Below are 70,704 nucleotides of genomic sequence, written 5' to 3'. Positions count from 1 at the left end.
CGTTAACACGTGATTATCGTTAGCATTCGACTATGCTAATACATAAACATTTTCTAGCTTAACATACTTCACAAATAAATACACACCTAAAGCACATAATCAGACACACTTACTGGAGGCACACATGTAAGATATTGACAGAGGACTCTTATTGAACAACCTTGTCCTGCCAACCGACTCTCTCTCACCCTCAACTCAGGACAACAGGCACACGCTTGCCCACAACAAGGCCTCTGATTGGCTGATTATTTCAGTGCCTGTTCATTTATGGCATTGGCCGTTAATTAACATGGGATGGGAATAAATATTTAACTATATGTTACAGTTTTTATGAAAAACGGTATGATACAGCAATTACGTGTCCAGTTACAGTGTGATGAAGACAAGTCGCCATCTGTGGAGGAGTGAGCGGTATACGGTCCTGCTAGCGGCAGCAGCCTGTCAGTCACACTAAGCCCCGCCCTTAAGCATACCCTGCTTTATGGTCTGTTTGACTCTACGTGGACCATCATTTACTACATGAACATCATCCTGTATTAGGAATACCTGAAACTAGGGACCATAAACGTATGTTTACGGTGTTTACTGAGTGAATACGTCGAGAGAGAAGTAGTCATTCCATACAACAGCCCCCTCGTTGGCACCACAGAGAATACATAACCCACCTTCTCAACAATGTCCGCAGTTAATTTTGTATTTTTGTGCCAAGGACCTGCTCATAAATGCGAAATGTGTTGTTTGGATTTGGATTTTTTGCCATTATTTCAGAGGTATTGACTTGAGCTTACAACAGGGACTAATGCTGTACATTACAAATTCGAAATTCACGATTCACGCATGGTAACACAAACTTTGAGGGGACCCAAACACGGCTGTTGACACATACATAAATAAAGTTACGTTCACGAGCACATTCTCGCTGACCTGTTTTCTTCTCACGGCCTCTAGAGTTGATGTGAAAGTTTTACTGCTTCGTGGGGTACGGCCAAGCCTTGGCTCCTTCCTGCATTGCTGACCTTCTCCTCCCTGACATTCCTGTTCACACTCAAAGGTCTGCTGACCAGTTGCTGCTGAATGTTCCCCGGGCGAACACGGACAGCAGCAGCAGCCCTCCGAAGACCTCGAACGGCCCCTCAAGGCCTCTTTTGAGTCCCTGCGTTAAAAGATGCTTTTAATTGGCTTTGGACTAGTTTTACGCGTATGTGTGTGAAAGCAGGTGGCTCGGCGGGAAAAGGTCAGACTCCTCAGCGATCTTAGAAATGAAACCGGAACACGCAGCGTGTGACAGCACCGCTAGCACCTCGCCATGCGCTGCTACACACACACACACACACACACACACACACACACACACACACACACACACACACACACTGCAGTAAGTCGATAGCAGCAGCCTTTGGGGTCTTCAGGAGCTCTTTGGTTCCAGGGACTAATTTGACTAATTTACTCAAATAATATCCCCCGTGTGTTTCTGTTTGTGCGTGTAAGACATTGTTACAGTATGACTCACCAGGGTTTGCTGCAGTATGACTGCACACACACACACACACACACACACACATACACACACACAGACACACACACACACTTGCACGCCGCTGCTCTGCGTCCTCTCCGGTCTGTTAGCTCATAACAGCGCTGTATCAGTTATGAAAGACACAAAGACGTCCGAATACACAATCTCAGAAAGTCCTTAAATGTGTAACATCAGGAAAGTTCTAGTGCTTCCATGTGTTTCCGACTTCATGTTAGTGTAGTATGTCTGGATTATTAATCTCTGGCATGATGCAATGTGTCCTCCGTGTCACGCCTCCCGTGTGTTTTTGGGACCGGGGATTCTCCCTTTGAGAGATCTTGTGATGTTTGACTTAATCTGGACTTTATTTAACATCAAAAGGGGATTCATGGTTAACGGTGGCCATAAAATAAACATTCACCGTTACCGGCTTCTTATTCTCATTTACGGTTATTTTTTTTAATTTATTTTTTTGTCAGTTTAACATTAGTTGGGACATTTTATGGACTCAACCGACCAAAGGACAAATATCAATATTAGCTTCATTGATTTGAGGAAGCTTGTGTGAGCAGCCGTCGTTTCTGGGAACTTGTCGATACTGAAGTAGAGATTTAAAATAGATTTTGTTGTTGAGTTGGAGGCTCTACGATGCCACTTGGGCGCGTGATGAGCCCCCTCCTGGTGTTTGTGTTACGGCTACCTGCCTCCAGACCTCTGACTGTTCCTTTCCATTACAGCTGAACTTTATTACACTAAATATTTCATCGCTCTTGCTTCCTCTGAAGCTGCATCCGTGGAGAATCTCAGCAGCGTTTAGAAGCTCCTCATCGTCTCTCCGGTGGAACCGTGACTCACGGAATGAAGCGGAACTCCAACTGTGAATCTCCGATGACTAATGCATCCACGGCGGCCCTCTTCACCTCCTCCTCCTCCTCATCCTCCTCCTCCTCGTCTCTCTCCTCACCTCGGCTCCCCGTCACCTGCTTTTACCTTTCCGCTCCTCCTACGCCCAATTCAGGCTGACAGCCACAAACAGCGGCGTGAAATTCAACTCATTGCTGTGGTTGAAAAGGACTTTTCCTCGAAATACTTGAAAATATCTCACAGAAGTGAGGATCTCAAATCTGAAACCCGTGGGATGAAAATAAGCCGTTTACTCCCCCTAAATTGTCCCAAATTCTATAAAGGTCGGCTGCGAGATTACCCGAAGGTTGAAAATGACAGCAGTGAATTTTAGACACACTGAAGTATGAAAATAATTTCAGGCATCCTTTTTCTGCTATTTACCACTAAACTAGATACCCGACGAATGAAAGCTCATTCTGTCCAAACATCGTAAGCTGTCAAGTGCTTTTTTTTAATAACTTGTTCATATTCTAATAATTGTGTCCTATTTGACTTTTGTTCTTGCAAACTTTAAACCACCTAAATGGTAGAGATTTAAGGAATGGACTCTTCTCCATGAGCCAAAACCCGACTGTGCACCAGCTGCTGGATAAAAGTCGCGTTTGTTCTCCTTCCTAATTGACATTGCATCACTCCTAATTATGGCCTCTGGATTTACCACTAAGCCGTCACTTTTCTCTGCCAGAAAACAACAAGGTTCACAATGGAAGAAGAAAAAGGCCCGATGGCGGGGAGGTATGTTTTTACAGTCTTTGGAAGAAGGCAGCGATGACCTCCGTGGTAGCTGTCCGTGGTCCTGACAGGAGGCCCCGACGCCGGCAGGAAGACAGATCTGCAGGATGTGCACCGCAGCCATGAACTCCCCCATGAGGCACACACACACACACACACACACACACGTACAAAGTCATTTTCACAGACACATCTCACACAGAGTCACATATATGCTTATAAAGAGCTATATATCTGTCACTGTCTCATACTCTCTGGTATACACACATGGGCAAACACACACACGCACACACACACATACACATACACACAGGTTTCCCCATATGAGCAGTCCAATCCATTATTGAGAAGACCGCCGTCATTTCAGGGCCTGAAGGTCACTGGCATCAATAACTCTGCTGGTCGCCACTCCATGACCCCACTAACCACACACACACACACACACACACACACACACACACACACACACACACACTCCCTCTTACCTGGCCATGTGGCCAAAAGTGACAGCACCTGCAAATCCATTTTTTAGCCATAGGATCCTTATTATCAATTATTTTTGACCAAAAATGTTGCACAAATCTAAATATGTCGACGGTGTTGACGCTTGTTGGTGTCAGAAGGCATCACAATTATAAACACAAAGCCAAGTCTAAAAATAATGATTTATTGTGAACAAAATGAATGAATTGAAGATTTCTGTGTGATTTTGATGCTCGCTTAAAGGCACAGCTGTCATGTGTGTGTGTGTGTGTGTGTGTGTGTGTGTGTGTGTGTGTGTGTGTGTGTGTGTGTGTGTGTTGGGTTTGTGCACCTCGGTTATCAACAGCAGAAGGCCGTGTCGTGCGCTGCGTCGATGGTTTGCCTTCGTGCTGCAGTAAGCATGCAGCACGATGGGCGAGCGACAAGCGGCAGGAAGGGCGAGCGGGAGTCACAGAGGTCAGAGAGAGAGAGAGAGAGAGAGAGAGAGAGAGAGAGACACTATAGGTAGGTAGGTATGGTAATTTGCATTGAATGTATTGCAGGTAAACACATATATAGGGAGAAAGCAAAGAATGATGAGATATTATTTGTGTGTTTGGAATTTGCAGAAATCATATTTATCTTTTGTTACAATGGTGCGTGTTAATTGTGTCCTATTGTTGTGTTTTTTCTTCTTGTATTCAGACTACAGTCCATTTTTTACACGGTACGCTGTATATTTAAGCCACTTAAATTTCAATGCATGAATGTATTTGTTTGTTTTGAGAGTTTGTTTTATTAAAGAGAGGCAGAGGGACGGTGTATGAATATAAACTGCATACAACAACATGTCAAAGGCCGTCTGGAGTTCATGAAATGAGTTATAGGGGATGCATGTGTGTGTGTGTGTGTGTGTGTGTGTGTGTTTTCAGATTTGAGATTACGGCATCATTATCTGGCTAAAGAGGTCAGGAGGTTCAACATCTCTACAGGAACTCAGCAGATTAACAGACTGACGGACCGACCATATACTCCATTTACTACTACTACTGCTTCAAGCACAGTGCTAGTACTGTGTACTACTACTGTGTAAGCTAGTACTACTACTGTCACCACTACAACCATTAGGGAAGAACTAATGTTACTAGTGTAATGTTACTACTGCTACTATGCATATTGGTATTCATTTTTCTATTAAGTGCGACATTTTGTTCAGTGACATTTTGTCTTTAGTCTTCTAAATTAACGGGGGATTATCATCATCGCCTTCATCCTCACACCAGTTGGCCCGTACTGCACACCAGCACCTCCGTCTTAGATGGCGTCTCCTCGCCGTCCGTCAGTCACGCCCGTCAGGCCGGAGGCCGTGAACGCGCCAGCGCCCGAGCTGTCAGTCCCCTTGACCTCTGACCCCGAATATGTCACCCATCATCAAAGCCACAGTCGTCTCGTCAACAAGAAACGCAACGAGACAGGAGCTTTCGCACCTTCTCGCCTCGGCCTTCGCTTCCCGTCCTGTGTCATTCTCAGACTTTTCCAGCATTAAATAAACACTTTTATTTAAGACAATTTTCTTTATTCTTGGCTTCGGAGTGAATGCTTAGTACTAATTCCTTATATATCTTCTAATATTGACTATTACTCCGTAGCCTATTCAATGTTCTTGTTCATATTTATTTAGGTTTCTCCATAAATTGTTCTTACAACTGTGTATTTATCTTTTCATAATCCGTCACAAAGTTTTCTTTTGTCCCTTTAGTCCAGCTCTCTCCCCGTTTGGATTATTAGTTTTAGCTTCCACCGTTGACCTGTGAAGGGCTGCAGAAAGTCGTGCATCGACTCCACAGGGATTCTCTCTGCAAGAGGTGTTACGTTTCTGCTGAAGCAAACACAACGTTCTCCTACGGCGGCTGCTTCACAATAAAACCTTTCAACTGGTTGATAAAAGAGGCTCTTATTGTGAAACCAGATTCACTTAACAGCGGCATCCCGGGTAGGAGTCACATGTTTGTTAAACTCAGTAGAGAAGCACACACCGAAACACACACGGACAAGTACACGTATCACAGTCTGTATGTTTGTATGTATACATAAATATTGGACCAGAGGTCACTGTCTCTTTTCAGCCCTCAAGTCTAATTTAAAATAATATTGATCTTTCAGGAAGTAGGGCGGCACACGCACACACAAACACACACAAACACACACTCCACAGCGTCCCCTGACTTGTCTGTCCGCTTACACTCCATGTGTGATGTCACCAGAAAACATGCATATTTATGCCGACGATGGTTTGCATGCATGTCCATGTAGTGCAGACATCCCGCCCCTGTGCCGTATGCCTATTGGCCACCATCATCATCATCATCATCAAGGCAATTTCATTTGTATAGCACATTTCCACAACAAGGCAATTCAAAGTGCGTCAAATGAAACCATTACAAACATCCAAAAATAAAGCAAGGAGATTTAAAAAACAGTTAACAACACCATCAGTCGTCACCATCGTAGTTGTTGAATACCAAGAAAGTGGTTCAACAGACGACCAGAGAGGAGCTGCAGGAATTCAGTCTGAGTGAGAGAGAGCTGTAAAACAGCACACGCACACAAACGCACACACAGAAAATGCGCTTTGGGACTGCAGTCTGTCCACTTTGGTATAAATCTTATCATGTATCACAGGTAGTCATCATGTGCAGGCTGTATGTGCACACACACATCCGACTGATACATACCCAAACGCAAGATGGACGGGACGCAACGCGTATTATCACAGATCATCTTCCTCAAGACAAAGGATAATGATGCATATGTGCATACAAAACAGCAAGAAAGTGTGCGCACAGCGATGAGGAGATGACAATAAAGCTGCGCAGAGAGCAAAAGAGTCAAAACAAGGACGAGAGAAACTCAAAGAGCAAAAGAGAGCAGAGGGGAAAGAGATGAAAGAGATGAGGGTGAAATGTAGATCAAATGAATGCAATGAATAACCACAGCCAGGGGACCGGTCCATCCAGAACAGACCAGCCCACGTGTGATGTCACCCGGTCCGGACTGAGCGTCCTAATGGAAGGTTCCCTCCTCTGCTGCTGCTGCTGCTGCTGCTGCTCTGTTAAACAAGGCAGCTCTTATGTAGTAAGCTCTGCTTCAAAAAGCTGAAAGCAAGGAGTAGAGCCCGCGATGAAATCCTTCATTCCACAATGATAAACTCTAGTGAGGTAACACAGAGCCGGAGGAGAACCAGAAGCAGGACCGAGGAGGGCCGACTGTCAAACAAAGCCTGTCCTCTAAGGTAAATGTACAGAGCGATCAGTCAGACCACATGTAGTCGTGCTCATTGACCAACACGAGCATTGATTGATGATTAACCATCTGCTTGTGTACATGTTTGTTTCTCTCTCCAAACACACACAAGACCCATCTGCTTTATCCACACATTCACCCTCTCACATTCTCTGCGCTCCAGCCACACTTTGTTGTGTGCGCGTCATCGGGCCAAACAGGAAGTCTGTGGGGGAGACGCTAACATTTAATGAGGCCTCAGTGTCTCACATCGAGGGGGGGGGGCGGACATCCGGACGGACGGAGAGTGCGTTGTCCACTGGCACTCATCGGCATGTTGAGGGCGGGATTTCTTGCCTCCCCGCAGCCTCCTGGTTGTGGGGAGGCAAGAGGACAGTAGATAAAACCACAGGCGGGAGGACAGAGGGAGCGAACCTCGGCCTACCAAGCAAGGACATGTTTGTCTTGCCGGGTGTCTGCTGATATTACGAGGACAAGCACGTGATTGGAAGCACAGCATGCAAAACATTCCCGGTATGATGCGTCCACGGCAACGGTTTCCCTGCTGAAAAACAAAAGGATGGACGCTACGGTCGGTCAGGTTTCCCTCAGGAAAAAAATGAACAGAATGTGTCTGTTGAAAACGCGCTTTCAGTGCACTCTGCCATTAGGCCGTATGTGCAAATACTTATTCAGTGTGGTTATCACAATAACAACAATAATAATACTTATATTTACTTGATCAAATGCCTTGAAGAGCAGTGCCTTGAACCTGCATTCTCTCTACTGACCAGCAGGAGGCGACTCTTCTGGTTGTGTGGAAGTTTATGAGAAAATGACTTGATAGTTATTAAAAACACTTAAGAAATAAAACTTAATAAACTTAATGTACTTGATAAATGCGTCTCTCTTGATTTATGTCCTCAGAGAACATTCGACACAAGATTCTATCAATTACAATCTGATGCATGATGGAAATTAAGCCAAATATGATCCATTCAGAGTCAAATGGATCATAAAGGAGGATATGCTTTAAGGCGGGGCTACTGTGATTGACAGGTCGCTACCACGGCACTGTCCAGTCTGGGAGTTGTCTGTGTTTTCTTCTTACAACTTTCACCTTCATACAGCTGCTTGTCAGTTAATTCATTTTAAGTTTATTGACATTTAGGTCGCCTAAAAATGTTGCATGCAGATTTTGTTTGCACTCAGACAAACCTTCTTACGTCTTATGTAACAGCACACATACATAAGCGCTTTGATAATATGGCCTCCGAGTAGATCGTTTTGTAACTATCATTCAGTGCCAATGAGTCTGCATCCCTGAGTCTCAAAGAAGAGGTCATGTAACATGCTTACACAACGTGCACGAGGCCGTTACATCATCACCGCACGTTCCGTTCTGCCAGCTACAGTTTCCAACCTGTTTGCTCGACACATAATGAGCAGTTACCACAGAGCGAAATGGACACAAAATGAGGGGCGAGACACACCGGCATGCTGCAGAACGGCATGCTCACTAACCGCTGCCGCAAAACAAGGTCACGTGACCTAAATCTGTGATCTCAAAGCCGCTGACTTGCACTCATCGTGATCCTGGATGTTATATGGATATGTTTACATATTTGTGCTGTCCGCTGCCACTAACACGCTGCGTGCGGAGCATCTTCAAGTGGGCGCGACCGTAAAATGAGCTCCTTCAGGCCCGCTGTGATGTCCTGGCTGATGCTGCAGGTTATGAGGTCGCGGCAACTTAAAAGAAACAAATTCCCGTTTCGGTGCAGTGAGAAAATAGCAGCAGAGCGGTAAAGGGGCGTCTGAGCAAACAGCAGCAGGTGCCGTCGTGGGATGTTTCCTTGTTTTGTGATGGATTTGCTGAGTAAGGATAAAAAAAACTGAAAAAAACATCTGGGGGTAAATTGCTGAGTCAATACTCTGCGATCCCATGGACGCAGATTAGATCGGCACCTCCCCTATCGGGCTCAGCAGTGTTCGGGCCGCGGGTGAAATCCTCCATGCCGGCTGCTGACACCGTAAACAGTCTTGCTGTTTGGCGACAGAGCGTCAGTCGCCGTGGCTGTGGACGTCTAAGCCTCACGATAACAAACCCTGGATCGGCGTCTACCGGGAGACGCGTTGCTGCGAATGACGTCCATCACGCTGTTTCCACCGCGCAGTGTGCAAACAATGTGTTTAAGGTGTTTTCATCATCAACGTCTGATGATGTGACACATGGAAATCTGTCTGTATGTGACTTGTATATGTGTGACTGGGACCAGATCTTGAAATGTCGTTTGTTTTCCGGCTGAGGTGGAATCGGTATCGATGGAGCAACATGAGACCAACCTTGTTCACATTAACACACAAAATCTTTCAAATTAATGCTGGCTATTTTAGAATAAAAATTACAGCTTCTTTTAGATTTGAAATGTTTTTGTCTTTAGAGACAGAACTTTGAGAGGAAAGTTTGTAATATATAAAAATGTTACACTGTATTTCTTCTCACTGTACTTAATTAATTAATTAATTAATATGCGAGGCATCTCCATGAGCCGAATGATTTTGTTGATCTTGTTAATATATGAGACAGAACATTTTATAATCCAGTGGAAATGCTGTGACGGGGTGAGAACATGATAATGTTTTTTAAAAATGTGTGTGCTATGGTTCTTAAACTATTTATATCTGTGTGTGTGTGTGTGTGTGTGTGTGTGTGTGTGTGTGTGTGTGTGTGCGTGTGTGTGTGTGTGTGTGTGTAGTGGGGCCAGCTGAAGCGTGTGGACCGGGCTGCTCTCCAAAGAACTCACCATAAGGATCCATCTCGGGGATTACGCTCACACTTCAACAGGAGTTTACCGCTCCATCGCCATCGCAGCCAATCAACGCATTCCCCACTGTAAGACCCCGGGGGGGCGGGGCAACCACACAGTGTGTGTGTGTAGTTTCGGTGAGTCACACTTTATTTACGGATAAAGTGCTGTTGAATCGAGGTGCGAGAAGGAATCTGCTGACGCGTCCCGGAGTGGTTCCCTGTTCAAATCAAAAGGCAGTACACCTGACCCCCATCATCATCCTCATCATAGCTCCCTTCTGCCTCATGGAGTTTGACCTCCTGACCTTATCAACAAACATCAGCAAAAAGACAAATCATGACTAATGCTGAATAGGAATTACAGTCTGAGGGTGTAAGAGTTCCAAATTGTGGAATCAACTCAAACACCAACAAAGCAAAATGACAAGTCCAGAAAACATCCACAAGCTCCACTCTGCTTCCTCTTTGTTGGCTGATATCCACTGAAACTGAAGGTCGGAGCAGCTAATTCAAAGTCCAATGTTTCCGCTGTTTAAGCGACATGGCGGGTATTAACAGCAGAAGGTTAGGAGTTGAACGAGACTTAATTGGCGAAGGGTCAACTCGATCACCGCAAACATCCGGCGTCGCATTAATGGAAATGCTTTTCACTTATTAGGGAAAAAAACGAATGATCCTTGAAATACGTATGACATTTTGGGATCCACACAAGCCCTCGAGGGAAAACAAGAGCCTCTCTTGTTTTTTGTGCACATTTCAATCCGCACTCTACGAATGCTTGATTTGATTTGAAGTAGGTCGACCATGACCCAACAGCACCAGGAAACAGGGGGGGCCCATGTAGTGAGAAATAGCCGTTTACTATTTGTTCCGTTCATACAGTCTGGATCACACCTCGGTACATTTAAGCTTCATGAGGAGGGAGAATTGATACTGATGATTTAGACACTTTCAACATTTCTGTGATGTGGATATTATTTCTGCCTCTTTCTTTCCAACATACAGTTTGCCCTACAGAAGGATGGCTGCTCATTAAGAGGCTTCAGCTGCTTTCTCGGTGTGAAATAATTGCTGCAGAAGTTTTATTACTACCCAGTCAAAAACAGCTGAGGGACGAAGCGTCTCTGATCTGATAAAACAACAGTTTTTAGGTTGTTTACAAGGCAGTTAAAGCCCCATAGCAACAAAAAGAGGGCCGCTGGGCGAGTAAATCGTCACGCCGTTGGTCGCTCTCTAAAATAAACACCAGGAGGCGAACGAGGGCGGACCTTAAAATGGCACGAGTAGGCTACGGCTTTACTGTGCCCGGCCCGCTCCCCCTCTTGACCCTGACCTCCCGTCTGCACCTCTACGCGCGCACGCCAGTGTTCCCGTGAGACACACGCATGTGCTCAGCGAGTCGGCTTGTGATCTTTGCACATGACATTGTTTTCATGACGGCAGCATTCTTCTGGCATCGGGCCTCTTGCGGACCCGACCTTGGGCTGTTTGTCGACCTTGAATGACCGGCTCCCCGGTCGGCTGCCTGGCTGGTATGCCGCCTCTTGAAGGGAGGGGCCGTCACCGTTGCTGAATGGGCAACTTCCTCGCTAGGTTTAGCAACTTTAGGTGCCGGTGCTGCTAGCCGCTCTCATCAGAAAAGAGCAGGGTGCATTGGTCTCTGGCAGAGCCTGGGAGCTGTCGATCACACCGTAGCCCCGCCCTCAAGCGTGCTCTGCAGCGCTCCTGTTGGTCAGGGGAGAGAATGCGAGTTTTAAGACACCCTGGTTTTTCAAAATGACTCCTCCTAGACTTAGCTTTGTACTAACAACGTAGCAGGAAGCGAGGCCAGCTGCTCTGATGACCGGTTGTCAACGTGCGTCGGAATGCCGGGTGGGCGGCAGGGCGGCCGGCCGGCGCCCCCGGGGGCCGTTGGGCTGTCAGTCCGATGTTTGCTGGGTGACCGACTGGTTGAGTAGATGTCTGGATGGACAGACTGGCCGCGGTGGTAGAAGTAATCAGAGAGAGAGAGAGAGAGAGAAGCCTGAAATGCTCATGATTGCAGTGATCCAGTGTGACATGTGGAACACTAAGTGTATTAATCCAGTGCTCTGCAGCCCTGTCACCATGCATCTGTCCACTGCTGCTGAGTGTGAGTGCACGCGTGAAAAGCGCTCTTTTACGAGCACACAGTCAAAGTAGTGTGTGTGTGTGTGTGTGTGTGTGTGTGTGTGTGTGTGTGCATGTTTGAATGGACAAAAATATCTGGGTTTGTAGCGTGTTGCACCTCGTTCCCTGGACAACACACATTCTCCCTCACACACATATAAACCTTTTATTGTCATGGTCCCTACGCGTTGCCCAATGCCTTACGTGAGTCACACACTCCGCAGATGTGTTTATTGTTTTCCATTTGCGAATGCCTTCTGACCTCTTAGGTATGATGCGTGTTAAATACTTGAATCCAAGGTCTTAGAAATGGTAAACAGTGGCATCACGATGTGCTGCCAAAGGCCAAAGAACCTGGATTTCTTCATCTTCTGAGGCCCACTCTTTGCTTTTGAATCGTGAGGTGATCATTTTCATTTAGATACATTTTACAGTCTGCTGCAGAGACATGGGAATAAAAGTGGTCTTTATACGTATGTCATTTGCAGTAAAATGGTTGGACTTTCATTAGTGAAACGTGTCCTTTTATCAGCTGCTGGTTCAGGGATGAAAAACGAGTCTGAGGGGCAGCTGGGAGTCAAGGCCAGCAGGAGAACATCTGATTGACAAAATCACTTAAGCTCTCTCCTTCATATTGATATACTGAAATCCTTTGCTGAGCTGCTCTCTCCTTTCTTCTCGCCCTGCGTCCGGCTACCCCTCCTTCGTTTTTTCGCTCTTTTGACCTCCGTCCGCCCGTCTTTTCATTGACGCGGCCTTTATGGGTTTAGTGATAATGTGACCTCCTCTCTCTCCTTCTTTTTGATCTTCTCTTTATTTTTTCTCACCACAGAGTCCTTCAACCCCCCTTAACCCACAACTTTCTCCACACCTCATCTGCAACTCCACCTTTCTCCTCCATTAAATCCCTCATCACATTCCATCTCCTGCTCTTCCCCCCTAATACTCCTCTGGCCCTTTTTATCATCACACTTCCGAAACATCATTTTCTTCTCTGCCCAGTTCTTCCCTCTACTCCCCCTCCATTTCCTTTCCTTTATCTTCCCATCTTCATTTTCCTCCTCTAAGACAGGCACTTATCCTTCAATTTCTCTTTTTACAACACAGCGAGGTGGAGTTCCCGGCTGAATTGAGCGGGGCAAGGTCACGGCGGGATTTAACTATTTTTAAGAAATTAGGGGGGGAGGGCGAGCCAGGGGAGGGAAGGTTTGACGGCCAGTTGTTGCCTTGTTGTGTGTTTCGAGCCTCACACGTCACAGTCGACAAATCCTGAAATGGTTAAAATCAGAAAATTTTAAAAAAGAAATTCTGAGAAGAAACTCAGGAACTCGTTTTGTGATGAAATACTCACTGATGTTGTTATTGCACCAAAACTTGCATACGGGTGGACGATGTATTTAGCAGAAACATTGATGCATATATACATATATATATATATATATATATATATATATATATATATATATATATACACAGTATATTGGGGGAGAAATAAGTTTAATAGATAAGAATAATGCATTAAAATGATGCGAAGGAGGAAGTCGTCAAGTCGTTTTAATTTTTAAAAAACAGATTTAATTTTAGAAACATCTATTTGATTTTAACTTTTATCTCTCGTTTATTTCTCGCAGCTGAGGGTTTTTCCTAGCGTGCATTGAATCAAGGTCAAAGGTCACATGACCCTAGTTAGAGAGAAGAGAGCAGTGCAGTGGGATGATTTGTAATAGAAAGAGACTTAAAGAGTGACGTGAAACAGATGCGAGTTGAATAAGATGCCAAAAGCTTTATTGACCCACGATCAAAGTGTCAAGGCGAAGTCTCCTTTGCCCTTTTCCGCACCTGTTGTGGAAATCTTTGAAAACACCCAAAGCCTCCGCAGCGACCGACAACGCAGGAAACAATACACATCAAGTGTCGATGCTGTCGTCAACTGTAAATGAGCCGCTCAGGTTGCCGGAGGACACTACGGCGGTTCCACAACGCTGGAGCAAGTCGGAGAAACATTTGAGTCTGTTTTGGAGAAACATTTGAGTCTGTTTTGGTTTCTACCCGTCGAGCCTCATTCGCCGCTTACGAGCCCGAACGTGATGTTTTCAGGTCGACGTTGCATCACTTTCAAAAACAGATTTGGTCACACGAGTCAAACGGTGAGTGACGCCACGGCAGGTAAAAATAGATATCCATTTATTTAATATCAAATGACATAACAACATTAAGCTCAGGCTGTATTTAGTCTCCTGCATATTTTAAGCGAGATGCTCGCCCTCTGTGTAATGTAACACGCAGCGGGGCAGCTAATGAGGAGTGACATGTCGGGCTGTGAGATGACAATGATGAGAGTGTGTGTGTGTGTGTGTGTGGTTACACCTTGTAGTGAAGCTTAGCAGGAGACTTTATATGTGTGTGTGTAGCGTGCATGCGTCTGCGTGTCGTCAGATCCGCCCCAAAAAGGAAAGACAACAGTCACCCGATCCGTGTGAGAGCACCGGCCTCCGTCTAAATATAAACCGCTCCGCGGCGTCTGGCGCTTTTCTCTTAGGGCCGTTTGAAGCGCCGAGGATCGGCTTACGTCGAGCGCGTTATTAGTTTCCAGCCTTTATTTATCCCACGAGGTGTCTGCAGCGGCACTGCGCTACATATTTACACGGCCGTGAAAAGAAAAGACACGCTGCCCTTCCTCTGGACGTCCTCTGGTCTGCCGACGCGTCCTCGGCCTGCAGCTTGAAACGTGTCGCTCGGGCTGCTGGAGCATTGCTCTTCGTTGTGACTTACATGTGAAACGTTCTTGCTTTTCATTTTGATTAAACCTCCGTCACAGACTGCGTGTAATAAGTGGAGCTAGTGGCCGTGACATCACTAATTGGTTTGTTGAGAGCTATTTGGAAGCTCAGTAGTTCAGGATTTTGCCCGACACCATCTTGGATTTTTGAGACGCGAGGAGTGACGCTGTGGTAGAGACCTGTCAATCAGTGTGTAGCCCCGCCCTCAAGCATACCCTGCTTCTGTTGGACTCAAAATAGACCCTAATTTACTACATGAACATCATGCTGTATTGAAGATTTTAAAACTAGAGATCGAGACCGTAAACTCATGTTTACAGTGTTTACTGAGAGAAGTAGAGTGATTTGAACTCAAAATAATTCAGTCACATTAAACGTTGCATAAACAACTTTAACTTAAATGTTTCTACGAATAGTCATTTCGTAGCTTTTAAGCTTGTTTCCTACTGGAACATTTGTTGCGAGCAGTTCACTCCCCTTATTTCACTACACACTGTTTTGTGTTGTCAGGATCATCTGTTTTATTTGAGAACATCTGAGCCTCGGAGGTGATGTTCCGATCAATACAGAGAAAATCTGGGTCTTTTTTAGAAAAGCACACTTTTTCACAGGGGAGTTATTGATCACTGCTCCAAACACACTCTTTCCGTTCCACCGGGTGTGTTAATAAATTCTCTGGACACGTCGCTGCAACGTTGCAATACCAAATATCCACAGACAGCTTCAGCAGCAAATGGGAAAAATACAATTACTACGAGACCGGCATTGCATAATTTTATGACAGCTGCACGGTAACAATACATATTTATGCGACTGCTGAGCCTTCAAAGATTACTTGAATAATGAGTTGACATCTTGTTGCCGCATGTTCAGGAATGAATGTCTGTGTTTATGTTTTTGGTTGTGCTAGACGCGCACACACACACACACACACACACACAGATATCAGGATGTATAGTGTAGCTACAGACAGTTTTAACTCCATTTTAAGGGGAAATGAGAACTTTGAACGTCTGACTACAAGAAATGGTGAAAGACGCACGGCGGCTGCAGTGGACTAATGTCTCCACAATGTAGAGGCTTAACAAACAGTTGTGAAGTCTGTTGATACGGAGGTAACCGGTGACTGCAAATACAAAATCACCAAATCAAACTTCTGTGAACGGTAAATTAAAGCCGTTGCTTACGTGGCTGCTGCCATTACGCTGCCGTTGTGATTTTGTCCAAGCAGCTAACGTCACTTTTAGTTGATTGACACGTCAGAGTAGAGCTGGGCCGTATTCACATCACGGTATTCTGTACGGTATCCCGGTACATCAAAGTATTTCTTTTTGAGTAAACACATTCATTCGTTGACGCTGAAAAGGACACCGGCCAGCTGAACAGCTGTTTATCTCTCGCATCTGGCCAGCGGTTAAAAACCGGCCGTGAACAGCTGCTTTTTTTTGAGTAAACACATTCATTCATTGACGCTGAAAAGGACCACCGGCCAAAGGAACAACTGTTCGCCGCTTGCCGGCCAAACATGCTCACAACGGCCCGGCAAGTTAGCATGTTAGCTTGTTAGCGTGTTAGCTGTTGTGTTGCAATGACAACGTGGCGCAGGTCGTGTTCCAAACATGAGGACGACAGGGTTCTTATGCCATTGGAGAAACATCTGAACCAATGAGGAGGAGAGCCGTCGTTATTGTCGTTAACCACACCGGCAGGCTTCCCGCTTCACGGTAAAGACGTCTGCTGGGAGAAAAGAAAAGGGCAAAGTGAGGAATCCTGAAAGGAGCCGTGGAAATTTAATGAACAAGTGACTCAGAAAGCTGCTAACCAAGTCAATCTGCAGTGTGTGTGTGTGTGTGTGTGTGTGTGTGTGTGTGTGTGTAATGAGTTTAAACTGAGTCACTGCTGGTTTAGAGGACTGTGCACAACGTTGTTTTGTCTTAATATTGAACTGAGAGGGGAGTGGAGGGCGGAGAGGGTTAGCACTCTTTGCTCGTTTGGATGATTCTTTGAAAAAGAGACAAGTTCCCTAGTTTTCATTATCTCTGCAGCGAAAAATACAAACATCCTCCAAAACGTCACCGTGTAAAACTCTGAATACGATTTATCCTGAAAGGTGAGCTGGTACTCGGATAATTTATTAATGATAAAGTCGTGCAGGCGGCAGCTTCAATTCCTGGTGAGACAGATGTGAAGGGAAGGATATCAGTGAGTGTGTGTGTGTGTGTCTGTCTGTCTGTGTGTGTGTGTGTTCAGATCAGCCCTCTACATTTCCTCATGTGGGTTTGACTTTGGCCGCTCCAAATTTCAGACATCAGCTGTCACCTCAAAACACACACACACTCTTTACACATCTCCCTCACGTGTGCAGATGTTGCGTCGGATTTTTCTGCAGCCAATGCAGAGTGTGTGTGTATGTGTGTAGTCGCTCTTGTTTTTTTCTCTTTCCATTATAATTCAGCTACACACACACACACAGACAGGCTTCTTGCATGTGGCGGCGCAGATGGCCTCCTCTCACACCGAGGCTGCCATGAGCAACATGAACAGTTTGGCGACAGTCAACGTCATGATGCATTCGCTACTCGAACCTCAACCACCTTCACTAAATACACGTAATCCTGACCTGAGCATTGATGAAGGCCAGTCGCTCACAGCCGGACGGCCGCTGAAGCCAATGCATTCTCACTAGTGACCACCAGGGGGCGACTCCTCTGGTCTAATAGAAGTCTATGAAAAAATTACTCTACTTCTCTCTCGGTAAACTTCAAAGCTCTTTAAGTGAGGAGTATCCTCACTTAAATAATATATCCTCACCTTCCAAAAAATAGTAGTAGTTTGAGTTTAAGACGTGAGGTTTGAAACAAACCACAGTCCTTAAAAACACACAGTAAAACAGCAAAAATGTTGAAGATCACCTCATGCAGACATTTTATTCAGCAGATATTTTCAACTTCAAACTATGAAGCATAAGAGGAATAAGAGGAATATACTTCTTTTCAGGTGAAGCCTTCCCCGAAGCACACAAACAAACACCAGCAGCTCCAACGTATTACCGGGAACACAAATAGAACGAGACAAAGCAAACTGTGGTTCTTCTGACGTCACACCTGGATGCAGTTCTCCTGCTGCCCCCCCCCAGGCACCGGGTCCAAATGCGTCTATTTATAGCTCAGCATCAGCTAACGGACACGATATTTATAGCCCGAGATCTGTTCACTGTTACACACACAGACACACACAGTGCGCATCCTCCCACACGCGCGCTGGAAGGCATACGCTAGCGCACACACAGAGACACACTCATACATGTAGTCATTCAGAGGGTATCGGGTGCCTGGAGGAGTCCTGCTCCATTAAAATGCAGCCGACAGAAAAAGATGGCTGACGTAAGCATTAATGAGCACTGCACTCACACACACGCACAAACACACACGCACAAACACACACACACACACACACACACAGGTCATGGAAGTCAACAGAGGGGGATTCAAAATGTACATCGACTGCCATAAGATATTCATGCTTGACCATTTTTACACACAAAGCGGCCGTCCTGGCAGCGCGCCTTTACGTGCTTCAAACACAAACAGCGGGGGGCAGCGTTTGTTCACTAAGTGCCACTCTGAAAGGCCCTAAACCCCTTCTCCGTTTCACACTCCAGTGCACGCCGAAGCCGGCTGATGTTCCCCCTCGGAGACGCGCGGCACAAGAACTCATCCGCACGGCTTCCACGGGCCTCAGAGGCAGCGGAGGGACGCTGCGGCTAGTTAGCGGCTAGCTAGCGGCTGGCTAGCGGCGAGGGGCACATGCACGGAAGACGGGGCCGTTAAACACAAATTCAGTTGGTCACGCCAGATGAAGAATAGTTTGAATGTGAGTTTTGGATGTAGCCTTCAGTTAGCAACTCGAGACTCGAGGACGGCGCGAGAGCTGAGAGACGACATCAACGAACCCTGCGGACATCTTACGGACGTAAAAGAAAAATGTCTTCAACAGGAATCTAAATTAACATTCATACATCGAGAAAAGACATTAACGGTTTTCGTTCGGAATCCCACCGTGTGTTTTTGACATATTTTATCCAACAAAGGACAAAACCCGACACATCACGTCTCAGACTACAAACCAAAACCAAAAAGGTTCTTCTGTTCTTTTGGAAAGTTCTAACTGGTTGAAGCAAAAGTCCCTTTCCAGCTTCTGCTGAGGCTTCTACTGAAGAGGAAGAGCGTCTGACAGACACACAACCTCTGAGAACTGACGCCACAATCATTGTGTATCATTGTGTATCTCAACTCCTGCGCGTCGGTTTCATCCCTCCCGTTTGTGTTTTCACGTCATTAATACTTAATACACGTCAGAGTTTTTCCTCTCCGTCAGTGGGAATCGATACTGACAGTTCTTTGTCTCGCTTTGCCCATTTAGCATTTCAAGACTCGTCCCTTTACCAATTAACTCAGATAACGTCTGACAGGAAGAAGTGAACCAAAGGTGATGCACCCAAACACATACAGGACTTCTCCCATTAAGAAACATTTGCTGCTTTACATGCACACAGCAGGTGAGCGCTGCTGAACTCTCCCAGAAACAGAGAAACTAAGCCTCCCAGCACACAGCAGTGTGTGTCTGTGCGCGCAGGCCCCCCCTGGTCTGTTGTGAGTTCATTTCTGCACAGATGAAATAAGGTTCCACTCGCATCCGGAGAAAACAAAACGACCACAAGGCGGCTTAGAGAAAATAGGGGGCGGGTGAGTGTTTAAGAGTCGTTTTATTGTACACACTGAGGTGAGAAATACATTTTTTTTAAAAGGCAGTGGAGTTGAACCTTTGTATCCATCTCGGGAAGGAGATGAAGGGTTGGAGACGGCGAGGTAAACACTGTGTTGTTTTCCATTAGCGGGTGACGTGGTGACAGCTGCTCGCTGGGGAATTCAACCGGCTCTCGCCGCAGAGACGTTTACTCCAACAGCACCGTCCAGTCTGCAGGAGTCGGCCGGTTGCTGTGCCTTGCCAAAGGGCACCACGGTCGTCGGTGGAAACAAATGAAGATGTCTCGTAAGCGTCGGTGCATGGATACATCCACCCGGGATTCAAACCAGCGAGGTGTTTTTGCGAGGAAAATAGATGGATATCTAAAAAGGGTTTTGTTAAGTTTATGTAGTGTCTCATAGCTAACGCTGCTAACAGCGCTAACCTCACGTTACCCCGCAAAACCTCAGGTTACCTCGCTTCGTCTTTGGTTACTCCACGTAATCACACCTGACCTTGTTACCCAGGTTACCTCACCTGACCGGTACCAGGGGGCACCACCAAAATATATATATTTTTTATGTTTATTTTGAAAATTGAGCTAGTATTTGGTCCAGTTTTAGTAGTAGTAGTAACAGCAATAGTAATGATTGATTAATAACGGAAGTCACTTATCAAGCAAAAAATAACCTTCAACATCCTGTGAAAACCAGGTATCTTCAAAACAAATCAATGTGATAGTGAGGTTTTGGTACTTTTCCAGTTTTTTTAATGATGTGTCACAAGGGTGAAAAAGTGTTCCTGTTTTTTATTCTAGGTGTGTTATTATACCTTCAAACATGCAGAACACTAACAAGCTCCCTGAGGCGGCCTGATATCCTCACAGGCGAGCAGGGAGCGAGATCTTTCCAAGGATCACCTTGGGACACGCTTCAGGTTTTAGCAACAATCAAATTAAATCTCTGAGTGGTTGTTAACTTGCAATAAAAAAACGGATGTATTTATTGGTGCTGGGTATTATACATAACTTCCAAATGTGTGTAATGGTGATGTGAAGCGACATCAGGAAACTGAGCAGGTTTCTGTTTAGTTTTATTGAAGCCAAACATTCAGTTGCTGCACGTGTGTCTTTGTGTTGCGGTGCAATTTTCTAACTTTGGCAATTCTTCAAAAGACGTCATGCTTCACGGTCAGGCGCCTCGTGGCGTTAAAATAACATAAAAACAAGTCAGTAATTAAACAGAATATCACGAGCAGAAATGCTGCACACAAAACCAGATTACCAGCAGGTTAAACAAGTTACACTTCACACGCTGCTTTCACAGCAGGTTAATTAAAAAAATAAACCCGTTAAATATGTCACACATGAACAGAATGTGCAGCTTGAATACTGACGAGGAAAAGCAACTCAAACCGTCGCTCCACAGGCCAGCTGCCCCCTCTAGTGGTGCACGCCGGTGGGACGAGGCCTGTACGACACCAGCACACCTGGAGGGACCAGGTCACGTCACCTAAAATTCAATATTGACGCGTTACTAAAGACCGGTGGGATTTTAAAATGCTTACGAGTGCTGCAGGAGATGAGTCAGCGTTTAACACCTCAGTCAGCAGGGTTTTTCCTCTTGACGGTTTGTTCAACAATGTAAAACAGGCCAGACACAAACCCTCTGGTGAATCTTTAAGTGGCTTAAAAAGAGGGGTTTACTTTAAGTCCCTTTAGTGATCAGAAATGTTACAATGGAGATGTGTAAGTATCGTTAACGTTTCTGTCTCCACAGAGAATATTCCACGCAATGACCAAAGGCAAATATTATCTTTTTGTCTCAGGAACCAGTGTGCGCGAACTTCAGGATTTGGGCTAAAACTGCAGGTTTTAATGCTATTTTTAAACTACATTAAATGTCAAATTGATCTTTTGAAGTGGCATTTGAAGAGAGGAGAGCAGGTAGAACGTGGTCGTGTCGGGGGATTTTCTTTACTCGTCCCTCTACTTGCTAAGCCTGGAGGACATTAGGTATATTAGTGACACACACACACACGACTCCGTCCTGACATTCAGACGGATGGGGACAGCTGAGCTCCAGCTGTGCGGCCCCCTCCCTGTGCTTCACCTCCTCCCCAGATGATGCTGCGCAGCGGACGAGGAAACGAAGGCCTCCAATTTATGCAAAAATAATGTCAGCGTCGCTCCGTCAGCCGTCAAGTAGACCCACGGCCACCACGGACGAGAAGGACTAATAAAAGATTATTTACAAATGTAGTTTGAAAAAGGCGCATCGCCCTTGAAGGATTATTCTAATTATTCTCTTAAAGCAGGAACATTCTTCATCTCGACACCGTCCTGTATTAGTTCACTGTCTTTAAGGTCTTACATTTTTTTTATTGGCTCTCGACGGAAAGCATTTTTAGATGCCTGTTGTGGGTTTTTTTAACGTGGGTTTTGGTTTTGCTGCGCAGGCTGTTCACTTTTAAGTCTCCTTTGATATTCAAGATGCCGATCAAGAACATACAGAACAAATCTTGGAAATGTCCCGTGTGTCCCGTGCTCATAGCATGTTGCGATGGAAACTCCTCGCCACTTCTCAGAGAACATTGGTTTGAGCGTCGTTCTCAGACAAATATTCTATGACCTCCCAAAAAAACATTTTGGTCAGAAGTCAAATAAAATAACTCTCTACTTATTAAATTAAAGAAGAAATGATTTGAGTTAAAGACATAACAGTGATTGTCTCGGGATGTCAGGAGACATTTTTGTCTTGCATTGCAAAACATTTTCTAAGGCGACAAAAACAACTTAACTCCACAGTCCATCCCATTTGAACCGTATCCATAGCAACGAACGTCATCGGATGCATATGAATGCGTTGCTTCGGGCCCTTTACAATATTTATGATCTTTTGATCGAAGGCGAGAGGGAAGGTAGGAAGAGCAAATTCTCCCTCGCATCCGCTTCTTCTCTCCCCATGAATCCCTTCCTCCCCCCGGAGACATTGCACATATACTTCACAGTCGGAGACGATGAGAGCACTGTTGTACCTGTCAGTCTCAATGCAGTTCTGTTCCTACGCTCAGGTGAGGACAGGACACACACACACAGTTGCCTTTAGCTCACTAAAATACAGACTAATGAGCACACGCATGCTACTGTGCTGGTTTGTCCCAGAGGATGATGGGATATGTTCTGTTGCAGGTCGGCTGACACGATGGGAGATGTTTCTCTCAGCCTCGAGATGCAGAGCAAGCATGCGCCCTGCCCCAGTGCTCATGAGCAAGCATCACGTAGCCACTAGCACCAGGGCTGTAGCTTCCGTCCACGTACTTTCATGTTCATCAAGCGAAGCTTTAAGGGGGCTTCTTCCTTGAGTAGAGTTCGGACTGAGCGCGCCGTGTAAACACAGCAGCTCCGTTGCTGTACAGTTTATACGTCTGCGGTTAATACATTTAAACAGTGTCTGTGCAGATGGACAACGCTAAAATATTACTCGTTTGCATCTCTGCGTTTGTCTTCATGTGTCTTCGCTCTGCGTGAAAAACCTCCCATTGCGTTCGGAGTAAACGCTAAAAAGAGAAAGCTGATCGGCTGTAAATCCTCTTTGAGGCCTCTTCGTGATTCAGAGCTGCACCATCAATAAAACATGACTTTTACTTTCCTCCTGATTTAAAAAAAATGTTCAGCTCTTTCAAACGCATGAAACTATTCTATCTAACGGCATTGAGGATGACCGATGGTCACATGGTGGTCACGCTGCGGTTTGAAGAGCGGACGCTCTGCGGTGAACGGAGCCCCGGCGTGGGGCGCGGGCCATTTCACGCCTCCTATCGGCGGGAGGAGCCTGGCCGGCCGGCCCCCTGAGGCATCATGGTGAGGTAGTTGGAGGGCACGTAGCCCCTCTGGCCCCCTGCGGCCTCCACCAGGCTCCAGTCGGGGTTCCCTCGCTTGTCGTGCGGCTCAAGGACGCGAACCGGCTCGCCGGCCCGGATTGAAACTTCATGGTTTCCTCTCGCCGCAAAGTTGTAGGCCGCCAGCACCTGGAAGAGAGGTTGCCACAAAGTGAGCCAGGTGCCCTGTGAGGATGGAGACGGCACCCGGCTAACGAAGGAGAAAAGTAACATTTCAGCATTTAGAAAACATAAATATCTGAGAAAACAAGCGACACACAAACACGCAAAAAATACCACTTCAAAAAATAAGCTGACACAAGCACACATCTTTGTAAAATTCTCTGAAAAGGTTAAGCCAAGTAGTTACGTCTTGACAAATCCCAGCTCTACACACACACGTGCACACAGAGCGAAGGCTCCCTAACGAGCGCCGTGTCGCCGTGACGGAGCGCTGCAGCAGCGCTAATAGCCGAGTTCAGCCGGCTCCTCGGTGTCATTAACGAACCCTTCACCGCCGCTCACCTCTCGGCTACGACATTAGCTCTGCACCAATTAGCATTTCATTAGCATTCGTCTGGGCCAGAGACGAGGAGGAGGAAATGAAGTCGGGTGACCACGGCCGCCGGCTGCAGGTGAACAGTGGTCCCACATCAAGAAGAAGTTGCGGCTTGAATGCCGCAGCTAAAAAAATGAAAGCGAAACATCGTGTCTGGTTTCCTCAGCCGCTAACAAAAGAACGGTGACGATTTTGGATTTTTTTTTTACAATTTAAAATCTGTAAGAGTAAAGGCGGTACGTGAGTGTGTCTGAGCGTGTGCGTTATATACGAGCAGACTCGGGGTCAAGAGGGATGAACGTCGGGCGGAGGAGGCCTTGAAAGGAAGCTCTATAAAAAAAGGTCACTGGAGCAATTACTCAATTTAACAGGCAATGTGGAGGCATATCTCACACACACAGAGACACATTGTAGTAATGCATTCCATCGCCCCGATCTTTGGAGAGCAGGACAGAATTTCAGTTTGAGACATGAACCTAATCAACAGAATGTGCAGAGGCTCCAGCGTGGACGTTGTGTCTGTGTGCTAGCAGATATCTTCTATATTGATCATGCTAACCGGCTAGCAACGATCCTTCCTGTATTGTAATGCAACAAAAGATTTGACCTTAACTCTGACCTTGGAACCAGGTCTTCACCCTCATACGGGCTTTTGAAAAAGGGCTCAAACGGCCAAGATGTCCTCACTTTACACAAACGTCCTCACCTCTGAGGACACACGCACGATGCCGGCCGCATTACTGCTTTATCATTCACTCACCTGAATCTCACCCCCTCACAAACACAAACACACGCACTATCTCCGTTTGCGGCAGGGCATAAATTAACACCAACCCGTCCCACAGTGGATCACTTACAAGGTTAAACAGCCAATTATGGACCTTTCCATTAATAACACACACACACACACACACACACACACACACACAACATGCACTCAAATGACAGAGTGCCCTCTTGCAGATATGGGGACACACATGATCAGACTCACACATGGCTGACCATGCAGGGACCCTCTCTCACAGATACACAAGAGCACACACACACACACACGTCTGTAACGTGTCATTAAGGAAATTAACACACCCACTGGAATAAGAAAAAATGTTAACTATGATGAAGCGAAAACACGCTGTCAAAGGGTTCGAGTTGTGGATCTTGTTGTCAATCACGTTTACCTACTTAATTAAAGTGCAGAGTTAAACAGCACAGGCAGGATTACGTGTCGGGAGCGTCAAGTTTTTGTCACTGAGCAGTCAGTCAGTCACCTGGAAGCAGGGCGGGCTCATGACCGTCAGCGGCCGGCTCTCTGGGGTGTAGGAATGTCGCCTGATTCCTGTCACGACATCAGGCAGGATGGGGTTTGGTGAAGGGGGCGGGTCTTCTGATGGCTGGTGATAGCGAATCAGCTTCGAGGACGCAGCGTAACCTCGTCTGCCTGCGTGCAACATGCACACGAAAAGGTCATCATATATTAGGGAAGCAAGTATGCAGATTTGTTTAGCAAATTGGATTATTTAGTTAAAAATATCAGATCAATTTGATGTCTTCAAATTGATTGTTTGTAATAAAAGAAAAAAAGGTTTTCAGTTCATCAGAGAGGATTACAAAACAAAAGCCTGAAAATATTTTTCTTCATTTTCATTTTACTAACATTCCCACTAAAAGTAATCATGCCCATCTCTCTAATCTACAAATACTGTACCCATGTGCATTGTTAGGTGCAGTAGCACCTAAAGATGGCGCCAACGAGTTGTATTTAAAGAGATTGCTGGTGTTGGAATATTTTCTTCAGCTAAATTCTTCAGACAAATAAAACAGCAAGAGGTTTTGAGTTACACAGCAGCACCATGTGGTTCTCACCTCCTGCGTCCACCAGCCATCTCCGTTTGTCCCCGCGGGTGTCCGCCTGACTGATGACGGCCACCAGCTCGCCTCTGGCCAGGTTGAGGTCCAGTTCCCGGCTGCCCACCACCGTCTCAATCACCTTGTAGATCTTCCCAGAGCTGTGCTTGTCCATTAGCTGCTTCAGGCGGCGCTGAGAGGAAGGACTCAGAGGCTGACAGGACGAGAAAGTAGTAAAAATGTAAATAGATTGAACCTTTAACAACAGCCCTGACAAGGACAAATAGAAAAATACATTATTACTAATAACTGAGTGTTTGTCTGCTTTCCAGAATAACAAACAGGTTGGGACCAACTTACTCTCCCAACTCAAGGCTGATAAACAATCTGATAACACGGAGACATGTTTGTGAGGTTTACGGGTCGGTGTAATGTTTCCCTTCGATGACGTCTTTGGGCTCACGTGTCTTACAACAGCGGTTAGATATGGTGGAAAACGGACATTTCACATTTATCTCATTTATCAGATCCGGCTGTTGACCAGTCAACATCCAGCAATTTAAGCCTTTGTCTTTGTAAACCCTTTACGCTGTAAATATAATGAATCCTATGGGACAGTTAAAGGCAGCAGGCTGAGTAAAGTCATTATGAGAAAAAACATCAAACGTTTTCGGTCGCTGAATATGTGAACAAACAGGAAGTGATTAAGAATGCTGCAGAACTACAAGAGGAATATTTAGAAACATCTAATCTATTGTTTTTGTGCAGATATGAATCAGTGAGATGAGTCGGCACATTTTTTAGCCTGTACAACATGTTTGACAGCGATGACGCGGTCGTAAAGTATCGCCTGTCAGAGTTGTGTTGTTTTTTAAAAAGTGCGATGGTTGTAATTTATTTGCTAGAAGCGGACAACAGTCCCCTCCAGGGCTGTTGTCAGCTTAGTTTCAGATAAAGATCAGGCCACACCAATATCACCTGTAGAGTTAAATTATAGTGGATTGATTAATTACATAGTCTGAGCTTTATTCAAAAACCTCAATAGAAGCTTGATGACATTTAAAACAGGAACCAAGGCGTGTAGAAGGTGTGGTAGAGTACTGATAAGAGAAATGATATATTGTGATCAATGCAAACGTTAAGTCTTTAATGCCGTAGCCTGGTATTTTTAGCATTCCCAGTCAAAAACTCAACAAAAAGACCCCGTCTCCGCTGCATCCGTCCCCACCTGGACCACTGGAGCGTTGAGCGTGTTCTCCACACCCCGACACAGAGTCTCCAGCCTCCTCGCACCCTCCAGCGCGGCGGACTCCGCCCACTCCCAGAACGCACCGTGGCTGAGAGAGCTGTGCGGGAGCTGCGAGAAGAAGTGAAAAAGACGATTACACACGTTTTGAAAACGTCCCGTTTTTTTTTTTTACCCGTGCCGAAGACGGGCGTTGGGACGCGTGAGGTCACCTGCTGCGCGAAGCTCTGGAACAGCTGCTCCATGTCAGAGGCGAGGTCGCTGTGCAGACAGCTGAAGGTTCCCAGCATGCTCCAGATCATCTGCAGCGCCAAGCCGTTGAAGCGGGGAAGCTCGTTGAGCAGCAACGTGTTCATTGTCCTGTGAGGGGCGCGGAGGGGGGGGCGTGTAAGTTGAAGTGAGCAGTACACAACAAGCTCCTCTTCCAAAAGGCTGTAATCAGCTGGGACGCGGCCATTTAAAGTAAAGCCCCTGTCTGACTTGACACTCTGACTCAGAAAAGTCTGGACATAAAATGCAACAAAACTGGCGGGTGAAGTGAAAAAAAGATGCTTGAAACCAGGGGCTTAAAAAACTCCATCCTGTCATCTACAAGCGATCCCGCTCTCTCTTTACTTGTAGGTGTTGGCCACGTCCTGCTCCTCGTAGCTCAGGCTGGATTTGGCTTCTATCAACTCGTAGTCAAGCAGTTTGTCCAGCCTTTTCCGGATCAGGTTCCTCGGGCCCACCAGGAGGTCACGGAGGGCACACAGCGGCTTGTGCATCAACGTCCTCATCCTCTTCTCCTGCATGGAGATATGGGGATGTTTATTGTCAGACCGTGCTGGTTAATGCAGCTACCGCTTCAGGCGCTTGCAAAGTAATGCTTTTCTTTACCGTGGCATATCAGTAAAAAAAAAAAGGTAAGGTATGAGAACAGCGAGGGCGGACTCACGAATGTCGGAAGAATCCACTGTCTGAGAGCGGTGGTGATCTCCTTGTAACAGATAAGGGCCTTCTCGCCGTCCATGTCCAAGTCAAACTCCTCAGTCTTGCAGGACAGGAACCTCTGCACACCAACGAAGAAGAAGGAGAAAGACGTCAAACCCGGCTCAGCTTCATTCTTTTCTAACAAAAAGTCATTACTGCTTTTTTTTGTGATAATTTTGGTATGAGGGTTGCTAAGGAAAGTGACTTTGTGGATTTACAAGAAAATTCAATAATTACAGCAGGAGGACAAGTAGCATGCCCTTGTGGAAAAAAAACAAGTCTTGTGTGAATAGAAAAACTAAAAGAAGAAAAAGAAAAAAAAATCTTGATAATTTTAGAAGGGAAGTTCCACATAAACTTGTTTGTTCTGATCTCAGCAGCTTCTGAGTGCACAGTGTGACTCATAAACACATAGCGACATGTTTAATAATAAATATCCAGTTAGGTGCCACTTGTTTCATTTCCACACTGGTCGTCAGGGACCAGAAAAGTCTCCTGATCAACACTCCGGACCTGCTTGTGCTCTCTGAATGGGGCACATTCTGAATTTAGACCACATTTAAACGGCCTCAGAAGAAGTACTATCCGATAGTTATCATCACTGGAACACATGCAGCCTACCTGCAGGTGGTGCAGGTACGTCTCCACGTTCTCCAGGAGCTTCAGGATCCCGTGCTCCAGAACATAAAAGAAACCTTCCAGAGCGCCAAACTCCTCGTCCACCCGCTGGAGGACGACATAGAGGGGGACAAACGAGATGCAATGAGATAAAAAAACGGCTTTGATCGCATCTACTTTACTCGCTCCCCAACTGCAGTTCATTTCTAGCAAAACAAAAATGAGAAAGGTGCCACTCCTCTTTTCTATCACCGAGTCACAGCACATAACTTTAAACGACGGGATGAATGCACGGAGCCGCTGTTTAATTCAATGCAGCAGCAAAATGGAACAGACCAAGTAGGAAAATGTGATCCTGTGAAACGTTTAATTGGACTCCCCAGGAGACACGCGGGAGTTCTTGATCAGAGCAGATCAGAGTGGTGCAGCAGGCCAGAGATAACAGCGGGTTCAACTACAGGTTGTGTAACACACCTTCCCTGCAGATGAAGCACAGGTGAATCATTAACCACAGTGTTGTACTCTACTGCAGGCGCATGGAGGCGTTCCCTTCAGGCGAGACGCACCGGCCACTCGTTCCCTTCAGCAGGGGCTGCTGTTATTCCAACTTGCACTCTACCTTGGGTGCAATTCCGGTCTCGTGTTTGATGTGCTGGCTGAGCCTCGCCGTCTTCTTGGCGATGCTGTGGGTGTTGAGGCGGTTGATCTTGTCCTTGATGGTCAGGGTTTCCGTCTTCTTGTATTTGTCAGCTACAATCACATCAGGAGGGAGGGTTAAAACACACACACACAAGCTTCCATTGGTGACACACAGAGAATTGAGTCCTTGACTTCAGGAGCGTCGGCACCTCGCCGCGCTAATTGGATCACAGCGGGATAATAATCTACAAAACACGACAAGAGGTCTCACCGACTTCTCTGAAGCGCTTGTACTCGTTGATGCGACAGTTGAGGGCGACGGAGGTGTGAGCGGTCCGCTCCAGGAGCGCGTAGGCCGGGTGGCTGCTGTCCGTGTGCTTCTGGATGGTCTGCAGGAGGAGCGGGTAGCGGGCGATCCGCTGCACCGGCATCACCAGGAAGAAGCTCAGAGAGGTGGCGTTTACCTCGGGCCTGGGGAGCGAAGAGAACACGCGCTACGTTTCAGCCGCGGGGGTTCGTCCAGTTGGAACTGTGCGTGACGGAAACAGCAGAACCCACGCAGAGGACTTGACGACTCTGATGATGTCGTTCCAGAGCGCCTCCTTCTGCTTGTAGCTGTCCTCCAGCACCGTCACCTGGCTGTAGTTGGACAGGTATTCCCTATAGGCCGCCTCGATGTCGGCGGAGAGGCTGAGGAACGAGTCGCCTGCCAGCAGAGGCAAAACATGGGACTGCTTATTTACACATAGAAACCATGCTCACAACACACGTATGATTCAGTAAAAGTAGGATGTAAAACCTCAGCAATTACAATTACATTTTGTACTCTTCATTTAATAAACTAGAAGAAAGGAGGCTCATCGCGTCAGACACAGTCCATGTTGTGAGTGACCGTGTGATGAACAACCCTGTCGTTGTCCAGTGGAGTGTCCTCATGCCATCACGCAGACGGACAGATTCAGTCCTTAGCCTCCGTGCAGAGAAACTATAAAATGTTGTTTAAGGGGCCTCATTTTGAAAATACCACCTACTTATATTAGGTTTCTTTTTTGCCCAACATGTGCTATTATATATGTAGGAATAAAGACTAAAATCAAACTGCATGGCTAACATCCAGCTGGGCTCAAGAAGGGAACTGGTCCCAATTTGGTGGTGAAAGGTCATGAATTTATATGCCATTTTCCCCCAAACAGGATGAAATACATTTGGACGGAACATGAAACTGCCGCCGTCCCCACATGCAGAGCAAAGAGAGCTTTGCTGTGGATTCGTCAGCTTGAACTCGTCTCGCTTCCCTCAAATAACAAAGAGGTGCGAAGAGAGAGGTTTCCTGTCAACAAAGCGTGATCAAAGCTAACGATTGAGCTGTGAAGGCAGCAGCTAGCCACCACCACTTCGGGGGCGGGGAGTGAAGGCTAAAAGGGGCGGAGCCAACAGCAAGAGAAGGGTTCCTTACAGAGGGTCTGCAGAAAGAGGGGCTCTCCAGGCCGAACCTGCCCCTGGTCCAGCAGGTTGAGCAGTCGACTCGACACGTCCATCACTTCCTCAATGTCGAGAAACATGCTGTCCAGGTTGGCTGGAGGAGGCTGTGACGGACGGGCGGACAGAGACAAAAAGATTTGATGCACTGCTTTTAAATTGTCTTCTGCACCCCCCCCATGTTTGAGTCCTCATTTAAACAGCTGAGCTTCTTCTACTTTATATGTTATACATCTGAGATTTGTTTCATGGTGGGAACAAAGAAAAGTTGTAGTGGGACAATTTTTCAACCATGAAAAACACATTCATACAAAACGAAAGGTCTATCTGGTGCTTTGCATAACTATGTGTGCTCCCTTAGAACCAGTGAAGGAGCGTTTTGTTCCGCTTGCTCCTCCTCTAATGAGGAACACTGAACAATCCTCACAGGAAACAAAGCGGCAGCTTTCCTGCTTCACAACGGCACCATTCAGTCACTCATCTATTCTGTCTCTCCAGCCGTCCCTCCTCCGTCCATCACATTGTTTCACCATTTCTTCTAATAACCTTTTCCACTTATCCTTCATTTCCACACATTGCGCAATGCCACATAACGCGGACAAATCTCCCCCCCAGTTCATTTCACTTAACACATTTAGCCCATCCTTTTCATGTCATTGTCCATCGCTTTCCCTTCGTCTCACGTTCCCCAAGTCCCCCCGGCCCATAAAGCCTGATTTCATTATGTTTTATGAGGCCTCATTTTATTTCCACTGCGATATTAAATGATTATTTGATTATTTAATAAGCAATACCTCAGACAAATGAAAAGCTACAACGACAATCAACCACAGAGCGGCCTGGAGGCTGCAGGACCAATTCAACATGTGGTGATTACATTTTAATGAAAAAATACACAACTAAGCATGCTCCAGTGGATGTTTAATACAACTTGCAGTATCTAACTTAGCAAAGTCTTATTTTTATTTGCACTGGGTGCTTTGGAACCAGCACAAGCTGCAGCAGGCACCACCTTTGGGGTAATTTGGGGGCAGATCATTGTGTTGTTGTTTTATAAATGTGTACTGTGCAGACGGTCACAGGGGAAAGAATAGAATGTAGCAGCCCTAATTCGAGGCCTTAACTTGCCTATAACGGAGCTACTAATGGCCCTCATACCTGCAGTTTCCGCAGGTTGCCCCTGATGGTCCCGGTGCTCAGTTGCAGCAGTCGAAGGTAATTCCTCTCAGACTGGACCAGCTCCTCGATGGCCAGCATCTGCCTCTGGGCGGCCCTCTCTTTGGCCGACGCGTCCTCCTCGTCACACTTCTTTTGAGCCTCTTCGGCATCCTCCTCCGACCGCTCCTCTGAGCAGCGGTCCTGCGACACGTTTATTGGACCGGGGGCCTCCTCGTACGCATCGAGCTCCTCCTCCGCGCCAAAGGTCTCCTCCCCGACAGCGTCGTCCTGTTCCTGGAGCTGCTGCTCCCTGTGGTCCGTCGCTACGGCGCCGAGGGGTGACACAGCGGACGAGGCCGGTTTGTGGAGGGCCAGCGTGAAGGAGGATGGCCTGCTGGGGACCTCCATGTTGGAGACCGCTGTCAAAGAGAAACACGCTTTTAGAGAAGAGCCCATTTGTAGCTTGGTGACACGTTCCGTGTCATCTTTCGTTGGACATCTTTCATATATTATAAAAGTTAGTTTTTTCATTTAGCAGCATAGAGCATATGGTGTTAAGTACACAATATCTAAGCCCCCACCACCACACACACACACACACACACACACACACTATTGATACTATGAGTGTCCTGTGAAGGACAAGCAGGGTGTCAAATGTCCTCATTCCTGTGTGGACCAGATGTTCAATAATACTGGATGACACGGGAGGGCAACTCAACCTTTAACGACCAGATCATTAGTTTTCCTGCAATCCAAGAAATCAAGTCAACGGTATCTCAGTCATATCAGCCGGGGGACTTTTCAGCTCAAATGACATTTGGCATCGGACATAGCGAAAAGAAACAAAGCTTTTAAAAAGGAGATTTTAAAAGTTATTTTAGCTGAATGAAGAAGGGAGCAACCAGGAGGAAATGGACCGCTGGCTGCAGAGGTAAACGTGTGATTTTCCTTCATGTCAACGCTGTGATGTCACATCAGCATGTGAAAAAAAAAAAACAGTTTAGACAGTTGATATGAAAAGATGGAGTAATACATTAAATCTTTATCAGCGATTACAATGGAGTGGCTGGTTACCAAGACAAAAAGCATGAAGAAAGTTATTGTCATAAAAACTCAATTTTCTACAGAGAAATGGTTTTTATATATAATAAATATATATATCTTACACATGAAAAGAATTTCAAAGCAGGTAACCAAACATTCCTGATTTGAATGTTTAGAGCGCTTCACCTGTAAGAGACATCTACTCATATTCATCATCTCGCCTCAAGATGAGCTCCACAAAACCTGATGTGATCGCTTTGTTGACTTTCCACAAACATCGAGAGGGAGAAGGAGAGGGAGGAGGGGGGGGGTGTTGTCACGGACCCTGTGGGCTGGAACAGCCTCCCAGTGGGGCGCGACAGAGCGACTAATGCTGCCACCGCTGTGACAATTAGCCTGGACGCGGTTCAGTCCTGCGGCCTTCTGGTGGCGCTTGTATTTCTGACCCGTCATCGGGTCGGGGGGGGCGGAGCTACTCGCGACGAGTTGTCCCATGCATCACGGTCACCTTCGTGAGGAGACTTGTGAACATGTTTTGCTACATTACGCTCTTCAAACACTAGAGGTTCAGAGTCCGGCCCTTACAGCAATCTGCAAGTGTTCAAATATCGGCGCGCACGTTGCACCGACCTGAAGCTGCTGTGTTTGTCTGAATCGACTGTGCGACTACGTCACACAAACATCCTCTACATTTATTTTAGTCAGTGCAGGAAGTGAAAATGCTGATTTTATCAGATTGCAGTGAGGAGCTTCTGATGGTCCACACATAACATTGATCCTTTAGTCCTTTTTTGTCCAATGAGCATTTGTTATCTGTAATTATCTTTAATGTTCATTTTAAAGTCCTTCATTTTGATCTAATCCGACCCGAAGATTTATCTTTTCACTCCAACACATGGTTTAAAGGTTTAGCAGCATAAATATCATGATTAAAAAGGCTGTGTTGCTCAAGGTTTTATGACTGTGAGCTGAGATAGGATTTCGGCGTCAGGGAGGACACTCTGTGTCCGATTAGTCAGATGTGTGTCTCCAGACAAAAACAGCAGGTCAGGAACAGTCAGACCTCTGTACGTGCGCAACCCTCCCTGTGTTTATGATACCATGTCTCAAGTATATATATATATATATATTCCTGCTCTGAGGACGAAGGCTTGGCGCGCGACTCGTATGTGTGTCAACTCAGTCTCCTCTTTGCAAACATTAAATGTCCGGTTTGATGATTTCACGCCGGTGTCGAGTGAGAATATTTCTAACAATAAGGTGCCACAGAATTGTGAATGACCTCAAACCTCTGAGTTATACCTCAATAGTGTCCGAGTACTGCAGCAATAATTAAAACTCTACTGAGCGCTGGCATCAAATACCTGCTTCCTCAGATTGGTCCTCCACTTTTATATTGCCATACTTTAACAACGAAGAGAACTCCGTATCCACAAGTATCACAACGACGCGCCCCGTCACCTTCATGAATTAGGGCAAAAAAACAGCCGACTCTGAGGTCAAAACCTGAGGGCAGAAACTGTCTTTACGTCCCAAAATACGAGAGCAGAACCAAAACCGCAGAAAACTCTTCAGAGTCCTGCGGACGAGGGTGATGTGCGTCAGAGTGACAGTGTGTCATTAAAACATTTACATCATTACCTTGCGCACAATCCTGGATCCAGCTGTGGTGAACCTCGATCTCCCCTCTCTCTCTCTCTCTGTCCGTCTTGTTGTGCTCCGTCCCGACTAAGTAGAAATCTGCTGCAGAGGAGACGCTGCTGCATTAGCAACACGCACACAGAAACACACACACACGCTGGTGTAACTTTCTCCAGTGACTCACACACAGCCGGCTGCTGCTGGGCCTCATGCGGCACACGGTGTGTGAGTGAATGTTCACGTGTGCGCGTGTGGGAGAGGAAAGCACAGTGTAGATGTGTGAGCCCAGGGGGGGGGGGATGGGAGTGGAAAGGAGGGTGGGCCGGTTATTTTGTAGAGGAAGAAGAGGGGAGGGGGAGGAAAGGGCGGCCACACACACACACACACACACACACACACACACACACACACACACACGTGCTGCTGAATAAGCTGATTGACTGCAGCAGCTGGTGGGACGAGGAAGTGGCACTTACCCAGAAGGACGCCGATTGGCTGAGAGGTCTTCCCAGCGCAGTGAAGGACCAATGGGACGACACCTTGAGTGGTTTCATGAATCGCGACACTGACCAATGAGGACGCAGCGTTGAAGCGATTGAAGTTTTCCTCTCACAGGAAACAAAAGCACCGCGGGACGTCCCATCCTCCTCCGAGGGATCCTTTGGATTTCCTGGTGGACGGAGACAAAAGGAGATTTACAGCTCGCTCCTTTGGGTTCTTTCAGCCGGAAGTCAAAGATGTGTGGCCGTAGTTTATTTGAAACAATTAAAAGGAGGAGCGTGGCCTTCTTTAACACAGCAACACAGCAGAGGGACGCAGCTTCCCCGAAGCAAATTCTTTTTACACACCTATTGTAATGGTATGGAGGACATATTCACTTGGTTTGCTACAGAAGTATTTTCTTCCGAACACGTCTGCAGCTAAGCTGAGGGGAGGGTGGGGGGGTCGGGGGCTGGTGCGTGGCAGTCCCTCGGGAGGCCGTCTTTCACAATGGCGCTTTGTGCCGAATGCTAACACGTACATGGTGCTCATGGAGACAATAAAAACATCCTCATTAACGACTTTACTGCTCGACAGTTAGTGGTACTATGGCTCACGTTCTGCAGGTACCTGGATAGAAACCAAAGATTTGGACACTTTTAAAATGTTGCTAGACGGAAAATTAGGAGATCGACAAAGCTGTTGCAAGTCATCACAGTGGGAGGTGAACGTCTTTTGGAAATTCCACGGCGAGCCATGCAATATCACAAAAAACAAAAAGAAGATTTTATGCTTCATTGCCGGGGAGCCATGAAGGTGTGTACAGAGAGAGATATTTAACTCAATGGAGGTGACGGAGATGAAAAAATGATTCTGTGTGTCTCTTCCAAGACGGACTTGACTGTCATCATTTCAGATTCTGAAAGAATCCCTTCTGACTTTCACTGTGAGGAACAACAATCCCGGCAGAATGCCGATTTCACAAAATGCAAGTGGGTTTAGTGACAGAGATGTGACAATCCATTCGCATTGGAACGTTGTCTTTCTGGGTTGAGTCAGCTTCAGTGGTTTCGTTTCCCCACGCATACATCCATCCGTCATCTCTCACAATGAACCTTCGTTCCTCACAGGAAACATGGTGTTGATAAATGTGCGAGGTAAATGCCAACAGTAGCAGGGCGGAGACATGGCAGGCAGTGATCTCTCATGTCTATTTAAAGTTTAGGAGAACGTGAACAGTCGGGTAAATTCGCAAAATCAAACCTTTTAAACCATCAAAGGGACAACGGGATGAACTGTATACTAGTTTTTTGCCTTTTACGTGATTCCACAGATCATTTGTTCACGACGAACCAGTCACACACTCAATGGCCCTTTCAGCGTGTCCCTATGAGAATAATCAGATTAAGATGCCAGCATGAATCCCGAGGCAATGACGGGCTTCGTTGCAGTGGGACTCCGTGCGTCTGGAACGAGGGAGGCAGGAGGCTGATTGTCATCTGGGAGGAATGTCGAGGAGGAATGCCGCAGGGCGTGATTCTGTCATCAGCTGACTCCGATGACTTAAGGTGCGCTGCAGGAAAGCGGGGCTTAAGGTAGAACGTACCGGTGGCCTCGGAGACAAAAACCTGCATCGAAAAGCTTGAGGACTTTTCTTCAGGTGTGAACGGTGGTGGTTTAAGCGGCTTGTCGTGGCGTCGCGGTCGAGAAGAGGGAGAGAAAATGATCCGTGGGCAGCAGCGTTGTCATGGCGAGGAAACTCACTATGCATAAGCAGATTTGACAAGAAGTCATGCACACAATACACAGAAGAGAAACCAAGAGTGTCTTCTCCTGGAGTGGTTCCACTCCGGACACAAGTAGGAACAACAGGGAGAAAGGAAACCACGGTAACCAGACAGACATCAGACAAACCCATTCAGATTAAACATCATTGATCATATTAGTACTACTTGTAGCTATTGATACACGTCATTAACAAGTCACCAAGATGAATGGACGGACAGATGTTAGAGAATTAAAAATGGATGTGAGTGACATGATTTGTAGTTATGTTTACACTCTCTCACACACACACACACACACACACACACACACACACACACACACACACACACACTGAATATTGTGTTTATGAACGTGTGCACTACGAGCACTTACAGAGACGCTATTAGCCTCATGCTACCATTGAATGAACCGTGAATGAAAAGGTCTCCAGCTCCTTTTTAGCATTTCCAGCCTTCACGGTGTTAAATGACAGCGGCCGAGCGGCATTTTGCTTGTTTTGATTTCAGCGTGCGCGAGACTCCAGACACGCGGCACGATGACGGTTAGCGGCGTTTGCCGCCGGGGTGACCCGGTGATATTAGGGTTTAAGCTAGGAGACGTTAGCACACAGAGCAGGATTCATTTACACAAGAATATTGGCGGAAAAAAAATATCTGGTTTTGCGAAAGACGCGGTGTGTCCGCTACCTTGCGTTTGACGAGTGAAGACAGCAGAGAATGACGGAGAGATGTAAGGAAAAAACGTTTTTACCCTCCTGTCAGCGTCCTCCCATCATCACCCCGCGGGTAACGTTACGTCTCGAGCTCTGTGAACGTTTCTGAGACGAACTAACGTTAGCGCTCACCTGTTGTCCTGTCAGCAGGCCGTGAAGCGAGCGACAGCAGGAGACGAACACAGCATCCGGTCAGTGGAAATAAAGGTCGTAAATGAAAAGCAGAAACTTCCGGTTTTATGTCAGAGTAAAAGTTTGGCGGCAAAATGATACACTGTGAAAAATAATATATGAATAACGTGTTTATGTGTGCGTTTTAGAAAGTTTCCGTTTCGTAAATATTTTTTTATTAAAAGTACATCCGTACACATGTATCTACATATACACGCTAATGTTCACATAAGATAGGAATCAAATGTGAATTTTTTTTCATTAAGAATAATTACTTTCAAGCTAATCAATAATCGTATGAATCTTAAGGATACTTTGGTTCCCCACACTTATACACGTATACAAAGATGCTATACAGTTGAATAAAAAGAAAAGGTGGGTAAATTTAGGGAGGATTTTACCATTGAAATCTTGAAAATGTATATGGTTTAAAACTATTTTAGTATGTGTTTACAAAACAGATGTAGAAAACATGTTTCTAAAATCCATAACTAAAAGTAAAAATACCGCATTAATTGCGCGTTTACTCCATACCACCGGGGGGCGCTACAGATGCCACCCAACGTATCTTCATCAGAGGTGAAAGGTCACGAGTCTGACAGAGCCACATGCATGATGCTGAGTTGTTGACTTGATGGTTGTAGATGCTGGACATTTAGAAAGGTTGTATTACTTCAAGCGGTTTCGTTCCGGTGAGTTTTAAAGTTTACATACTGATGTATAATTGTGTTTCAGAGCTTCCGCTGTGGGTGTCGTTGGTTGTATTACTGAAGCTGCATCGCTTGTTGCTCCTTCTAGCTAGTTTAAGTGCAAGCTAGCCCATCCAGTTCTATTGTCGGACACCCTGTAGCCGAACACTAGTTAGCTACTCTATACTACTAAAACCATCGGTTTGGCTTTAAGAAAAGATAATGCACCAACCGAAGTAGTTTTTTGTTTATCTCCCCCCTCGGACCTGATTTGTCCATTGATTGGATCTATAAGGTGACGTTACCAACGTGTAAAGGCTCAAGTAACGCTAACTTAATGTTAGCCTAACGTTATACGTGTTAACGTACATTGATTCAAACAAAAAGCCTTTATATTTAGCATCAATGGAACGTATGATGATAGATGTCTTTCTGCCGTTCATTATTATTTCCGATGATATCTTGGATTTAATACAGAAGTTAAGGGACGGAGCTGTGTCCGATAATGGATCGTAGATGTGTTGTCAACAAATGAGAGAACATTACATTACATTTAGCTGACGCTTTCATCCAAAGCGACTTACAATAAGTGCATTCAACCATAGGGATACAAACTCAGAAGAACAAGAAACCAGAAAGTGCAATTTCCTCAAATAACCAAATTTACAATTTTCTATAGATAAGTGGCTTTACAAGTACAATTGAAGTGCTACAATTTGTTAGTATGGACAGCAAAGAGTCGTGATCTAGTCGAGTGTTTTGCTCTCAGTGAGGGAGGGACGAGCAGTTTATCAGATGCAGAGTGGAGAGTGCTGGTCGGGATGTCGGGTTTCACCGTGTCCTGGATGTAAGCTGGACCCGATCCATTCACAGCATGGTACGTGAGCACCATGTTTAGAACTGGATGAGCCACCGGCAGCCAGTGAAGAGAGCGGAGGAGTGGAGTAGTGTGGGAGAATTTCGGAAGGTTGAAGACCAGTCGAGCTGCTGCATTCTGGATGAGCTGCAGAGGTCGAATGGCGGTGGCAGGGAGACCTGCAGGAGGGAGTTGCAGTAGTCCAGGCGAGAGATGACAAGAGCCTGAATCAGTACCTGCGCTGCCTTCTGAGTGAGAAGCTGACGTATTCTCCTGATGTTGTAGAGCGTGTATCTATAGGATCGTGTTGTCGCAGCAATGTGGGGAGTCAGGGAGAGTCGGCTGTCGAGTGTGACGCCGAGGTCACACATTCATTATTTACCAAGTCTGCCATGTGCAGTGTGCCTCCCTCAGTATTGGAATTACAATTTATAAATTCATTTCATTTATGTAAACCAAAATAAATTCACGTTTTTACCCCTACAACAGCAGAATAAAGAAATTTCTCCAAATCTCAAATTATTAATTGATCAATCACGTAGAGGCATTTCATTCGTTTCATTTAATTTAATTTCATTGCTGTAATTTAAATCACTAAATGATTTCTGGTGTTTTAACGATGATGACGACAATGATCACCCAGATAAATAATATACATTTAACTTTAACATTAAACTCACATCAATGTTTCAGTTGCGAACATATTGAATGTTTTGCTGCTTTTGGGTCCCGACTCAGGCCCTCTGTGTGTTTTTTTTCCCAGCCGGCCCCTGAGGTAAAATGCGGAACTTGAAGCTGCTGAAGAGCCTACGGAGCTCCGAGCTTCACGCTCCCGGCTCCCCGCAGTGTTTATCTGTGCGCTCCGAGACCGGCGCGCTGCTGGTCGCTTCCCAATATTCCATCACAGAGTACGACCCTCAAACTGGCCAGGTGAGCTGGAGGAGACGTACTGTCTCTTTGGTTTGTTTTTTTGCCTTCCATTCAAACGTCGTACCAGTTGCGTTTACTCGTATCCTTTGCCTTGTTACGTGTAGTGCTGTGTGTTTGTAGATCCAATTTTAAACAGGTGATGAAGGACATGTGCAGCCTTTCAATGAGTAATGAACTTGTAACCTGCAGGTGGTCAGCGAGGCCTCGCTCACGGCCGGGGGTTTCCTCCCGGAGGACGGCAGCGGCACGGTGGTCGGACTGCAGGACCGGGCGGAATTGGAGGTGGCATGTTTGTCCACAGCCGGTGGCGACGTCGTCCTGTTCAACTTCAACACCTGCCAGGTAAGCGGCACAGAAGAGCTGGAATGTAATGACGGGCTGAGAGGAAAGGGGATCATTCACATAACGCGTGTGTGATCGCGTTCCGCAGCTGGAGTGTGTTGGCAGCGTGGACAGCGGCCTGACCTCGATGAGTTGGAGTCCTGATGGAGAGCTCGTCGTTCTCACTACCGGTCAGTTAGTTATACAAATGTCAAGAACATGCTATTTGTAAAGATCATCGTTTCATTCTTGTAAGCTCCGGTCTGAGAGCTCACACTCTCTCAGACAGTCATTGAAACACTTAACAACAGGTAGCAGCATTTTTTTTGTTTGGAAAACCAGGTTTGGATGGTTTAGGATCCACATGACTTTTTTTGAGTCTAAATGTACATATTATAGAACCTTTGTTACAGATCAGTGCTTAGTTCGTTCTTTAATAAACATATTAAGCAATGCTACAAATAAATACATTGCTAAAACCTTGCTCCCACAGGTCAGGAAACCATCATCATTATGACCCAAAACTTTGAGCCGATCACAGAGGTTGGAATCCACCAGGACGACTTTGGTGAAGGTACGGCGGCTCAGTGGCTCGGTGGTAAATAACAACGGAACGATGATTAAGTGTCCCTTGTTTTGCAGGGAAGTTCATCACGGTGGGTTGGGGAAAGAAGGAGACTCAGTTCCACGGCTCCGAGGGGAAAAAGGCAGCACAGAAGAAGATCCAGGTTGGTGTTTTGCCCACAGATGCATGAACGTTGGGGCAGCAAAAAAAAGAAATGTTGTCTCGTACGAAAGAGTTCTAATCCTGCAACAACAGGAGGTGCAGCCGGCTGCGGCCTGGGACGACCGCGCGCCTCGGGTGACGTGGCGAGGCGACGGCCACCTGTTTGCTGTCAGTGCCGTCTGTCTCCAGACCGGAGCCAGGAAGGTCCGGGTCTGGAACAGAGAGGGGGTCCTGCAGGCCACCAGCGAGCCCACCAACGGCCTGGAGCAGGCGCTCTGCTGGAAGTAAGCATTACCCTTTTTTAGTGCCTCAAATACATTCTTTTTTTTTTTTTGGTCACTGGATTTATCTCATCCTCCTGTATCCGCGTGTGAAAGCTTCTGCGGTGTTCCCCGGTTCTGAATAATACAATAATATCACGCGTGAGTGTTTCTGGTAAATCTCCTGCTGTTTCAGACCCTCGGGCAGTCTGATCGCGAGCACTCAGCGTCATCCCAACAAACACTGTGTGGTTTTCATGGAGAAGAACGGACTGCTGCACGGAGACTTCACCCTCCCATTTAGCAAAGACCAGGCGAAGGTACGGTCACCTTTAGAAATAATAGTGTGGTTGATGAGCTGGAGTTGGTAACTTTTTTGTTTCTGTCAAAACCCTTGCGAAAGCCTTTGATTGTATGTGTTTCAGGTGAAGGATTTGCTGTGGAACATTGACTCCACGGTTCTAGCGGTGTGGTTGGAGGACTTGGCTGCTGGAGAGGACAAACAAGTCAACACTTACCGTGAGTTGAACTCAAGTTGTTTCCCTCCTTCGGGTCAATCAGGGCCGTTCACCTCCATAGAATCTGTGCCGATCCGTCTCTCCTCCTCTGATGTCGACGTGAACGGCTGTAAACCTTTTTTAGACTTTATTCTCTCCCCACAAAACGCTTCTATTGCTCGCCTGTTATTTGCCACTGAGAATACCTAAAAAGTAGAACCTCATGAATTGCTATAGACTCTTTATTCATGAATAACTTGAGTAAAGGAAGGCTAACAGGGGCGGGTGTATTTTAGAAACCTTTTCTAATCTATTTAATATTTGTTGAAATTCTCTTCCATCAATAAATCAAATGCTCTGACAAAGAAATAATAGACAAATAGGAAATGAAGGCGTCCTCTGTCCCTCTGCAGTCCAGCTGTGGGTGGTGGGGAACTACCACTGGTACCTGAAGCAGAGCCTGGACTTCGGCAGGGACCCTCAGAAGGCTCCGGTCTGTGTCTGCTGGGACCCCGAGCGGCCCCTCGGGCTCCACGTGGTGACGCGCGGCTGGACCAGCGTCACGTACGACTGGGGCTGGACCACCGAGAGAAGCCCCGGGACGGACGCCAGCGACAACGCCAACGTGGCCGTGATTGACGGAGGTGAAGGGGCGGAGAGACGAGAGGACACGGGTCTCGTGGGTGCTTCCTGTGCAATGTTGATATTTCTTCACCTCCCCTCAGATAAAATCCTGGTGACAAACTTCCGACAGTGTGTGGTCCCTCCTCCCATGTGTTCATTTGAGCTCCAGCTGACCTCGCCGGTCAACCAGGTGACCTTCCTCTGCCAACCTCAGCGGACCAATTGGCTGGCAGCGTTGACTTCCGACGGACGGATCTCGGTCTACGTCCAAGGTGAGTCCTCCACTGTTTCCCTGAAAGACGCAGTGCTCACGATGAATTTCTTCCCTCCACCCTTCTCATATAAAACAGTAACATAATGGGACTAGAAACTGCAGTTTGATGCCTAACCGCGTTGTACAATGACAGTAAATGTGTCTCTTTTTTTAGTTCAGGTCTTAAACACTGTTCTAATTCTAGACTCAGCGGGACACGTCGACAAAACGTCGGACGGTTTCCGGCCGATGTCTCGTCCCTTGGTGCTCCAGAAAGCCTTCAGGTACACCGCCCGCAGTGCTGCTGCTCCCTGCGTAACCACTGGTCGATCTTTAATCGTTTTGAACGACTCTTTAAGCGTAAACTTTGTTCCCCCGCAGAGTGGCGGTCCCGCAGGAGGAGCCTCTGGCGCTGCGCCAGCTGCTGTGGCTGGAGGACGACCTGTTTTTGGCCGTGAGCGCCGGTCTGACGCCCGCCTCCTCCACCCTGATGATGCTCCGCCCGGCTCATGACGCTGGAGACACACTCGCCGTCGGGTAATGGAAAACACTGGTGGGGAGGAGGAGGAGGAGGGCGCAGCCGTTGTCCTGTTAAGCCTAAGGGCCGGATCCATTAACGTGAAGGGTTCCATGTTTTATATAAGAACTCTTATGATGCAGGCGTGAGATGGAGGTGGAGGGTGTCGTGGTCAGCGTGGTGCACTGCTCCCGGACCGGCACCGCGGCGCTGCAGCTGGAGGACGGAAAGATCCAGAAGCTGCACTGGGGTGAGTCACTGTCTCCCAGGTGACACGGGGTTGGAAATCTGAAATATGGAAAAGAAAATGCATTATTTAAGAGATTGTGCCGGTTCTGACTTAATTAAGCTATTCAACGTTTGTGTTCTTTTTTCCAGTTCTATTTTCTGCCTCGCATTAATATTTACTTCCTTGTGCCATAGAAACCGTTAAAATGAATACATTCACAGTTCTTTTTATTATTATTATTATCTGTGTAGGTGGGGCCGAGCTGTCTGTGGAGGACTGGCGGGACTCCAGCTTCCGTGTTCCCTGCGTCCAGATGTCCCTCTGCAGCATCAGCGGGGAGGTAGAGACACGTCGACTCGGAACAACCCGGCTCAATATGAGTGAGCTCTGAACAACGGGCCTAAGTGCAGATGTGTCTCTTTGCCTTTAGGAACATCTGCTCGGCCTGACGGACCGGTCCCACCTGTACGCCGGAGACACGCAGGTGCGCCTGTGTAGATGCACCCTATTTCACCAGCTCCCTCAGCGTGTTTCCGTGGGGAAATGTGCTCATTCACGTGTTCTTCTCTCTCAGTTGGCCTCCAACATTTCCTCCTTTGCCGTTTGCAACGACTTCCTCCTCATCACCACACACTCCCACACCATCCGCTGCCTCCAGCTGACCACACTCACTGTCCAAGGTAGCGCTTGTTCTTAGGTTAGGTCCTTCACTCGGACCTCCTCCTGTACCTCCTGTAAACATGGATTAATAAGGAGTAGCCCCGTATGTGTCAAATTGGCACATTTTGTGGTAGAGCTGAGTTGATTGACCTCTGACCCCGCAGGGCTGCAGGCGGCCCTGGCCTCGGACGGAGGTCAGAATGACGAGTCGCTGCGGCGGGTGGAGAGGGGATCCAGGATCGTCACCGTGGTACCGCAAGACACCAGAGTGATTCTGCAGGCCAGTTACACACACACACACACACACACACACACACACACAAAGTTAGCACCCTTCACTGCTTCCTGATTGATTTGTGTGTTTGTGTCCAGATGCCTCGTGGGAACTTGGAGACGGTGCATCATCGAGCGCTGGTGTTGGCTCAGCTCAGGAAGTGGTTGGACAGGTGCGATGTTTTTCCATCATTCTACCTGTTTTTTAACATGTAACGTTACGTATACACATATTAATAATATAGAATCTGTAATAAACTAGAGGCGTGGCCTGAATATAGTTGCAATGTGGAATCTCCAATGTAAAAGGGACTGGAAGCGCCGCGTGATCCAAGTGTTCGATCGTACCACCCGGCCACTGTAACATGCTCCGTTTCTTCAGTTTGAGGTTCAGAGATTCCTTTGAGTGCATGAGGAAGCTGAGGATCAACCTCAACTTCATCTATGATCACAACCCAAAGGTGCATACAGAAATACACAACTTTATTAACATCTCAGCTTCAAGGATTAAAGTACGAAAAGCAAACACTGAGCCTTGTTTTGATGCCCCCTCCCTGGCAGGTTTTGCTGGAGAACATGCAGACCTTCATCACACAGCTCGACTCCATCAGCCACATCAACCTCTTCCTCACCGAGCTCAAGTGAGACTCTGCACCTTCAGTTCAACCGACGGGACCAGTGTCTCACTCCCATGTCGTGCATTTATTTTATTTTTTCTTCCTCTGTGGTGCTCAGAGAGGAGGACACGACCAGCACCATGTACCCCCGCCCCGAGGACAGCTCGGTCCACAGCCGGCCGGCTGCTGGCCAGAAGAAGGTGGACGTAGTTTGCGACGCTTTACGCGGCGCCATGGAATCGATGGACCCAAACAAGTCGGTGACACTGAAGCTTCTCTAGAAACTCGTTTTCACAGCGGCGGGACATAAATCTGATCACGCTGTCGACCTTCCAGGTTCTTTCTGTCCGTGTTGACGGCTCACGTGAAGAAGACGCTTCCGGAGTTGGAGATCGCTCTTCAGAAAGTCCACGAGCTTCGAGGTGAGCAGGCTGCAGGGAAGTCCCCAAACATATGGATTCATTGTTTTAAGATATGAAAATGTAACTTAAGAGTATGAAAAAAGGAACATCAAACAAACAAATCAAAGTTGTTTTGTTGTTCTAACTGTAATTTTAATGTTTGAGGTCCACGTTTTGTCACTGTCGCAAACAATTGGTTGTCAAATCCTCAAAACGGTTTCCAATGGCAACCCTCGCAGGTGCGCTTTTCTTATAAACACACACACACACACACAGTAGTTCACCGCGTGCCGTGTTTCTCCGTCCAGTGAACCCTCCCCCTGCTGCCGGCGCTGTGAGCGCCGAAGAGGCGTTGAAGTACCTCCTCTTCCTCGTCAACGTCAACGACCTGTACGAGCACTCTCTGGGGACGTATGACTTCGACCTCGTGCTGATGGTGGCCGAGAAGTCCCAGAAGGTACGAGACATTTGGGACATGCCGATGAGGCCGTTAAGTTAACGCTCTCGTTTGCGCTCACATGGCGCCTGTGGTATTTGTGACGTCTGCGTCTCGCGTCCTCGTTGATGTGAAATGAGGCATTTTGATCTACACAGATTTACTAATTAATACGCATCAAATTCTAAAAGCTATGACAGCTGTGACATTTTTTTCCTATTTGCATGTTTAGTGAAATGTCATGAAGTAAACAGATGTGATTGGGCTTAAAAATTCATAACATTTTTTAAAAAAGAGGTAAGTAATTCAGATTACTAACAGCAGAAAAAGCTCACAAATAAAGTGACAAAGCGGTGATGATTTGTCTGTATTTATCTACTTCCATCCCTGCAGGACCCCAAAGAGTACCTCCCCTTCTTAAACATGCTGAAGAGCCTGGAGCCAAACTACCAGCGCTACACCATCGACAAGCACCTGAAGCGCTACCGGAAGGCCCTGCATCACCTCAGCAAGTGCGGTCAGTCTGAACGCGCCGGTCCGCCCCTCCGTGGTCGTCAGGGAAACGTGTCCATCGAATGTGAACATCAGCATGATTGGCTCAGAGTCTATGAGGAGGTTTTGTGTCTCTGAGTCGTGCTTTGTGTTCAGGAGAGGAACATTTCCATGAAGCTTTGCAGCTGGTGAAAGAGCAGAAGCTGTACAGCGAAGCTCTGCGACTCTACGCAGCAGACGCTGCCAAACACAAGGTACGCAAACACAAGCTGCACAAACACAGCTCGCCTTGTCGTTCACACAGAAGCTTCTCAAACTGACGGTCAGACTCTTTCAGTGCCTTTTCATTTATATATATATATATATATATAATATTAGTGTTTTGTACTAGTTTTTGTACCCGGACCTTGAGTCTGAAAAGTTGTGCTTTTGTGTTGAAAATCAGCCCCAATTTTGTTCATATAATAACAATTAAGGAAAGTGCTTTTTTTGTTGCTGTTGCATGAATGAAAACATTTTTACTTTGACCTCTTAGGCTCTGAGCTGCGTTTACGCCGAGCACCTGATGGAGCAGCAGCAGGCGGAGCAGGCCGGCCTGTTGCTATGGCGATGCGGGGAGCCGGTCGGCGCCCTGCAGGCGTTTGCCAGCAGCTCCAGCTGGAGAAACGCAATCTGCACGGCGCAGCAGATCCCACTACCGCCCGACCAGTTAGCGCTGCTGGCCCGCGACCTGGCAGGTAACCATGACAACAGGCACAGGGATGCAGACAAGTCCGACAGACAGGGGGCCGGTACGATGGTCGGACATAGCACGACTCCAGCGGAGCGCCGTTGCAGTTCAATCCTGAAGTAGTTTCTTATTTATTTTTTCTAATTTCTATTTTAGAGAAGCTGACAGAGCAGCGACGATACTCTGAAGCCGCTCTGCTGTTGGACCAGTACGCCAAAGTGAGCAGCACATTTCTGAGTAATCTCTGCTAATGAAGTTAAAGAGGAAACATTGCACGGAGAAACCTCCTTTTCTCTTCTCCTACAGGACTGCGAGGAGGCCATCTTGGCTCTGATCACTGGCTCCGTCTGGGAGGAGGCGCTCCGCTTGGTCAGTTTACCTCGTTTTTCATTTTCTTTTTGTTTTGGACAAACCCATGAGGTTGTTTTTTGTTTTTGTCGTCTTCAGATTTATATGCACAACAGGCAGGACATCACTGAAACCAACCTCCGACCTGCTCTGCTGGAAGGTAAGCATCGCTCGGGCCACAAGGCAGAAGGCGCTTCTCTCGTGCGGGGATGATATCTTTCTGTTTGGCAGCTGTCAGCAACCAGACGGCTTTCCTGGAGGCCCAAGTAGCGACGTTCACGCGGCACCGGACCCGGCTGGCTGTGGTTCGAGAGCAGAAAGAGAAGGCCAGACTGGACATGCTGGGTGAGAGGAAGTCATCGATACGCTCTCATGTCGTATCTGCTTAAGTCAATGATCAAGAGGAAACAAAATGAAGGGATTCATTGAGTCAGAATGATGGTTAAACCCCAAATTGTGTCCTCCACCAGACGAGGATGGTCCAGACTGCCCAGAGGCGGAGCTTTACTCTGAAGCCAGCAGCGTGATGACCGGCTCCAAATACTCCCAGAGTAACTCCCGCGTCTCCTCGTAAGACCGGCCAAATGGCAAAATGTCCGCTTCCCGTCGTCCCCCCCACGGGATGATGAGCCCTGGTAAATAATTCTGTGCCCGGTTTGATGTCCGTCCTCTCAGGAGATCGTCAAAGAACCGCCGCAAAGCGGAGAGGAAAAAGCTGAGCCTGAAGGAGGGAAGCCCGATGGAGGACCGAGCGCTGATTTACGCTCTGGGCGAGATCATCACCACCGTGGACAAGATGAGAGGTACGAGGCCCCCGACACGTCACACTTTGAGATGCTGTAGAAACTACTGCAAAGATGTCGCACTTCTTTCGGCATTCCATACTGTGACCTTTTAGTGACTCAGCACACTGATATTTCACAGCTGGCTATTTAATCATCATTTGCATGACGTGGACAAAGATAAAATGTCGTTCTCCTCCTTGCAGAGGAAGTGCACGGCCTGTTGAAGGCTCTGGTGCTCTTCCACTTTGACAAACAGGCGGAGAAGCTGCAGCCGGCCTACGAGGAGGCTCTGCAGATGATGGAGGCGGCCCTTCCCGAGGTGTGGCTGGACGGCGCGCAGAACAACCAGACTCCGGTAAGTATCGATTATGAGATATTGTATTAATCTCAGTGATGCGATTTGGTTTAAGCCCGACGAAGGCGAATAAGTATTTTTTTTATTTTTTTTTTTATTTTGATGCATCCGTGGTCTGATTTGTTTCAGCTCACGGGGCCGAACTCGACTGCTAACAGCATCATGGCTTCCTTCCAGCAGCAGCAGAGGCCTGCAGCCTCCCAACCAGGTCAGCAAGGTGTGTGTTGTTAGACGTGTCATGGAGTAGACAGGGTGCGCCTAACCGCCGGGAACTGCAAGGTTGGCAGTTCAATCTCCAGATGCTCCATGTTGAAGTGTCCCTGAGCAAGACACCCAATTGCTCCTCGGGCAAAAATGTAAAAAGCAATTAATTAGTTAAAAATGCAATGTAAGTCGCTTTGGATAAAACGCGTCAGCTAAACGACCTGTAATGTAACCTCGTTTCATCTGGTCTGAGATACGTGAGCGCGCTGCCGAAGGAATTGATTCTTGTTCATTGTGTTTTTATTCTTTTTGTAGCTGCTGAGGTCCTGATGCCGCCGAAGATGAGAAACGGCGTAAAGTGGAAGCTTGCTATTCTAATGTAAAACTATGTTTTTGTTTTATTTCAAACTGAAAAGTCATATGTTAATAATGTAATCAATAAAGTTGCAGTTAATGTTTTCTTTTCTCAAACATGTTCATTCTCTGGAGGTCAGAAATGCCAATATGAGCCAACAGGTTCTGGTACCAGTTCAACCACACCAGCTGTAAATAAGTTAAGATGTTTTGTTTTTGAGGACAGAGAGTTGAATCCACTCTTCTCAAACTGAGGCCTTCACCCCAATAACACGTGACCCCGTGTGACTGACCTACTGGACATATCGTGACCTTTGGCCTGAGGGACATTTCTATTTTGATCTTTAAACCAGTTGAAGCTCAACTTCCACCAAATAGTCGTATTCAAGCACCTGAATGAATATTTGTTGCATTTCTTAATTAAATATACCAACCTCAATACTTAAGCTATTCTGACCGACAGGATAGAGGAATTTGAAGATGCCCCACCCCCCCCGGTTGTAGAGTCTAAAGTTCCCACACACAGTTTAAACTTTAATATTCTCTGATCAGATAATCTGAATACTGAAACTTTCTGACATCACCAGTGAAGAGATTACAAAAATGCTAATTCCTCCTCATTGTTCTGGTTAAACAGCTTTAATGGCACAGAATAATTTTCTACTGGGACATTTGTACATCTGATATTGAAATAAGTTTTATTCCAAATGCATGTACTCAATGTGGGAACTTGAATGTATTGGTTTTCCATGTTGAAAAAAATTATTTCAGGATACAAAATACATATAAAAGAACCTGGAGTGATGCCATTAAACTTTAGTTGAAATGAAAAAGAAACAAAGACTAATCAACCATGTCTTCTTAGAGAAAAACAGAAAATGCAAATAGAAAATATATTTACAAAAAAAGTGGAATTTCAAAACTGAGTCGTATCTGCACTCCGCTCTGAATGTTTTTAAAGCCGCAGAACATCCTGAAACAATATCACTGAATCCAGGAATTAATGCAATTATTTTAAAATCGGGAAAAATACCTTTCTAAAGTGTGGTGAATAGTTTCAAATTATTATTTGTAAGTCTGCTTCACTTGAACAGTTTTTCCAAAGTTGAAACGACCAGACGACTGGACTCAAAACGCTTCCAAATTCATCCATGTGAAGAAAGGCGAGAAAACGATTCAGTAAACACGGCTCTTGATCCACAAACTCTCATCGTAGAACAAAAAAAACTAAAATAAGAAGGTTCACCTCTACTAAGGCGTGCTGATGAGACCGTCAACATGAATAACAGTTCACAGTGACCCAAAAGAGACGCACCTCCCTCCCCAAAAAACTGAGCGGGCGGAGCGGCGTGCAGAGCGAGTACGTCCAGCCTCCGTTTGAAGCCCCTCAGGGCTTCCAGAGCTTCAGCAGGCCGTCCTCGCTGTAGGTGCTGATCAGGTTCTGGTGGGGGTGGTGGGCGATGCCGATCACATCCTTCTCGTGGACCTGGAGGCAGGAAGAGCGATGCGTTTGAGTGGAAACAATCACAGTGGAAGCTATGACAGTGAAAGGATCATGTCTTTGGGGGTCGACTTTCATAGCCAGCTTCAAAAAGCAAGACACGGTCGGACCGTTGACGAGGAGCGGCGGCGGCAGGTGCTCTGATCTGGGATCAGTCAACGTACCGTCAGCGTTCTCTCCAGCTTGCCGGTGACGGTGCTGAAGCAGTAGAGCACAAAGTCTTCTCCCACGCAGTAGATCCACTCGCCGCGGGGCGACAGGGTGCAGCACACAAAGTCTCCGCCTTCCCTCTTACCGGAGCTGAAGCTCCTCACGATCTACGCGAGGACGCACACACACACACGTACACTCAGTATCGAACCGACTAAACGTTGCTGTGCTCTGACCTCATGCTGCACCCACCTGCCCCTGCATGTTCATGATGACCACCGTGTTGGAGCGGTTGCACACCACAAAGTGCTCCGGGTTCTTGGGCAGCTGCATGACGTTGTTGACCGTGATGTCGGTGCCGGCCGACGTGCCCAGAGGTTTGAAGGTGTTGGTGCACTCGGAGGTCTTCATGTTCCACATCTGGAGACGGGTTGAGAACAGAGACGCTGGTTATTTTTTAGGTTGTATCGACGAAGAAAGACATTCAAATGTAATACGTTGTTTTTCCTAGACATTGTGCTCCGTTGTCACGGTGACTGGCTCTTCTGATGAGCAAAAGAGTCACGAGGACGTTGCTTCGCTCACCTTGACGGTCCCGTCCGAGGAGGCGCTGATGATGTGGTGACCGTCTGGAGTGAACGCCGCCTCGTTCACGAAGGAGGTGTGGCCGCGGAACTCTTTGAGCGTCTTACCCGACTTCAGTCCGTGCACTCTGAAGCAAGAACGCAGACGACGTTGAGTGAAGAGCTCATCCGCCCCGTTGGAGGAAGAGTAGAAAGGGAAACGTTTGCGTGATTACCTGATGATCTGGTCGAAGGAGGCGCTGAGGAGCTGACTGCTGTCCTTACAGAAGCTGACGCATGTCACTCCTTTACTGTGAGCGCGCTCGAACCGCCTCAGACACTGACCGCTCTGGATCTTCCACACCTGCAGAAACACACACACACACACTTTAATTTGTTTCTGGGAAGGGAAATTATTAAAATTATTATGAAACTGCTTATACACAGTGTACTATGCACAAGAATATCATGTTATATAAAATGTTTACTTTAAAAACAAATGGGAATTCATTGCAAATAAGTGAGTTTCACTTAATTGGAGGAAACTTTTTCCGGATTTCTTCATTGTTATCATTTGTGACAAAGGTTTACAGCCTTTCACAACTGAAAAACAAAATATATCCTGGCGATATGGTTGTTTTAATGACTTGTTACCAAATATAACAGAAGCTCCTAGATTGATAATAATAATACTGCTGTGTGCTAAAGGAAGGAACATAACCAACTGTAAATTACCAAAAAGCCGTCAATGAGAAACAGACACGGTTTCCCGTCTACCTTGATCTTTCCATCCTGGGCTCCGGTGGCCAACATCTCCGTGTCTCGACTGAAGCCCATGCACAACACCGCGTCGTCCATCATCATGAAGTTATCCTGAGCCTGGTACTTCAGATCCTGCAGGCGCCAACACATGTCATTACGTAACGATAAAAGTAAACGCGGCCTCACATCAGACCACAGACTCCACCTGGTTCATGTGTGTTTATTCTGCACCAGTTACCTTTCTGATTTTGCCGGTGGTAAAGTTCCAGACCTCAATGAAGCCGTCCACAGAGCCGGTGACGAGGTACTGACCATCGGGGGAGAACCGGGAACACTCCACGTGAGATTTCTGTCCAAACTGAGCCGAGCGGAGAAACAAGTCACATCAGAGGTTATTAATGCATCAGAAGTGTGAGATTAAAACCAAAGCGCTCGGCTGACGCATACGGCGAGGCCGTGTGGCTACCTTGATGTGTCTGTACAGCTGTGTGGGGAAGCGCTCCTCCTCCACATCCTTAACGGCAGCCTTCCCCCTGAACAAATCAATAGTCATACCGGGCGGCAGGAGGCCCTGGTGCTGCTGCCACTTCAGAGACTGAAAGATGAGATTGTGGAGAAAAATATGTGGCAAAATTAGTGATTTTATGAGGAGCGATGCCCATTGCAGCTGCAGGTTTCAGGACCCCGTACCTGTCCCAGCAGCGCCATGAGACGAGAGGGCGGCACCACGCTGACCTCCCCCGCCAGGGCTTGAGCGATGGCCGCCCGGCGCTTCTCCTTACTGCTGCCGTCGGGATACGCCTGCACATCAACAAACAGGCGTTTAAAAAGATCTCCACACAACCGCAATCTTTCAGATGTTTTCATCATGCAACATGGCAGGAATGTAAAGGCACATGCAGGCATAACGTGTTGGATCACATATCTCGTTTGGACAATCCCATTAACCTGATATTTCAAAGATGAGGCATATTTGAAATGCAACTAAAAAATTTAATCTAATGTCATCTCTATGCATCTAAAATGTGGTGTTTCCTGCTGCACAAAAGAAGTGTTCACGTTAGTTAACATACTATGCTACGGAAATCATTTAAAAATAGTTTTAAAAAGAAATAAAAAATAGTCATTTAAGTATGCAAGTCTCTTAAATAACGTGGTGCAGATCTGCCTAAAACGTCGCTATAAACAAGCCGACGAGTCCGGTCACCGAACCATCCCGGACAAAGACTGAATCTTGTTGCACGTTTGCGTTGGACTCGCCTCTCTGGGATCGAAGTAAGAGCGAGCCAGTAGGTTCTCCAAGTGGATGTATCTCTCCGGCTGGGTCTGCTTCAGCATGATCATGGGGTCGGTCTGCCGGAGGAGGGAACGAGCGGCGCCCAACTCTCTCAACTCGATCAGCTCCAACACCACCTGGTCGGAAACCACAGAAGACATTCAGATTTAGAAGACCAAGACTTCCAGCGCGATTCACCAGCTCATTTTACCTAAAGGTCTGTTGACACAAGCTACGTCAAAAGCAGAACAAAGGCTTGGTATAACATTTTCTAAACCATTTGTATTAAAATGGATTAGCAAGAATAATAGATACAAAACACATGCTACTTTATTAAGTAGAAGCAGACAGGAATGCAGTAAATGACAGAAAAATATCAACAGTGACAGTGGAAGAAATGAGATAAAAGGCCATTATGTGTCCCCTCACAGTAACGTGGCTGCACTGGTTAATGTAGACATGTGAAAACGTACTGAGCTGTAGAACATAACGGATCCAAAGCTCACCTGCTCGTAGAGGTCTATCAGGGTCTTGTCCGGCAGCTTGAGGGACTGGATGGCTTGCAGCACGGTGTCCCAGTGGCCGCTGTTGATGTCGGCCACAAAGCTCTCTATGCTGTCCACGGTGTTCAGAGACACGGTGGTCTCCTCCTGCAGGGTGACCAGAGTCCGCTGCAGATTGTTCTCCTTCAGGTACTGCATGATCAGACGGATCACGCTGTGGGGAAACACCGACGATGACAGACATATGGATACACACAGGTATTACGTATTAAGATAGCTCGTTTTACAAGTCGTTGGCGGTGTGATTATTGGATCCCAGAGGATTATTATTTTAGGTCACATCGATAAAAGCAGGTTTACTTTCGTGCTTTAGTTTGAAAAGGTTCTTTCCTGGTCAGTGACAACTGGCAGGGCAAGCTAGCTCATGCTAACTAATTCCAACTCCACTATCGTGCAGTTATGTTCACTCCATATACACGTATTGAAAACAGAGAGGAGGTTTAATTAAACTCTTGCAATAAAAGGGCAATTCGCTGGACTAAATTACAGTCATTCCGCAAAAAAAGAGCAAACTATATTCATGGGGAGAATGCACGTTAGGTTGTTAGCTTAAGTTAGCTTGGGGCGCTAACGCTAGGATGAGGCAGGCCTCACTAACAGAAGATATACTTAAATAGAACATATTGACTATCGAACTATTAAATCAATTCCAATGATTTGAAGGTAGTCAACTGGACTACTTACTCTGCGGATTCCACCTCCAGAGACATGATTATTTATTCCAAAACAGTAGCCACAAGACACTCTTCACAGAGTCTGCAGGAGCAGCGAGATGCGGCAAGAAGGACGGGCGCAAACACGGAAGTAGTTGGAGGAGCCAGAGACCTTCAAAATAAAACATTCATATCGCGGGGGTGGTAGAATAAATTGGAATTCAGGCTAGTAACAAGACAGAAATTGGATTGAATGAACATGCAGTGATAATATTACTAATGTACATATGATTGAATCAAAGTTATATTTATTTTACTCAATTATATCCATCCTCCAAAAATAAGCCTTCATTCAATTAATCTTGAAATGGAGTCCTGGGATCAGCAGGGATCTTTGAGGAGCCCACAATGGACACCAGCAGGATTACTTCTAGAAATTAGAGAATAGAATACATCAGAATGAATATTTCGCCGATTGGTGGTTTAACTGGAGTAGGTTGACTCTGACCTAATTTTATATAAATCATAGCATAGACAGGTTTAAATCCCCTGCTGTCAACAAAACCTCCTACGTTGTGATTATTATGAGCCTTTCCTGCAGAATAGAGCCTCCGTCTGCGTGGATTCTTGGTTTGTTTGCCGGACAATCAACAGGGGGCGCTATCGGCACACCTATGACTCGGAGGCCCTCTCGACTCTCTTCTCTCTGCCGGTGAAGGTCTTTCAAGGTTATAATGATGATGATGATCAGTGCAGCCCCACTTCAGTATGCAGCCCCCACAGCCTGGGTTTGATTGTTTTGGGCAATCATGAGATAATCCCACGGTGAGCCTTGTCCACATTGGAGAGGAATCTGGCACCAAGAACAACAGCAGACCTCCTTCGGTTTCATTTGCCTTTGCAGAGGGAGAAATATATTGAAAAGCAATGAGGAGGATGGGGAGGGTGGGGTGAATGTTGCCATCTCCTGGAATGACGAAGCGGGGGCTGTTTGGGTGATGCTCATCAATGAGGGAGACGCCAGCGCGCTGGATGAATGACAGCGACACAAAAGGATGTAATGCTATCACTTCATCCTTTATGAGAAAAACAAAGACAGTTCTAAATGAATGCCAGGTGCCATGCTCGCCGTGCAACACAGTCACATTTTTCCCTCTCAATTCGAACACATTAGCAATGTCTTCTTTTCTCTGGTCTGTCAGAAAAAGGAAACTAACATTGTTGTGAGAATAAACACACAAGTGCTCCTCGTCTCAGTGCTGGTGAATGGGATTATAGTGTGGCTTTGAAAGTGAGTCATTTGTTTACTACTACTTACGACTAACTATGAAAATCCTTTCAATCATTCTGCAAAAACACAATAATTTATTAGCAATTCACTTCTGAATCACCTTCTTTTATGAGACACGTCAGATTCTGCATTACTCGCACCGGCGCCTCAATCCAGATCTCTTGTGTTCTCGTGGAAACCGTTTAAAATGCTGAACTGAAATAATGACAAAGCCCGGCGCAGAGTCACGGTCAACCTGTTAACGGCATAAACGAATTGATTTGGCGAGCGAGGCAGAGAGAGTGGAGGATGAGTTGGGTGAGGAAGAAACGTGTGTGTCTGTGGGAGGGGGGGTCATGATGGTCTGGATTTGTAGTATTGTAGTAACTAACCATAAATAACAATCAGTAATATTTGTTACATCACTACATTGGGATTTGTCTGATAAAGACACCGGAGAGACTGAATGGGAGGAGATGATGGGTTTCATTCAAATTAAATGACAACTCAGTGTTGTTCTATTAACAAACAACACAACAACACAAAATGTTTTCCAAATGTATAGATTCCTTCTTTCTGAGTGCGCCTATCATTACAACCCCCATGCAAATAAACTCACATGGGAAATAGGGAGGCCTGCTTTTTGACGCTCACATTACTTTTTAATCTGCATAAAACCAGATAAAACATAACGGAACCTCTTTGCGTTACCGTGGCAGGTACACAGGGGATTACAGGTGTGTTTTGGGAGTAAAATGCACAGGTTTCTTTTTGAGATTTCAACAGCAAAAAGGCTTTGCAGGCACGCTGTTCCCCAGCTAAGCACTGCTGCACATTGGCAAACAGATGCTGAAGAACTCTCCTTTTTATTGATGGTTTGATTCAAGATCCACGTCAGAGAAGAAAAATAATAATCTGTGCAACATGTTGCACACTGATTGGTGGATTACGGGACGGTGAATTTGAAAGCAATGCACGTTTATTCATATCGCACATTCCAGCAACAAATGCAATTCAAAGCACTTTACACAAAACACCAAAATACAAAGAAACTATAATAAAAGGACGTGTGAATTCAATTAAAAAGTAATTTAAGAGGCAAGAGAACGGGAGATAAAAAACAATTAAAATAGACAAAGATTGATATAAACATGGTAATATGTGCAGACAAAGAAATAACACAACCTTGATTTAAAAGAGCTGACCTGCAGTTTCCTGGGAGATTATGTATCATTAAAGCACTAAACATTGCTTCTTTACAAACAACTTTCTTCTACCTTCATTGCCACCTTCCTCCTTTCCTAAAAACACGTTCTTGGATGGCTTGTGATGGCGCATTCTGAAGTGTGAGCTTTTGAGAATGTCACTTGTCCTCAAGGAGAAAAGTGCAGACGGTTTATATCGAGATGAAAAGAAAAGACAAAGAGAAAGTCACTGAAGGAAGATACTTACACGCCAGTCTACACTGAGCAATCGAAATCTGATTTGTTGGATGGGACGGAAAAAAAGAACCACCAATCCTTTTTAAGGCACATGAATCTGTATCCTCCCGAAATGCTCAGTTCCCAATATTCCCAGTAACCAGATGGCCAAGCGTCATTGCTTTCTTTGATTTCCTTTGTGTCTTTAAGAGCTTTGTCCTTCAGTGTTCCCCTTTTGCCAAACGCAAAGAACAAAGGTGCATTAATTCGCTCCCGAGTCGCAACCCACAACTCCTTGTTAATTACTGATTTATCCGCCAGTCATTCAGTCAGCCCTCCAGCCACAAGTGGAAGTGGGTGGGAGTTGTGTGTGTGTGTGTGTTTGACAGGCCTTGATGGATCCGTCCCTGTAGGGTTTTTTTTGCAGCCGGGGTCTGAGCGACAGCTCTATTGGCACGTCCATTATTTCCATGGCCGCATTCGAAAAAGCCAAAGGGGACTGACTGAGAAACCCCAGTTGAAACACTCGATTTTCTTGACACGCAATCGGGATAAGGAGCACAGGGAGCAACGGCGTAGCTGCAGAACTTCCTTCACGTTGTTTCCCGGAGAGGCCTCACGTGACCCTAGAATCAGGCCCCGTCCATGCAGCGTCAGTGCCATTAACGTTGGGTCGTAAAGGTGATAAAGCACCGAGTTGGAAATGGGATTGTGTGAACTGATGTACGTCCTGGAGCGGCCTGGATGGGAGAGATATGCGTCTCTACCCGTGACAATGTGAGTAGAAGCTATCCACTTACCGCCTGAATGCGTCTGTTTCTCCTCGGCTGAAAAGCCGTGGTGTTTACAGAACACCCACAACGCGCCGACACAAGTGGATGCTTTCTGAGTCTCTTTTCAAATAGCGGCATATCTCTGCTTGTTCCAATTCCTCTATTCACGTGAGTCTGACATCGACAACTCGAGGGGCCCTTTTTTGTCGGCTTGTTTGCGAGTTCACCCGAAAAGCTCTTCATGCAGCACACCGACATCTTTTCAGCTAAAGTGGGCATGAAAGGCGGGTCGGGGGGCCACGATGATAATATCTCCATCACACGGGGGGGGAGAAGCTGTGAAACAACATCAAACTAGAAACGGTTTATAACAATGGGCGAAAGATGACATCATGTTGATATTTATGAAGAATTTCAACAAGGGATGAAGTGGATCTGTAGCCTTTGTAGTGATAGATGACAGGATTCTGCAACCGGGTCTGACGATCACGGACCATAATTAAATATATCACCCATTACAGACGTGGTTACGTCTGTTCAGTTTGTTAATATGTTTGTCTGTTTGTCTGCAGGATCACAAAAAATCATCCCACTAAGTTCTCATGAAACCTGGTGGAAAGGCGTATCGTGTTCAAGCGCAGACCTCCACCGAATATAATGTGTGCATCAAAACTTTGCAGGTTCTTTGCTGGCCGATCCTGCTCCCTCCACCACCAGTCGGGGACAAACAAACCTAACCACCAGGGCAAAATACATCGTTTTTGTCTTTATCTTTATGCTCTAGAAGACATCTACGCAACACATCAAAACTCAGGAACTTCCTGTCTCAAAGTGATGCAGAAAAATGAGTTCATGCGTTTGTTACCTCCAGACTGGCTTACTGTAATTCTTTGTTATCAGGCTGCTCTTGTAAATCTCTTAAGCCTCTCCAGTTGATTCGGAATGCTGCAGCACGTGTATTAACAAGAACTAAGAAAAGGGATCATATTACTCCTGTATTAGCTTTTCTGCACTGGCTCCCGTGTTACGACCCCCGGTCTTGTCTGTGTTCTGTGTGTGTGATAACCCTCCTCAGGTGGAGCTAATTGTCTTCATTACTCATCCGCCCTCCCGTGATCTCCTACAGCTGGTTCCTGTTTTCCCATCCTCCAATCGCATCGTCCCATCAGCTGTATTTATGTGTTTCTGGTTGTTCAGTCCATCTCTCTCAGGCAGGGTGTAAGGTTGTGTTTGGGGTGCTCTTGTGAAATTGGTTGTACATGGTGGAGTGTTTTGGAGTATTGAAAGTGTTAATCATTTGTATTTCGTGTGTCCTTCCCAGGGAGAACGGAAAGCACTTGGGAGTGTTCGGAAAGACGCCCTGGGCATACATCACCCGTAGGGATATCTCCTGTTATACACACCAGGTTAGATCTGAGCGATCCACCCCCTGTATTTCTGGTTAGGGCGCCTTGCTCGAGCGCCAGAGTAAATAAGTGTTTTGTGTAGGACGTTGGGACAGGTAAGGGGTGGGGTTTTGCTAATTTCTTTGTTTTGGATCAGCTCAGCCGTCCTCCCATTTTCCCTCTATTGTTTATTATTATTATCATTATTAATAAACTGGCACGTGCTAGCCTGTTTAAACCAAACCCATCGGTGTTGGTGTGATTACTTGCGCCCACACCCGGTCTCTGGCCGTCTGGGGTTCTCAGCAGCGCGGTGTATGTTCCCCTCCCCTCACGGGGTGCTGTACGGGCGTAACAAATGGGGGATCCCGGACGAGCCCCCATTTGTTACGCCCGTACAGCACCCCGTGAGGGGAGGGGAACATACACCGCGCTGCTGAGAACCCCAGACGGCCAGAGACCGGGTGTGGGCGCAAGTAATCACACCAACACCGATGGGTTTGGTTTAAACAGGCTAGCACGTGCCAGTTTATTAATAATGATAATAATAATAAACAATAGAGGGAAAATGGGAGGACGGCTGAGCTGATCCAAAACAAAGAAATTAGCAAAACCCCACCCCTTACCTGTCCCAACGTCCTACACAAAACACTTATTTACTCTGGCGCTCGAGCAAGGCGCCCTAACCAGAAATACAGGGGGTGGATCGCTCAGATCTAACCTGGTGTGTATAACAGGAGATATCCCTACGGGTGATGTATGCCCAGGGCGTCTTTCCGAACACTCCCAAGTGCTTTCCGTTCTCCCTGGGAAGGACACACGAAATACAAATGATTAACACTTTCAATACTCCAAAACACTCCACCATGTACAACCAATTTCACAAGAGCACCCCAAACACAACCTTACACCCTGCCTGAGAGAGATGGACTGAACAACCAGAAACACATAAATACAGCTGATGGGACGATGCGATTGGAGGATGGGAAAACAGGAACCAGCTGTAGGAGATCACGGGAGGGCGGATGAGTAATGAAGACAATTAGCTCCACCTGAGGAGGGTTATCACACACACAGAACACAGACAAGACCGGGGGTCGTAACACCCCGTTAAATCAAGAATAAAATTCAAGGTACTTCTCCGCGCCGTCGTATCTTAAAGAGCTTGTAACACCGTATTGCCCTACAAGGCAGCTGCGCTCCATAGATGTTACTTGTTGATCCTGTGGTTTGAGGATGGGAGCCAGAGCCTTCAGTTATCAAGCTCCTCTTTGTCACGCTGGTTTTGTCCCACTGATCTTTGAGCCAAATAAAGACGGCCTTTTTCTGTTCATCATTCTGCTCTTGAGTCCTCTCTTAAAACGTGGGCCTGACACTCTTTTGTGGAACCAGCATCCACTTTAGCTTCTTCTCCTCTTTGATATCGCTTATAGTTAAGGCTGGCTCAGGTTAGCCCGGACCAGCCCTTAGTTAAGCTGCTATAGGCTTAGACTGCCGGGGGACCTGGACCCGGTTCTCCTACCGTGGCCCTGCTGACACTTGCTGCTGCTATCATCATAATTATTATTATTATTTTAAGTATTAATTATATTATTACTGTCATCATACACCAACATTACCCTTTCCTAAAGTCACTTTCCCCCCCACAGGCTTCTGGTGGATGGTGGCTCTATCTGATGGTGGTTGTCCCTGCAGTGGTCCTGCCGTACATCTGGCTTAGTACTCACAATTATTTGAATCATTTCTCTTATAGGAATTGAATGTATTATACACCTTTTACATTTCATTCTGTACACATGACATCCATTGTAGTCTGTCCATCCCGGGAGTGTGATCCTCCTCTGACGTTCTCCCTGTGGAAGGGTTTTCATTTTTGGGAAAGTTTTTCCTGTGCGATGTGAGGCTTTACGCGTGCACAGACTGTACAGCCCTCCGAGGCAAATGTGCAACTTGCGATTTTGCGCTATACAAAATGAAATTAATTGAATTGCAAACACTGGTTTTGTTTGGTTAGAAGAGGATCCCTCACGGCTCATTTTAAGCAGCTACGCTGCTGAAGGAAAGACTGACATGTTGGCCTTTCTGGGTTTAATCAAAACCAACTATTAAACTGCAACCTTCGACATCCTTACGAGAAGCACAACTCTCACATTTAAAATCCTCCGAGATGTGGAGGCACAAAAGCCTCTGATCATTCTATTGAGGCCCACAATTAAAACCTAATTGTATTCGTAAAAACCCATTCAACGGGGCTCACAGTGGGGACATTCAGCAGGTTGGAATGAGGTTATTATGCAAAACACAGAAGACAAAGGGAGGCTATTTGCAGTTAATTAACGTGGTAATTTTCTTAGGATCTGTCTAACAATGTATACAGCAGAAGCGATGCGTATCCACGGAGCCTCTGTGCCTCCTCTCACCGGAGCGCCTGCCTCGTTCCGGGCTCCACCGAGCATCTGTATGGACCGCACACTCCTTCCAAGGAGTTATTGATTCCCCGGGACTCGCTCATTGGCATGCACAGGCACGGCAACAGGGGAATCCATCTTGCGTCAGCCTGTGTGGAAGGGAGCGCGGTCTTGAGGGGAAGAGGGCAACGGTCGGTATTACCGACGCGTTGTTTTCTGCCGCCCGGTCCCAAGACGCCGCTCTGAGCCGCAGCTAACGCGTGGAGTGCGAGGGGACATTTGGGATACTCACCGGCAGAGAGAGTCCAATAATAGAATAGATTCATCCGCGGTGGCTTAATTAGCGTGTGCTTTTGGAGTGGAACAAAGCTAGTGGATGGGACACAAGAAAAGACCCCACAAGTGCCCTTAACAGGAAAACGATGAACCCAAGCTAAAATCAGGGGGACATTTATTTCATATTCTGGACCTCTCAAAAAATGCAAAAGACACCAAAAAGACAACCAGCAGAAATGTGGCCTCATTCCCCAAAAGCCTTCCAAAAGGACATACTTGGCTTCGTTTCATGTTAGCACACGTGTCAAAGGTCAACGTGGCCTCCGGGGACCCCGTCGTTTTTAAAAGGAAGTCCTTGACATTTCGTTCCCTGCCATTCGAGGCGATTTTCACTGTTCCACAGCAGCATGTCTCAGCAGGGAGCGCCGCTCCAAGCTGGAAAAATGGGCCGTGGATTGTCGCCGTGCCCCATGGTAGTTGTCTTCTATAGAGACAGGACTGTCTGTGTGTGGGGAGGGGGGGGGGGCTGCAGAAATGGAACAAGACATCTGAAATGTCACTGCCTCTCCTCATCTGTCCTATGGCACCACTCTGTGTTTTTATTACTTTTTTAATGTAATTCTGTCCCTATGGGAATGATTCTGGGCAAGAGAACGGAAGAAAGGGAGTAACCCATTTGGGAAGGTCACAGCCTTCTAATTTCCCGTTTTCTCAAATCTTTTGAATATTTTGGATGTTTGTTTATTGTTAAATGGGGGAGAACTTTATTACCGTTCTCTTTTTGTATTTCTTAGGTGCCGGACTGAGCAAATCCTTGTTCTGCATATTTGCTGGTTTGAGTTCAGGTTCGCGAAGGGAAGTCAGGAACGACCGTTGATTCTGTCAGTTATTGTGAAGTTAAGATGTAGATGTTCGGGACTCTCACATTCCTTGATTGATTGTAACCTCGACAAAGCAAAGCCAGCCAGTATTCCAGCAGAGAAAAGACAATTCTCCAGGAGTTCATTTGTAGGCATGACACACAAATGCACATGCAGACTTATGTGTCTTTGATGACGAAGGCTCACCGGCGCAGAGGAAACACCGGCGAAGAAAAACACACGGACACACTCTCAGGTGGAGTGTGAGCATCCGTCGGTCTCTGCTTCCACCTTCAAAGAGGGACGTGCTCGGAAAGAGAAAACGCCGTTTTTGATCTACCACAGCAGTCGGAGGCAGACACCATCACATTACACTAAATCTGATTTCTTTCTAGCTGACCAGAAGATGATTGTCAACTCTCATTGTGATCACGCTGCTGATTCCTGCATCGAGCACGCTGCTTTTCCTTCTATTTGTTTGTATTAGTAAAAGTGGATGGTTTCAATGTGAGGGGAAGTTCTCCACCGGGGGAGGTGGCTGTACTAATTTCAAAAATAAAACCAGTCCTAGTAATGCTAGAAATGCCGACAGTGTAATCTGGGAATGAGTTAATTTTATTGGACTAAGATCCTGTAATGAATCATAATCATAAAAACATTCATAAAGAAGGATTTTGCATCTCTAATGATCTCACAATACTGAGCTGGTACATATGGTTCTTCTCAAAACAATGAGTACATTTGGTAGCAGATGTACTCTGTACCTAAAAATAAGGATTTAGTATCTTAAAATATTGACTTGGTATCAAAAAAATGTTTTCCGCGTAGTGGTGGAGATGAACCATTTATCTCAGACCGAATGCACATTTTCATCCTAATTTTATTTCTGCTTATTCAACCACTCAAATGTCTTTGCACTCACTGTGTGTGTGTTTCAGTGTGTGAGTGTGTGTGTGTTTGTGTGTGTTTGTGTGAGAGGTTTCAACACTCACCAGGGAATCAAAGTTGTTTCCGCTTTTTTGCTTTTGCTCCCGCTGTCTCCGTACATTCATGGAGTCATGCAGCTTCGGGAGAAATGCTGTTTTTCTCTTAAAAACAGCTCCTCCTGTAGTGTTGCAGCCCTCCTTTTTTTCTCATGTTTGTGAGTATATTTCTTATTTATTTCATCCATTTTGTGACTTCTTTGTTTTGAAGTCAGTGCTCATCCAATCACCAGCAAACAACAGCAAAAAGAGAACATTAACATACAAAAACCACTGCATACAAGTGTAAGACGTTCTGGATGCACAATAAATCGCTACTGCACTTGACAGACATCCGTTGATGTTGAAATGCTGCAGGTTATTACTTTTAAACACGTGGGGAGTATGTGTGTCCCTCTGCACTGAGCTGTGCACACGTTATCCCTGACAACAAAGACTGCACAAGCTGCAGCTCCAGGCGACTCTCTGCGTTTCTTTCAGTCAATATTTGTTCTGAAAGTCATTACCGATCCCATTTTACTGATTCACTTCTGAGGAGAGCCATAAAGAAGGAAATCGTCCTCGGGCGTCTCCCGCTGAAGGGAGAGATTATGTAACACTAATTGTATTTTGTGGTCGAGGAGAACGGAAGGAATTCATGATGTCAGAGAGCAAGAAGGTGTTTCCGAATGTCCATCGAGGGGAGTGAAAAGCTTATACAACTGTAAAGCCCACGCAAGCCACAAGGCTCAGAAGCAGATCCAGTGCAGTGTGGGTTTCTCACTGCCGAGAGGACAACTCTGTGTTACCGCATGGCTCTCACACCGACGAACGATTTCATTGAGCCGTCAACTCGTCGCCGGCAGATCGACGGATAATGGAGAAATTATAGCCAAGGCAATTCGCGCTGGATTCTTCATTTGCATTTTACAGATATTTTATAATAGAAATGAATAAAAAGCTCCGTCTTCATCAGACAATAGTCAAAAAATGGAAACATTGATGGTGCACGGAATGTATTTTCTGAAAAAATCAGTAGCAATCATATCAAAAATGACCACTTTGACAGACAATTGGTGCCCAGATTACTTTTCGGCCAACGCGTTCTCCTTTCGTTGGTTCATATGAAACCAAAGTCGACTGATGTGTGATCGGTCAAACCAACTCAGACAGAACACTGGACGTCGCAGAATGACATTTCTGAGCCTCGGATACCCTGCCTCACGGTCAGAAGTAATCATTTTGTCGTGGACTTCTATTCAACCAGAGGAGCAGCTTCATACAAACAGAGGTGTGCTCTCAAGTGTCACATTAGAAAAGAAGCACTCGCCGGTTCTCAGGGGGGGGCGACCGCAGGGACTGCAAGAAGGATTTAGAAATGTCACTGCTTCTGTTGTCCGTCCCGAGTCACAGCCCTTCTAATAAATGAAGACATCTAGTGAAATAAAGGAGCTGTGATGAACTGATGATTTAATTATGTTTTTTTTATTTTGTTTGACTTAACAGGAACTTTCAAGGTTGTAACACGGTGTTCACCTGTGGATGGAGTCTGCTCAGTTGTCATGGTGATGGATGTGTTGCCATGGGAGCTCAGCAGCTTTTCCAATGGCATCCGTGGGACTTTTACGACTTCTTCCTGTGCTGTATTAAGAGTTGCGCGGAGAGGCTCGTTCAGGCCCGACAGTAGTCTGACTCAGGGTCCACTAACCAGCTCACATTGTGTATTAGACCCTTCATGTTCCATTACCTTTTATTCTGCTTGTATCAATTTAGAAAAGGACACGTCACTGCTATTTGAGTTGCCAGCTGTAAACACAGTTAAATACATGATAATTGACATAATTTTACTTTTGTTTTTGCACAACGAACAGTTTGTTCCTTTGTTGTTTTTCTTAGTAGTAGTTACACCTCGCTGGCATCCAATTCACCCAAGTCAATAGTATAGAATACCATTTTTTGTCTGGTTATTACTTTTCTCCATTACAAAAGGAATACATTATTTCCTGCATAGCCCGGAATAATTGTTTTATGGTCACTTCATTATGTTCAGGTCCAGTTTGTTTGGCAAAGGGAAGACTAACAACATATTAGCTTGCAATAAGGTCAGAGAGAATAAGGCATATAATGCATTATTATTCTCATAGTGAACACAACCCCAAAAAACATATTCAAGAGACTTTTGTTTGTAAAGAACAATTAAAATGCATCAAACCCAGATGCATTACCCATGATGCAACTCGGCCATGCTGTGGTGTGGAAATACAGATTTATTGTATCAGTGCTTTAGATCTCTTCCACGGTTACTGACACCTCAAATCTCTGCTCTCACCGAACACACTCAGTATAACTGCAGAGGGAAGATCACCTCTCAGAAGAAAAAGCCTTAGGGACGTTTAGGTGACAGGTATACAGCGGTGAAAACATATTTAATTCTCTTTCAACTGCGTTTCATCGGCATCCTCTTGAAGTCCTCGTTGCATACAGAGCAGATATCTTTTGGTCGAAGTGAAACCCTGTCCTGCAGGCCCCGGTGACGGAGGGAATAAAAGGCTAAACGATGTGTGTCAGTAGAATCCTGACTCAGTTTACGATGGTTTGCTTCTCTCTTTATCCTCTGTCTCCTCATGTGAGCCCACTGGGTTTGTATTCATTGCCAGTGTAACATTACATCACACCTTTATTAAAATCAGCAGGATCTTTAATATATTTTCAGTCTTATTGCATTCTTTATTTATGTCCTTCATTGTGTCTTAGTATCTTTAGATCTCTTCTTCGTGAATCATTTTTCCTCGCAGCTGCAGCGAGTTTCAACGTCCTCGGGGATCAATGAAGTTTTTCTCTTTTTTTTTAAATGTTGAAATTGGTTCTTTTTATCGCCAATGTCGTCAGACTCAGACACAGTTAAATTAGCCCACACCGGCCCAATACAACCACAGTCTGCTGCACAGGGACGGCGCTGAGGCTTCACTCTGGCAGCACGTATATTTCCTGAGCGGCGGTGTTTTGGATCCCAGCTTTGGTGTCGTCTGTTTCTGATTTTGGATGAAGCTTGTCTGCCGGGTAGCCGGTTCGCCTCCGTGCACAGTTCTGCCTCCCTGCAGGAAGCTGACAAGTTAAACCAGAGAAGGACAAAAAAAGCAGATGCATGGCGTCTGTTTGCTCTTTAAAGTGTTTCAAAGGCTTTAAAGTGACTTGCCTGATGTGCTTCGCTTACTGTTCCTTTTCTACCGAATAGCATGCACTAATTTCACGGTTCGAACCCTCACGGTGTTAATATTTTGTGAACAGATGTGCGTTCTGGGTTCTCTTCGCAGTTCAGTCTCGCTGCGTTAATCTGTGTGAGGTATAAAGACACACAGTCTACTCTGCCTGGTGGTTCGGTGCATTAGTGAGGGAATCCATTCATATGGTGTCACAGTTACCTATAAGTCAACATTTATTTTAATATACAGATTGTGGGACACTTTTGCACTTTTCATTGGTTTCATTTGGTTTTCTGGCTGAAAAAGGCGAGAAAGCTTCGGTACCGTACAGATCGTAAAGGTTTCAATGATGTATTTGTGTTGGCTCTAAATAAAAAGGATTAACGTAACGTGTTGCTCAATCCGTGGACAACAATCCCTCCCCATATTTTGACATGCAAAAGGAAACACACACACACACACACACATACAGATGAGATCAAGCCCTCGTGCTCTCTTCTTGGCTCCAGCCTGACCTCCCTAACACAACATTTCTCCAGACACTCCCAAGGGAATTTCTCATTAACACTCATGACATTTAGACTTTTTGAGGGTGGGCTGTATCAATAATTTATAAGAGGAGATGTGAATAACATCTGGGGCCAGTTTCAGAGAAATGAACATGGTCCTCATCTCAGGATGCTGCAGCGTGTGAACCTAAAGTCAGATGAACCTCTTTAATAATGCAAAGTTTACTTGAGGGTTTTCTACTTTGTTTACATTGCATAACATAGTCATTCTTTTCTGTGAGTTATTAGTCGCCTAACTTTTGAACTGTTTTCGTTCTGTCAGTTCCCGTTCAACAAAAACAAATGCACATGGACTTGTTGGACGATGGATTACTCCAATTTTAAATTGAGTGCACATGTTTTATTGTTAAGCAACACGGCAGCAGCCCACCCAAACCCCACTGAGGGTGAAATATACAAAAGTCATAGGAAAAATAAACCAGGCCCCTAAAGACAAAGGATCTCCTTCAGCTTCAACAGATTGCATCGGTAAGTCTGAGATCTCATCTTCTCGCTTCTTTTATCGACTATCAAACCCATTCTCTCGAAGTTGGCCTCTCCGCCGCTACGCTGCAGAAACATGACAAAAACAATCAGAGCGACTCCGGGGAATTTAGGGGCAGATTCGACGAGATAGCAAAGGTCATCTCATTTTGCTCGGATCTTTTATACTCCCGAAAGGCAATACATTCTTTTCATTCTACTTTTCACAATCCCGCGTGCAGTTTTAATCAATCGCGCTGTGGCTTCCACGCTCGGATGTGTTACTGTGTTTGCTGCAGTAATATCGCTCCTCTCCTTCCAAGTGAAATGGAGTGAGTTTCCAAATAATGAGCATTTGTGTCGGGGAAATCCCTCTCAAAGCTCCAGTGCAATCAGTCCAGCCTGAAAGTTCACAGTAGATTGCGCGAGACGACTCCCATGTGATCTCCTATCCATCTCGTGAAAGTCCTCCTCGCGATGAAAGCGTGCAAAAGGAGTCAATCTTCGGACGAAAATCAATAACATTTTGAAGGCTTTGCTTTAGTTTGTGGTATATGATACATGACGTGCATTTGATATTGTTTATCTTCTGTGCCAGTTCCTACTGCATGTAATTGGCAAAAGTGAACATACAGTAATTAAAACAAAGTAGTGTTACCAGGGGGCGTCCTGAGAGTCTTTACTTTACTGCAATGCCACTAGTTCATCTCTATGTGCTTTTTATTAATCAATACAGTTCTTGAACAGCTCTTGTCATAACGGCCACTTACACTACTTGCAGGTCATTTTAACTCAGTTAAAGCAAAAAGGACTATTTGAATCCAACCAAACACATAATGCAGAACCCGGCCTCTCACTTTATCAAACTATTCTTGTAACCGAATAGGGCTTTAATGGGAATGTACTATCCATCAGGCTAGTACCAGCGTGTGTGTGTGTGTGTGTGTGTGTGTGTGACTGTGCATTACGCCCTCACCTCCTGGTGAAGGTATAAACACCCTTTTGTTTCAAAAGATGCTTCTTCAGCTGTCAGCCTGGGCTCCCTCGGGCTCCCCGTGTCCTCTCATCCTGTAAGACAACAGAAGAATGGCTGGGTGATCCAGCGCGATCACATGTTGCGCCGGTCTCTGGCGGCCACGTCGGTGAGGCAGACGAATAGTTACTGCGAATGCAGATCGTGCTCGCCGTCGAGGTGCCACCCGTCAGGCCGTGAAATTTCACTTGGCTCTTTGATGGATTTACTTTTCACGGCAATACAAAAAGAAATCACTGATCTCCCGCTGCAATCTGGCGATTTCACAGTGAAAAATGAGTTTGAAGGGAGTAACCAGTTCACAGCTGTCGTCTCAATAGCTTCTCTGAGAGGTACAAGGCATAAATAATTTCATAGTAAAATGGGGTTCCGTTCAGACTCCGGCAGCCTCGAGGCCGAGAAACTGCTGCCACTGCTGGTTCCAGCTGAGTCTGTCCTGAAGTCTGTTGTCCTTCTTACTGTGTGATCTCACACAAGTGCATAGTAGAAGATTAAATGTGGAAAACAGGGGGGGTCCGATGCTGGAGTCAGGACACAATAGGGGAAGGCGTCTTTCTTTTGCCCTGCAGCAGCTGCTTTGTTGATATTTATGGCGTCTGAGGATACAGATTCATTGTTGCACATCTGGTGCCCCTGTTTCAAAGTAAAAAAAAAAGAAACAGTTTTGTAGATAGTCCGGTTTCATTTGAGTGGGTGAGAGAGATCGGTGAATCGCGCTAGTGAGAAGGTCCTGTTAACTGTCAACGATGTAAATCCCAGGCATCACTAAGAAGTCCCTTCAGCCACGGCGGTCCACTTTTGGCCTCTGGCCTCGGTGCCAAAGACCTCAGTCCGTCATGTGGACCGATAGCCGCGGCTTCATTGAGACGGATGGAGGTGTAACTTTTACATCAAGGTGGCGCTGGGTGACGAATGAGAGCGGGAGGGAAGATGGAGGGATCAACGTTATCAGTGTTGTCAGTCCAATCTTCCCCCCCATTGATGAGCTGGGGAGGCAGTCAGGGGCCATTATTGTGTACTTTCCACTCCGGACGGAGGGACTGCTGCAGAGGATTGGGATTCATTGTTTGCAATAAAACTGTTATTAGTTTTTATATTGTGTGGAGGATTTTCTCTGTCCGATTCACCTGACTTGATTTCTGCCTGTAGTGGGGTTTTTCACCTGTTTGAGCTTTTTAGGTAAAAAAAATGACACCTAAAAATGGTGTGGGTCACTCGACATGATCATTTATAATCATAAAATAACTGTCTCCTTCTTTTGTGCTAAACTTTTTTTTTTTGAATTGCATGGTAATATGTTTCATCCTGGATCTTTATTCTTCTATCAGTCAATAGGTGTAATGTAACATATAATATATATATAACGTATTTTCTGTCTGAGGTGAATGCAATTCGCTATTCATATCCTAAATGCTTCAGATGGGAGAAATAAACATAT

The 70,704-nt window shown here is 46.2% G+C and overlaps 3 protein-coding genes across 10 annotated transcripts; 1 reads left to right on the top strand and 2 right to left on the bottom strand.

Moving 5' to 3' along the window:
• Positions 1–20,462: 20,462 nt before the first annotated feature.
• arhgef37 (Rho guanine nucleotide exchange factor (GEF) 37) lies at positions 20,463–37,659 on the bottom strand. 7 transcript variants are annotated; one of them, XM_078101962.1, is made up of 16 exons: positions 37,580–37,659; positions 34,944–35,137; positions 34,468–34,569; positions 31,780–32,198; positions 30,599–30,728; positions 29,701–29,848; positions 29,414–29,613; positions 29,123–29,253; positions 28,507–28,611; positions 27,851–27,964; positions 27,532–27,701; positions 27,129–27,276; positions 26,899–27,027; positions 25,689–25,884; positions 25,094–25,263; positions 20,463–23,416 (listed from the first exon to the last, which is right to left on the bottom strand). In XM_078101962.1, the coding sequence occupies exons 4-16, from the start codon at positions 32,185–32,187 to the stop codon at positions 23,204–23,206; spliced, it is 2,262 nt and encodes a 753-aa protein (XP_077958088.1). In that variant the 5' UTR covers positions 32,188–32,198; positions 34,468–34,569; positions 34,944–35,137; positions 37,580–37,659; the 3' UTR covers positions 20,463–23,203. The 7 variants fall into 7 exon arrangements, with proteins under 7 accessions (XP_077958088.1, XP_077958091.1, XP_077958087.1 ...); XM_078101965.1 differs by having other exon boundaries at positions 34,468–34,566; positions 37,580–37,645; XM_078101961.1 differs by having other exon boundaries at positions 37,486–37,624.
• Positions 37,660–37,965: 306 nt separating this feature from the next.
• On the top strand, positions 37,966–49,281 carry elp1 (elongator acetyltransferase complex subunit 1). 2 transcript variants are annotated; one of them, XM_040172999.2, is made up of 36 exons: positions 37,966–38,310; positions 39,927–40,093; positions 40,283–40,435; positions 40,524–40,605; positions 40,908–40,988; positions 41,057–41,142; positions 41,235–41,425; positions 41,598–41,721; positions 41,827–41,920; positions 42,312–42,542; positions 42,624–42,794; positions 42,981–43,059; positions 43,157–43,312; positions 43,436–43,542; positions 43,773–43,861; positions 43,952–44,005; positions 44,096–44,201; positions 44,346–44,461; positions 44,554–44,627; positions 44,837–44,915; positions 45,016–45,095; positions 45,190–45,327; positions 45,408–45,493; positions 45,781–45,929; positions 46,302–46,425; positions 46,557–46,654; positions 46,936–47,137; positions 47,287–47,348; positions 47,437–47,499; positions 47,578–47,638; positions 47,710–47,823; positions 47,949–48,048; positions 48,154–48,281; positions 48,467–48,618; positions 48,748–48,826; positions 49,138–49,281. In XM_040172999.2, exons 2-36 carry the CDS (start codon positions 39,944–39,946, stop codon positions 49,203–49,205), a joined length of 3,927 nt encoding a protein of 1,308 aa, XP_040028933.2. In that variant the 5' UTR covers positions 37,966–38,310; positions 39,927–39,943; the 3' UTR covers positions 49,206–49,281. The 2 variants fall into 2 exon arrangements, with proteins under 2 accessions (XP_040028933.2, XP_040028931.2); XM_040172997.2 differs by having other exon boundaries at positions 48,748–48,835.
• Positions 49,282–49,799: 518 nt separating this feature from the next.
• On the bottom strand, positions 49,800–55,069 carry smu1a (SMU1 DNA replication regulator and spliceosomal factor a). The gene is made up of 13 exons (XM_040173009.2): positions 54,962–55,069; positions 54,676–54,816; positions 53,935–54,145; positions 53,413–53,565; positions 52,843–52,953; positions 52,619–52,747; positions 52,391–52,510; positions 52,168–52,284; positions 51,627–51,754; positions 51,413–51,539; positions 51,080–51,247; positions 50,842–50,994; positions 49,800–50,662 (listed from the first exon to the last, which is right to left on the bottom strand). The coding sequence occupies exons 2-13, from the start codon at positions 54,699–54,701 to the stop codon at positions 50,564–50,566; spliced, it is 1,542 nt and encodes a 513-aa protein (XP_040028943.1). The 5' UTR covers positions 54,702–54,816; positions 54,962–55,069; the 3' UTR covers positions 49,800–50,563.
• Between the last annotated feature and the right edge of the window lie 15,635 nt (positions 55,070–70,704).

Source organism: Gasterosteus aculeatus, chromosome 4 (genome assembly GCF_964276395.1).
Source record: "Gasterosteus aculeatus chromosome 4, fGasAcu3.hap1.1, whole genome shotgun sequence".
Taxonomy (NCBI): Eukaryota; Metazoa; Chordata; class Actinopteri; order Perciformes; family Gasterosteidae; genus Gasterosteus; species Gasterosteus aculeatus.
Note: the sequence above shows the minus strand (reverse complement) of the source record. Positions and strands in the feature narration are given on the sequence as shown.

Coding starts and splice junctions, on each gene's coding strand:
- arhgef37 (XM_078101962.1), bottom strand. CDS start 32,187: ATGGAGGTCCCCAGCAGGCCATCCTCCTTCACGCTGGCCCTCCACAAA. Junction 29,849..30,598: donor CCTCTTTCTGCAGACCCTCT/GTAAGGAACCCT, acceptor CTCTGCTGGCAG/GCGACTCGTTCCTCAGCCTC. Junction 28,612..29,122: donor AGACCGGAATTGCACCCAAG/GTAGAGTGCAAG, acceptor GTCGTCCTCCAG/CGGGTGGACGAGGAGTTTGG.
- elp1 (XM_040172997.2), top strand. CDS start 39,944: ATGCGGAACTTGAAGCTGCTGAAGAGCCTACGGAGCTCCGAGCTTCAC. Junction 41,722..41,826: donor TTAGCAAAGACCAGGCGAAG/GTACGGTCACCT, acceptor TATGTGTTTCAG/GTGAAGGATTTGCTGTGGAA. Junction 48,282..48,466: donor CACCGTGGACAAGATGAGAG/GTACGAGGCCCC, acceptor TCCTCCTTGCAG/AGGAAGTGCACGGCCTGTTG.
- smu1a (XM_040173009.2), bottom strand. CDS start 54,701: ATGTCTCTGGAGGTGGAATCCGCAGA. Junction 54,146..54,675: donor CTGGAGGTGGAATCCGCAGA/GTAAGTAGTCCA, acceptor GTTTCCCCACAG/CGTGATCCGTCTGATCATGC. Junction 52,748..52,842: donor TCATGGCGCTGCTGGGACAG/GTACGGGGTCCT, acceptor CTCATCTTTCAG/TCTCTGAAGTGGCAGCAGCA.